Genomic DNA, 72089 nt, shown 5'->3' with positions numbered 1-72089 from the left:
TAAATTCTATAAAATATTACATAATACATTCTTCAGAAACTATATTTTCAAAGGCAAGTATACTATCTGCGACTGAAAGATTTAATTTGAAGATGGTGGGTCGACTTATTTATTTTACTTTCAGGATAGTTTCGAACATTCATATATGTACTAGTGTTGTGCCCGTTAAAATTGGTTTCGGAAAGGAATTGACACGTGATTTAAAATAAGGTTATAGTACGTACATATGTATAATAATAATAACAATAAATAAAACATACTTGTATGAGTACAATATTTGTTCGCGTAACAACGTTCGAAAACCAATTGTTACTACATACATACATATGTTTAAAAAGTACGATTTATAAACTGCCTATTATTGTATGAATGTATAGGTATTACAGTTTCAGTCCAATTCATTGATTGGCTTATGGGATAAAATAATTTAAAAAAAAAACACATACATATGTACCTATGTTCATATAAAGGGAGGTAATGATAATTCATCATGGAAGATGTAATTATATAAGTAAGGATGCAATTTTCGATATATTGTATTATAGTTGTTAATTTTAGTTTGTTATTTTGTTACATAATTAACAATTTGCTATTAAATAAATAAATAAATCTCCAGAATTCGTATTAAGAGTGTATCGATAACCAATAATGAAAAATTAAATGGATTATTTATAACATATTAAATATAATGTGAGGTAATTTTTAGAAACCGGAACCGGAACCGGACCCGTAACGGGAACCGGGGCCGGACCCGGAAAGGGAACCAAGTCCGGACCCAGAACTGGGATCGAAGTCTAAGTCGTCAAAATCGATATAATAACTAAAGCCCGGACCCTGAGGGGGCTGTCTATTGTTCAAATGTTGTAAATGCATTGTTAATGGTTTGCCGAACCTTTTTTACAAAGGATTTACAACAATTGAACAATAAACGGCACGCTTCCGGTCCTACCTCTAATAATAACTAGAGGTAGGACCGGAAGCGTGCTTTTTCCAAGAAACAGGGCGTTTTGGGTCTATTTTCCAGGAAACAGGGCAAACAACAAAGCTAGAGAGCATTAAAAAGGTTCATCATAAAAATCTTAAATTTCAGTTCAATCCTATTCATTTTAGATATTTCAATGCGGACCATTTATCACATTTTCGGTTATAGCAGTGTACGTACATATGTATGTGTCGATGGATTTTATGTGCAGGATTCCTGTTGTGAATGAATGGCTGCGATGATTTTCATTTAAATGACGTGGCAATATACTTGATTCTTGTATTATACATAGATGTTCAAAATATCACAATGTATGTATGATTTATATTTATTTATTGAAAAATCAACAGGTCTCAGATGTAGAAATTCATAAAAATAAAGAATAAATATAACAAAATAGCATCTGGGCCCAATTATAGATTTTTACAAAATAAATAATATATCTAGTACATATAGACAAACAAATGAAAATGAAAAGAATAAAAACTAAAATATGACTAAATAGGACAATGCATAATTAAACATAAAGTGATATAATATAATTAGATAAAGAATATATAATAGAAATAGAAATATAAATGGATCAATCAATCAAGACTCTCCTGATGGTAGTCCTGAATTTATGTAAGGAAATACCGAATAGATCAACCTCATTCAGCTTCCCGTTAAGCATACGATAAACACACTGTAGATAGGAATATTTTAGGGAATTGGTTTTGAAAGGATTAAGCCAAAAGAGTGCAACGTGTCTAGAATAACAAACTGCGATCCTAAAACCAACCTTACTCAGTAAATCGGAACAATCAAGGAAACCATTTAGGAGCTTAAAATGTATGTAATGTAGCATCAGTGAGTCGTCGCCTGACAGAAAGATTTTTAAAATATCGGGAACAGTAGTATTAGCGTAGGTAGGAAAACGGCAGCGTAAGCATTTAATACATTTTAGTTGGACTTTTTCAATACAATTAATATGGGATAAATAAAAAGGTGACCAGATAATTGAGACATATTCAAGGTGAGACCTTACAAGGGAAAAAAAAAGTAATTTGAGTAAATAAGGATTATTAAAGAGTTATGGCTAGAGACAGGTATTAATAGCATTTTGCGATGGATGAAAAAGGAATCGAGATCTGTAAGTGAAAAAAGGTATCCGGGTCCGGAATTGAAAAAGGAATCCGGATCCGGAACTGAAATAGGAATTGAGATCTGGTACTAAATATATGTATATATTGTATCTTCTGAAGTGGTAGACGGTTTCAGGTAGACAGTTGGGTGTTGCCGTGAAGTGAGCATACTTTGAATACACACTGGTCGAAAATCATGCCAGAATCGATCCGGATTTGAACTTGTGTACCGGTTCGGAGATTGACCGTCATCGCAGACGTAATAATTACACATTAGATAACACCGAGATTTTCGTATAGCATAAAAATAAATCAAAATTGGCAAGCGAACGTTGTTGTGCGATGACGTTTTTCTCGATCCGTGGTCCGGAAGTGGCCCGCTGATGATGACCACAGCCACCGGTTGGGAGCCCGTTTGGCGCCCACGAAGACGTTCTGATTCATCACATACTGACAGACAGACAGACAGACAGACTCTTCTTGCACTTCTTTGTGCTTCGGTTTTATTTGCGTTGCGGACCGCTGTATTTTTGGGTCAGTTCAATTATGCCGTGAAACGATTACGCTCATTGGATAATAACGGGTGGTGCTGTAATAACGATACCGACTCGTCGACACTTTTGGCCCCTTGTCGTATCGCTGAGAAAAGTCGTATGATACGATAAATAATGCTCTCATTATTGTATATTATTGTATGGATCAGTTGGTCACCTGAGTTGATACCAGCTCGGAAATTCCGTATCTCATCGGAAGATTGTTTCAACTGACAATTCAAGGTTTGAGCTTCATTGAGACATGCAATTTTAAACTCAATATGAAGTAGAAGTCTTTGAACTTAACATAACACTGTTCGACACGAAAAATGGTTCAGAGACGAGATATGACTTTTCTTATAGATCTATGCCCAGTAAACACAACCTTGGTAATAAAAAATGTTGATTGGCTCGAGATTCGGAGATATACATATGTGTTTTTTAAATCGCGAGATTTTTCTATATCTTCGTGTTGTTCGATCGATGTCTCAAAATCTGTCGATTTCCTGTTCAAAATGAATATTGGAATCTATAGTCAGGTATTTTATCTTTCATTTGTAGTACTTTTCAGCTTTCAAATATCTCTAAGTAGTCGTCCAGTTCAAATCAAAAGTCAAAAGTTCGTATTTTCACTTGGAATTTTTTCCCACTCTTAATACTATTTTATTTTGAGTATTTTCTACTGAAACATGTTTATTGGGATATTTTTCTGGCCACACTATTTTTTGTTTTCGTTTAAAAGGGTTAATTGGAAGTGTGCTGAATTTGAAATCGGTATAATTGCGAATTAAACGCTCGTATTAGTATTTACTTGTATTTACACGAATCTGAATTGAATTATTAGGGATAATATATTAAATTGTCTTTATATGAGAATTAAATAAAATTCCACTTAAAACAATCATATTTCGACTATTCTTGTGGATTAATAACGAAAAATTCGTTCATTTTATCGAGGTAAGCCAGTTATCAATAGAAAAGTGGCACTGACGTTTAAAATACGGAAAAATACGGCAATCTTCTAGCCCAATTGGCATAGATCAATTACACAATGAGGATGAATTCAAAATATGTATAATAATATATGTACATACATATATGTAGTACATACACGTATATTACAAAAAATTACGGAACAAATTAAAAAATCAGTGAAAAAGGCGCGCTTCGTGGCGCCCCCCAGGTCTCGGCGCCCCCCCGCATTGCGGGGTCTGCGAACGCGGTAGCTACGCCACTGGCAGGAATCAATATAGGCAGTTTATTGTCATAATGTTCTGATTTTAATCTACACTAGTTGTTTTACTCGCTCAGTATTTGTAATATAAACAGCTTAAACATAGCGAATCTAATAGCAGCGTGGTCTAGTGGTGAGTCTTATTTATTTATTTTAAGTTTGGACCATTTGAAAGTTTCGATCATAATTGAAACAACCATCCGATCGCATTTATTACGATTTGGTTAGTCTGTGTTGCCAGTGAATTTATCAGTTTGAAATTGCCACATTTAAAACCGAAAATAAATAAATTCCAGACAACATAATGCACAATACGCCATTCGCATCGATTTTTAATGTAATAATACGCCTTTATATGTACTTAATTCGCAATATAATAGTTTACGGTAAATATTAAAATTTACCGGTATAAACCGGAAGATCGGTATACCAGTATTGCATCCCTAGTCTCTATTCATGAGCACCTACCTGTTTGAAAGTACAATCTGTTGTATGTATGTATGTATGTATTATAGTCTGGTAAAAAGTAATCTGTTAAGTATTTCTATTTTTATTTTGTAGAGAATATGAAGTATGTATTATAGTATTATATAATTTATAGTACGTGATGAGCCATTTCATGGAAATGGCATCGATTATGGCACGCAATGTCCAACATTAGGCACAATTGACACAATTTAAAAAAGGAAAGAAGTGAGCACTCTCAGAGTACAAAGATGACTAGTTCTTTGTGTCGTGTTCTTCTATATTGTTTCTTATATAGCCAACATAAATTAGTCACGATAATACGCGTGCAATTTTGCAACGTTAATCACAATCACACATCACCGGAATGTGCGGTAGTGGCACGCGTCAATATTCTTCTTGAGAATTTGACAATGGTCAATTTATTATTCATGCATTTGACAATTTTGATTAAATTATCATAATCCTATGAGTCAATCGTCAAAACGAACGGGTGTCTGTTTCACAGCGTGCCGGAAAAGAATAGACAGATTCGGAAAAGTTATACGAGTCATAGGATATATGTACATATGTATCTAAAACGGAATGACAGATTATTTTATAAAAAAAATTGTTAAATTTTTATATTATCTATTATATTTGAATATCTAATATATAATTTAGAAAGAGACTTGTATGTAAGAAAATATGTAATGTTGATTCGTAGATCCATGACGTCATCGAACAAATTAATATTCAAATAAATTTAAATGAAATAAAATTATTCAAATAAATTTAATAAAATGTTTACTGTTAGATTGGCCATGTTTAAGCGGTTTATATTACAAATACCGAGCGAAGCCGGGTTACTAGAAACACTAGTTTTAAATAACTCACATTTTATTTTTTAGGCAAAATAGAATTTTTTCTATAGCGCCAAGAGGAAACATTAGTAGTAAACAATATATATATATAGAAGTTTTTTTCTTTTGTTATTATATTCGTACATTTTGTTGGCATTGGTTTAGCTGGGACGTATGTTTGTATGTCGAATTGAAACGACTATTACATATATGTAGTACGGCGAGCGTTATCTCAGATACACAGACAGCCACACATAATAGCGATATGACATATGTATATACATATATGATGCTTTTTACTAAATTATACTGCAGCGTGAACGTGTAGTAGGGTTTCCAGTAGTGGTAGAGGTTGTTTATTATTATTGAATCCGTCGGCCTACCAGCTCTGAATGAAGCACGGACCAAAACTGCCTAATAATTATACCGATCGGTACTCTCTGCATTTTTGGCGCGAACACGAGATCAGGTGATCAGCGTCACAATATATTAACTACATAAAACTATACGTTTTATACCTTCAATAATTGACAAACTAATTGAATCAATTAGTTTATTTATTGTATATAATTAATGTCGAGTGTGTACGTATTTATTCAACATGCTCCGTCTCTCTTTCTCTTACTAAGAAACTAAATGACTTATACATATTGCATCCTAGAGGTTTTACCCGGCTTCGCTCGGTATTTGTAATATTATATAGGTATAAACCGCTTAAAATTGGCTAATCAAATTTAACGTCATGGATTCTACCATCCAAACCTTATATACATATTTATATACAAACATTAAACCTTACAAAGTCTCTTTCGAAATTATATATTAGATTTTGCCCATACTATTGCCGTTTGCTTTCCATTTTACGTAAAGTCTGTATGCAAGTGTGTTTTCATAGTATCGGTGACGTATAAAACAAAAAATTTATTATGCATTCGGTCAACGAGAAATAAAGTATTCTCTTTAACATGTTTTCAACAAATACTAGACGTCTTGTTCAAATATAATGAACAGATAATGAGGTGTAAAAAGAAGTAAACTTTCAGCATATACGAATAAACACAGTATACAATGTTCCGCATATTTTATCGTACCCACATATGTATGTACATATGTAAGTCACGTGTTTAGTTATCTTTAATTCAAACAAACAAAAATTTTAAAATTACTGTTATAGCATTCGCATTACACTCATTCACTGTCATGAAAAATATATTTGTTGTTTACAATTAAAAGAGGTTTGATTTCCGTCAGTTTGTGTTCCTTTTGCTGGCAACATGGCGCCTATGCAGCGATAACGCACTCTTAATCACACTTTTTAACAGTAAAAATGTTCTATTAACCATCGATGCAATGACTCACAATGACGAACCAAAGGTCCGAGCAAAGGTCAGTTCAGTTTCTGATTCTCATTTTTCGTTCGAATGCGTACAATCTGTCTTCTAAATATCGATTAGGAAAATCTACACCACATCTGTGATACCTTTATCGGGCCGGGTGGCAAGTATCGTTGTCAAATATTTACTTTCACAATCTGAAAATTAAACAGCAAGTGTCCGCGTATACTTTTTTATTTATTTATAAATATCATGTGGCAGTTAACATCCTTGTTGGCCGCGAGTTCCGCAATGAGCTACCGGCCTCTTATCGGTCACGCACGTGATAACGCGAATAAATAGCAAACTATTTTCTTCGTCAATAAAGATACCGTCAGATAATACGCAACGCGATAAGAAGACAAACATACTGCTGTCTGGAAGTCGTGTGCTATCGAAAGTGTTAAAAAAAAGAAAAATAATAAAAATAGATATCAATTTTCGGACGCCGTATATTCGAGCCAAAAGTAAGCGTCATAGTTTCGACTACACACACCGCTTTCGATCTTCTTAATTAATTGTATTAAAAACATCAAATAAAATTTTGATTAAATTTCAATTGAAACTGTATAGTATGAGCATATTGTATATACAATTACAATACGATACGATTCTTAGTTTGCAAACTACATCTATGTAAATATAGAATTTCCCACACAATATTTACGCAAGTAAGTAAAAATTTGAATCAAGTGTCTCATGTGATTCTCCTCTTTTTATTGTATTGATTTATGATTGTGCGTCATCATCAGTGTAAATAGTCAATGATGTGACAAATATCCCATATTTTCTTCCTTCGTAAGTGGTACACAATATTTTCAATTGTTTTTTAGAGTGGAAAATTATGACTACAGTATGACGCGCGACTTTCAATATAAAATTATTTTAAATTAATACTTCCTTTGCGAAAAAAATAATAAATTGCAGAATCAATCATAGCTAATACGTTTGTTAAAAAAACAGTTAAAAAAGCAAATCACACTAAAAAAATAAATTTAATTTCTGAACAGTTTGAATCTAAAGCTTAAATTATTTTCAATAAAAAAAGACAAAATGTAATATGTAAAATATGTACCTAAATATAATATAAAACTGTAGTAAAACAAAAGTTCATCTAATTTTTACTTCGTATAATTTTTATTTGTCTTTATATTTATATATAACCTTGTTTGTATGTTTCTAATAAAATTAACTTTTAACCAAGTGAATATAATCTATTTTAAAGTTAAAAGTATTCCGTTCCCGTTCCCGTTCCCATTTGTCGGAAAAACGTAGGCGGCGAACTTGACTTGATTTGATTAAAAAAAAATAATAGAAGGCGGTGAAACCCTTTTTCAATTATTCAATTGTTTGTTTATTTTACCCTTACAACGTAGGTTGCGAACTGATTTGAAATTATTTACCATGCAATACCACTCATTCCCGTTTTTCCCATTTTTGGGGATTTTTTTACGAAAACCATCGCGGGCATGCACACAATAACTCTCGTAAGTTTCATCGCAATCGGTTGAATGGTATTGGAACGCATACGTGACATACAGACAAACATTAATTTTTATATATATGTCACAGTGAAATTATATTTCAAGTGAAAATATATTTTCACTGATATTTCAGTGAAATCATAAGTAGAGGTCGGACCAGGAGGGTTGCCGTTCATTGTTCCTGATTCCTGGAAAAAGCACGCTTCCGGTCCGCCCTTTAATCATAACCAGTTATATTTTCAAGGTTGGTTTTATTCATTTAAGATTATATTGTTAGGTTTGGTATTATTTAAGGGTTAGGATAGGTTAGATTAAGAAAGGGTTGGCCCTATTCATTTAAGAAAATATAAAAATATATTTTCACTTGAAATATGCTTTCACTGTAACAGTGTCATATTGGGGTAACCTGTGAAGACACTGTGGTATACTTGTGTGTTTAACATAAATAAATAACTATACATATACATACATATAGATAAAACGATATGAACCAAAAAGTTGACGATGTATGTAGTATGCAATCAAAATCCATCTCATGCAGACGAGATTTTCCCATTCCAACCTTCGGCAAAAATGCTAATTAAGGTACATACGTCAAAAATGAACATTTTCATCAACTTTTTATTAGATCAAACGAGGAAACCTTGAATCACGTGTTTCGATAAGACACGAACATGTACGTATTTCGGGGGCACGACCAACACGATCGTCAAGTTCTCACGAAGTGCGGAAATAGATTTGGGACATTCATACATATTGGCGCGAACGTGCTCTGCACTCGTGATGCGTTCACATTTGCATGGCATGCCTTTTTTTTCGCATTACACCAACGTTTATGTACGTATGTATCTTTTCTCGACGGATTCAAAACCGGACGATTTTCGACACTCGACGTGTGTTGAAAATTGTCACTTTCTTTCGGTGAAGTATCCGCTTTCGGAAACAGGAACTGACTTCGGCAATAGTGCGAAATAAACAAATGTATACTATGCATGGCAAATTTACTTATCTGTGTGTGTGTGTGTGTGTATTTGCCAACAGAAACGCTCTCTACGTATGCGTTCTACATCCGGTATTGGGTCTAGTTTCGCAACGTTTGCGACCGCCTTTGATTGCTTCGCAATATCGAAAAGATTAATAAATTCAATCCACTTATGTATGTAGTATGTACTATACTTATATTACAATGTTACGTAACATTTAGAACGATTTTTTTGTATCAAACTCTTATATAAGCAAATTTGGGTAACATTTCTCTATAGTGAAATATTTTTAATAGAACTTTATGACATGTTTTAATCGACCACGTGTTTGTAATTAATTTTTTTAATGTCTGCCGAAAAAATCAGTGTCAGTTTGCGTCATTGCGCCATTTTTCCCTAAAATGTTCTAACCGCAGTGATTTTATTATAATATTGTACATATGTTTATATCGCTATGATATATATGTATATATACTTAACATCCTCTGTACATATGTACATACATATTTTAGAATTATGAAAGTAATAATACTTACATGCGCCTTACTATTAATTTAATTCATTAAATAAATACTCATAACTAGTCACCGGACCCAGAAGGTGCCGCGTATTGTTCAAAGGTTGTAAATGCATTGTTTAAGGTTTGCCGAACCTTTTTTACAAAGGATTTACAATAATGGAACAATGGATAGCACTGTGACTATCCTACCTCTACTCATAACTAGAGGTAGGGCCGGAAACGCGCCGTCTATTGTTCCATTATTGTAAATGCTTTGTAAAAAAGGTTCGGCAAACCTTTAACAATGGATTTACAACATGTGAACGATGAACAGCGCGCTCTGGGTCCGCTCTTTACTCATAACATAGAAACCTCTTCCATATTCTTATCATTTTAGGTCAGAACTAGTATAATAGATTTCAACTGTAGAACAGTTTTTTTTATCTCTATTGTAATGAATCGATTGATGAAACCTTCAATCTTTTATTATTCGGTAAATCAAATGATATTCTTTTAAATAAAAAAAAAATCAACAAATAAGGTGATTTATATGTACATACATATGTATTTATATTTTACATATGTATGTACTAGGCATTGGCGTGCCGTGACTTTTAAAACATGGTGCTAGATTTTTTTTTTTTAATTTCTGAATTTATAATAAGCTGTCATGAAGTGATGAGTAAAATTTAGCCTATATTTCTTAATAATGTGTGTCTTCAAGATTTAATCTTCCGAATGATTTGTCAAACAATCGATTAAGAATGTATGTACCAATCCAACGCCTCGTTATTTGTTGTTTATTTTTCTGAGGGAATCGTTTTCTGAGCCGAGTCCCCTTGCCATATTTGTATTCAGAAATTATGTGCTAATATGTTTTATTTAAAAAATAATGTTTGACACAAATCAAAATATTCTATTAGTGAAAATCTATAGTGAAAATTCCATAAAATCTTGAAGAGACGAGTGACTTTAAAAATGTTTAGTCTTCAACGGAACATAAAAATTCGCCAGTACCTTGAGACGGCGGGAGAAGGGAACACAATTGAGACGGCGAGTCCGTGCAAGTGAACGAAGCGGCGGACTATACCATAACAATCCAATATCACCACCACTATTTCGGGTAGGGCTGATTCCGGTTACTCAAATTCGCGAGTGAACAATATAAATTTGAATTTATTATAATTGAATTGTTGATATTTTTAAATTTTATGTAACAGAATTTAGTGTACTACCGGTAAAAACCGGTAAACCAGTATTGGGAGGAATTATTTAACGTTTACCGGTAAATTAAATTTAACGGTAAATTGCGATCCCTAATATTTCCATACAAAAAATTTTAACTTTCAGATTTAAAAAAGTTGATTTATAAATCATTTGTTTAGTTGTTATATGTATAATTAGAAAAACCACTATATTTTCTGCCAAAAATAAAACCGGAAAAAAAACCTTCGTCACAAGATGACTTTTGCTACTAAGATTCATTTCATTTTTATACCGATTTCACGATAAAAAACTTTAATTTGCTTAAAAAAGTAGACAAACATCTCAACTTTGCATAAATATTATGCATTATACAACAATCAGACAATTCAGCATTTTTACCCATGATATTTTTACATGACGTACATACATACATATATTATCAATATATTTGAAGCCACACATTGACACTCTTCTCGTCCTTATTTTAGATTAAAATGTTTTTGGCATTCAATCATTGTAAATACAAGGATTATGTAAAATGTCGCACTACTCTCTTCTTTTGTCGCACTACTCTCTTCTTATGTAAAACTACTAGCTTTTTTATCTGCCTCAAGTTTTCAAGAATCAGAGATGACTTCAGTAGCAGCTTGTAGAAAAATGTTGGTGTACTGCATATACATACACATCTATAGTTTCTCCATACAAAAACCAGTTTGATTGAAGTGCTGCAGTACTGCAGTTCCTATAAACAACTCGCGCCTGGTTGAAATATACCAAAAGTTTTTTTTTCAGCTAATTGAGGACTATTCTAATACACATCATTGCATTTCCACCCACATACTATCCAAATTCTACCTACCAATGGCGATCCATAGAACCGACTACTGTTTTGACAATGCGCGACGGTTGACAAGTTGTGAGTCAAATATTTGACCGCACGTATGTAAATGAACGTTTGCCATTGATTGAATCAGCATTAGTCAAATCTAAATTCACCCGATAAAAGAACCACTGGATGGTATAATAGTATGTATGTACATATATGTGAATTACCGGACATGAGACAAATGTTTTAAGTGACTCACAAACCAACTCCTTACTCACTGTACCCACATTACCGATCATATTGCATTCGATATCTCAAACACACACACATTCGTGTATAATCTGGTGGTTATGCAAGTTTTGGCTTTCCCAACTCATCGTTTGAATTGAGGTGAATTTGTATGCTAGTGTATTTGAAAATAAGATTAGGGCTCGCTTATGAAACCAAAGCTTAGACTAGTCCCTTCGTTTATTATACATAATTATTTCAGCGACCTACATTTTTACTTTAACTGTACGTAAATATATTGAGTATCAGTAAATATATTCTACATACATATGTATATCTATACATATATACAAAAAAAATGTGTGTTTTTGTATCGCGGGTAACTCGGGTAAGTCATTATCAGAGAATCATATTTTTACACGTTTTTTAGCATTTAATGTTTGTGCGACTTTTTTGCATTTATTTGTGTGTTTTATCATATTACTAATGTCATTTTATATTATTTTTCATTGTCTGTTTTGGTAGTGGTAGAGAAAGAAGGGCACGAGCTTATGAAACATCAAATATTTTATAAATTGTGTTAAAAAAGTATTAAATTAGCCTTTTGAACATTATTTCTAACATAAATAGATACCATAGGTAAAATTGAACATTCTATTCCCTAAAACGAAACATGAAAGTGAAATTGACAAAAATATATTATGTAATCATTATTGAGCCCTTAGACGAAATGGCGTTCATGATATCGATAAACGGTAAATGGCAAATGATTTTTTCGAAAACCGGTATACCGATATTTTTGCCGGTAAATGAAAAATGTTTTTTTTTCGTGGTTTTAGATAACTATATATGTTGTTTCTTTTCCTAAAAACGTAAATAATTAAAAATAAATCTTAGTTGAATAATGACATATAAATTAATTAAAGTAAATTTGCAATAATAAATAAATTTATTTTTTATTTTTAACCAATCATATTTATTTATTTAAATTCTGGACCATTTGAAAGTTTCGATCACAATTGAAACAACCGTCTGATCGCATTTATTACGATTTGGTTGGTCTGTGTTGCCAGTGAATTTATTAATTTAAAATTGCTACATTTAATATTCAAACAATATAAACAAATTCAAAAAAACCCATTTCACAATACGCCATTTGTATCGATTTTCTATGTAATATTACGCAATAAAATGCGTATATATAAAATAGTTTCCGGTAATTACCGGTAAATTTTAATTTGGGGAGCCGAACTTGACAAATTTTTTAGTGACATTGTTATAATTTATAAAATTATAATTGTTTTTTAAACAAGAAATAAACAGTATATTGTTTGTAATTATTAGAACCAAATCAACAGACATACATTTGTACATAAAATATTAGCGTTGAATACTTTCTATGAACCGCGAGGACAGAAATTCTCACTTTGACTAATTAAAATAAAGTGAAACAATCACATGCCAAACACTTTTTTAGGTTGATAACGAAAAATAATACGTCGTTTGTTATATTTCCGCTAGCTTTTAACTGTTATTAAATTTATAAAATGTGTTACCTGTACAAAGGACAAAGAACATTGCCACGTTCAAAAGCCTATCTCTAGTTATGAGTATGACTTATGAGTTGTAACTTTAATTTCGTATCCTTTGTAAAGCACCCGTTGAAATGTCAACAGGCAAAACACTAATAGAAAATAAGCCCTAAAAAGAACTTCAAATCAAGCCCCTTGACTTATTGTATCATTTAAAACCATGAATAATTAAGTTTTGTATACTTATCATATTTGCGCTTTAAAAATGTGATATTACATGATATTTAAGGAAACGAAATTGACATATTATGGTTCCAATATAATACAATTTTGAACTGTCGAGATGATTTTCAAATGCACGTAATAGACTAATAAATTTCAAACGTAAATTGGGAAATTTCAATTCAACGTGACTCAATGTGCATGCAAATCGTAGTGAAATTTTATGCTTTTTACTGTCCACATTTGAGTCCTCTCTTAAAATATGAAATGCTAATTTATACAAAACCAGATCAACCAAGTGGGTTACCGATTCTCTTTATTTTACATGCGCGATTGGAAAATTACCGATACTGAAAAGAGCGTTTCCCAAATGTCGCTATTGAAATAACAAAACGTGTGAGACGGAAAGTGGATTTATTTTAAAATATTTTTACGAAATGACATATGTATGTAATTCCGTGTTGACTGTTCGGAAACCAGTTGTTTTTGATCGTTATATAAATCACTTTTGAACTGTATGAACTAGGAATTACCGCAAGTGACTAACGTTCCAAAATGACTGATAAGTAATAGCTTAATGAATGCTTCTTATTTTTAATTACATACAAGGAACTCAGATAATACAAATCACACAAAATATAACACTTATAACTACGTAATAATAATACATGTAAATGAGGACATATTCAAACACATTTCAAGTATGTATACAAAAGTTTGGCTTCCAGCAAGAATTGACACGATATTAACAGTTACAAAATTTCATTTAAAAATCGACTATAATTATTATATCCTATATTCTCTAATTTATAAAACAGATCAAAGAATACATGTATAAAAATTCTTGGCGTGCAAATTTTGACTCAGTTTGACTAAGTTTCAGAAAACTAGGAACCGTCATTAATTTACAGCAGCGGTACTTTTTGACGAAATATGTTTTTATTTTTATTTTTTATTTTATTTAAAAGGCTCACCAACAATGTACATACATTACACAATATATTCTTTACATATTTATGATTCTGGTATATATATGTACATCACTTATAGGTGTGCACAACATTATTTAAGTATATTACAAATTATTTTTAAATTTTGTTTTATAATTATTTGATTTTTTTTCGATCGTAGTGAGTATCATCGTAAGTCAAAACATCTTTGGTCGAGGACTATCTATAAATGATTGTTGATGATTTAATTTTAGCTCAATCTCGAAAATTTATTTAAATTGTGTACATATGTTCTGTTTTAACTTTCAATATTTAATTTTAATTTTAATATAATAATTATAATTTTTATTTTAATATTTGAATTTAATTTTAATATAATAATAATAGTTTTAATTTTGATATTTAATTTAATTTTCATTTCGATATTTTGTACGCTACTGTTCCAACTAAGTTTGCCTTCGTTGGCTTGGTCAGTACTAAAGAGCGGACCAACTTTGCGCCGTTCGTTGTTCATTGTTCGCCGTGCATTGTTCACTTTTATGATGAACCTTTTTTTTGCACTTTGTAGCTTTGTAGTTTGCTCTGTTTCCTGGAAAATAGACCCAAAACGCCGTGTATCCTGGAAAAAGCATGCTTCCGGTCCTACCTCTAGTCAGTAAGCACCATAACGAGAATTGTCTAAAGTAGGCCCAAAAAAAAAAAGAGTGTCTGGTGGCGTCGTATCGCGTCGCTTCACTATAAACTTGACTTCACAAATTCTTTCAAAATTTCTAATGAAATAGTATGTAGGAGGTGTTCAACATAAAAGTAACAATATATTTATTTTTTATTTTTTGATAATTTAAATCGAGTTTTACGTAATAAGTCAAATATGTACATATGTACAAGAGGAGAATAAAATAATTGACATTTCAAATGATACCTGTATACATTCAAATTTATGTCGGTCCATTTCACAACTCGACACAAATACATAATGTGCCCTGGAGTCGATCTGATGTCCCTGATTCATGCAATTTCAAACGCCATATTTTTCATTAGGGATGCAAATAAATACTTTTATTTATCCTGCCCTACTGTCCAGCCTGCTTTGGCTTGCAAATTTGCTCCAGAAACACATATTAGTAATCAGGGAGAGATTACAAGTGGGACTAATGTAATGTATGCGCCTTATCATATACGCCATCACAACGGTAACCATAGTAGGCGACCTTTGTTCGTTCGTAATTAACCACTTGTCGTATAAATCTTACCTGGAAATCGGGGACATAGTAAATAAATATTAATAAGCTTGTTGACGAGATCTTCTTTGTTTTAATGCAAATTCGGTGTGTGATAACGCGGCTCTGTTCCATCAAACTCTTAAATTGTTCACCTATTATGTATCATACTACGCAATATAGGTATTCAATCGGTCGATTTGGTATGTAATTCATAATTTATGCGCATTTTCATATCGGTATTATTCATTTTAATGGTCGTAACACTTATTTTAAACGGTGTGGTACCAGGGACGTCATTTCAGATTTTTCTTAGGGGTGGCAGGCAAAAATTGGTCAAATTTTTTTTTTTTAATATCGGAATAAAAATGGAAAATATTCTTTGCATACACCCTATTGGGTTTAAAAATATAAAAAAATAAGCTTATTTTTGAAAAAATAATTATAAAAATATTATGAAAATTTTTTTCCAAAAATCTTCACATGGTCAGCAAAAATCGTCCATCAAACTGTGTCACTAAAAAACTATCAATTAACTTAATTTCTACCGACCGTCTTTACTTTATCTATGAACGTATATGTATGTAATAACAATAGATGAAGTTTTGAGATCATGCAAAAATTCAAACTCAGAATCAATCACTGATCACGTTTTCATAATTGTGTGTTTGTGTGTTTCTGATTGTCTTTTTATTATTTTTATAATTTTATATATGTATGTATGTATGTATGTATATATAAAATTATTTTTATCTCAACTGGAAGTAGTACTTTAACCCTATAAGATCGAAGTGTTTTTATGTTTCTCTCGGAAGCTTTTTGGCGTATTGAACTGAGATTTCATATCTAGAATTATAAACTTAATGCCAAATTATATATCAAATTTCGTGAACACCGTTAACCGACAGTGGCAGTTTACCGGATTTTTCTTCCACTATTTTAATCGACCCTTTAAATATTTGTGCTCTTCACGATTTAAGGTATAATTCATTGTATCAATGTGATGAAAATATAATAAAAAAATCATTAAATTTAATTAACCAGAAGTGGGATTTTTTCCTCTTTGAAAAGTCAAAAATGTTGTGAACACACGGTTTTTTTTACCACACCCCTGAACGTATCAAGCTGAAAATTTATATTTGTATTAATTATGTACCATAGGTATATTAGCTACAGAAGGCGCGTGCACAGTACTCACACAAATGCATTTTTCATATACAGGCTGTTGAAAGAAACACGCTAATATTTATATATTTTATTTCAACCGATCGTGTAATGTTTTTAAGATCTATGATATAGTTTGGATGGCATATTTATTTAATATTTGAATACGTGCCACGAATAAAATGATAAATAGCATTTTTTTTAAATTATAAGTAAAACAAACGTACGTATGCAAAAATTAATACGAATTAAAAAATGAGTAAAAAATATAGGATATAAATTATATTAAACAGGAAATAAGTAATTTTAAAAGTGTTCGAATTTTGATAATAATGCAGTCCTTTTCATTATTATGTATAGACATTCTTCTTTGTCGGCTAGTATTAAATCCCGACTGTTACAAAGATAATAAAATAAATTCGCAAAGAAAGCGCTACACTTTTTTTTTATTTGCTCACTTCAAATTTGTTTACTGTTGGGTGCCTAGACCAACAAAATATTTTTTCATTATTTTGCATAGAATTGTTTGTCGGCTTCAGAATTTTGTAGCTAAGTCAGAACTTGTCATAAATAATAATAAAATAAACTTACAAAAAAAATATTGCGGCGATCTTTGGATAATGCCGCAGTATATTTACAACCAGAAAGTCTACCCGAACCGGAAGTGTTTCTAATCTAAATAAATACATTGTTCGTTTTATAATCTTATTTTTGAATTTCAATTTCAAACTTTTCTATTATGAGACTTTACTTTTACTACTCTACTACTAAACGTACTTCTAGTTTTACTAACCTTTTCTGATTTTTTTTAATTCGTTACTTCTTTGTCCCGTTAGTGTTTTCCCAGATCCAATTTTATTACTATGCATTTTATTATCATATATCCACTAATTCTAATGAACTAACTCCAATTAACCAATTAGCAAACAATATAAGAACGCGTTACGTCAGTTTGTGGGGGTTGATCGGTGACTGACCAGTGAAACTGGAAAAAATCACCTGTAGTGCACACTTTGAGCAATACAAAAAATAATTGTTGTTTCTGTCATGCTCGGAAAGTAGGTGCGTATGAAAGGGACCAACTGATTGTCCTAGAAAACAGATACAAAAAATCTTATTCATATCTTCACGGACACAATATACGTGTTTGTATTGGTACGTGCCAGCTTTCGCTGCACGAGCTATAACATTGATAAGGTTTTGGTCAGAAAGCAATTTTATTAAATAACTAAAACTTTTTTTGGACCAAATTCGTTACACATGAAGATTAAATCCATCTCATTCAATGTTTTGTGTGAGAATAGGCGTCTGCAAATAAAAATACGAGAAATAAAATCATTTTTGATTGAACAGATTCAGTAAAATATTAATTTAAAACCTTCTTGAAAACAAAAAATAAATACGAACTTTCGGAAAAATAAACGTTACACATCTGTTTTTGAGACAAAATAAAGTAAAGGAGACCTTTCTAACGATTCGCTCCATAAGATGAATAATTTCTAAAAAATTTACCAAAGGTATACCACTTAAAAACCAAAATATATATACTTTCTTCGAAATAATAAAATCTTTTTTTTTCAAAGCACGTAGCAGCGATTATTTTATTAGTTACTAAGCTACCCAAAAGTAGCATAAGAAATAAACGTAGCATTCATTGATCCATAGTTTCTCATTAATCATTAAATTCATAATATTTTCTAAATTCACACTATTCCTAAATTTAGAGGGGGCGAGTGCCCCCCCAAATTACGTTCCTGAAAAAATTGCACATGTTTAATGCACGTGCAGAATAACAGTGGGAATAACATCGTTGACTTTCACTTAAAGTAAATCTTCTTGCAATTGTGTTTTCGGTTCCGTTAATTCTACGAAGGAAAGTCATAAACAAATTACCGTTTCAGTTGTAAATAAAATGAGGTGGACCTTTCTAACAATTCGCTCCACAGGTCGAACTATTTCTAAGAATTTTACCCAAGGAATACCATTTAACAAAACAAAATATAGCCTTTTTTTACATAGCTTTATTGCAGCGATTCTATTTCTGGCCTAGTCAATGCTACTCAAAAGTAACATAACATAACTTATATACATAATAACATAACCATCATATAATAGTCAAATTCTTACTGTTTTCTAAATTCACACTATTCCAAAACTAAGGGATGGCAACTGCCAGGCGACTTTTTAAAATAAATTCAACGTTTGACAAATGCCATATATAATATATGAACATATCTATATGTATATAGAGTTCATTTTCTTAGTTGAGTATTTTTATATACAAGGCCGGATTTACCTGTAAGCCAACAAATCTCAGCTTAGGGCATATCATTTTGAAAGGTCTCATAATTATATTAAAATAATAGTACATATTATGCTACCGAATATTTTTAAATCACCATATTTAGACGGATTTAATTTTCTTTAAATTTAAATTCAATAGTTTGAGTTTTTTTGAGATAATTTAAGGCAGTAGAAAATATGGATTCAAAATTGGTTAAAAAAGGCTAACAATAAAAGTTAAGCTTAGGACTGGTTTTAAATATGAATCTTTTAATAGTCTGAGAATAAATAGAGTCAAAATTCACACTAAGAAATGAAAACTTTTTGCAAATTCAATTTCACAAATTTATAATTAACTTAGAAAAGAAACAATCCTAACTGAATTAGCTGCAGATAAGATTTTTCCCACAAAAATTATAATTAAATTAAATCAAAAGTAAAAATTGCCCATTTTTACATACCTCCTTTACGTTTTTTAAACGCTCATATCTCAAAAATCATACATATTCTAATTAAGTGCGTAAAACTTAGTAAAGATTGATTAATCTCCGCTCCGGTATTTTTTTTATTGCTCGGTGTTAATCAGATTGGTAATTATTATTAAAAATTGTACTTATTATCAAAAAAATGTATACAGCTCATATCAAAGTTGTATTTGGTATAAATGCATGCTTCTAATGTGTCTTTTTTTAATTGGGTGTTTTCATTGGTCCTCATATTTTTCAGTAATGAAGATCCAGGAAGACATAAGGAAAATTCAACGATTTTTAAAATGTTTTCGAACGGAACTTTTTTATTTGTAAAATATTCAAAATTTCAACCCACCTATGTTGGCAGGGCGTGATCTTTTCATTTGTGTCATAATTTTAACGCTTGAAACTTCATTGAATAAGTGCACACTTCACAATATGTTTTTGAAACCTAAAGTGTCATTAAAAATAATCCCAATTCCAACAAAATACCACAAGTAGCAACTGCGTCAATGTGCGATAAGCTCACTGTTCTTAAGGGCGCACGTTCCACTGTTGACTATTTACACATATGTTTTCGAGCTCCATCATTTATATCACCCTTCAAGTGTGTATTGTGCTACTGTACATAAAGAACGAGAATTGTTGAACAAATGTACATATGTATATATATATGTAAGCTCGCCAATACGTGTCGCACTTCGAGCATGCAAATTGCGTCAACTTGGCGTGCCGAAATTCGGGTTCATAAATTAAACGGACAAGAGTTCGATGCGACCCACGGCAGACCACCGGTTCGGAGACGGTTAGCTGCAGGTCACGACAGGAAGCGAACCGGTTTGTGGCTCCTGGCTTGAGGAAGTGGGGCCCCTTTCGTCTCCCCCTCAGGCCCCCTTGGAGCCCCCTCTCGCCGCAGCCTCCGGACCACAGCCTCTTACCCAGCTTCCGCCCCGCTCGGATTCCATCCCAGCCACTCAACCTTATCACGACCGAAAGTCATAGATTGACATTCCTAAGAGCTGACAAACTTTGAGACCTATCCTAATACAGAATCACTCCATTAGAAACTTAAAACCTGGCAGATTCTCCTCTAAATCCTAAAGAAGAAGATGTAAAATGAACATACTGACATTCGGTAGTATGTACGATAAAAGACGAGTCTCATGGTTCTAGGACACTTACCCCCTGGATATATACCCCCGGACATATACCCCCCGGGCATATACCCCCCGGACATATAGCCCCGGTAAAAAACCCCTGGACATTAACCCCCCGTGAAAATAACCCCCCCCCCCCCTCGTCAAGGATAAAAATTGACAGTATCTTTAATAAAAAGTCAGTATCAATGCTAATTTATTTCAACCAGAAAAATACAGATTCAGAAATACAGATATTAATACAGTATATCAGATTATTTATAAATAATCAATAATAAAAAATCAGTAATCAATAATAATAATTTAAAATGTACAAAACTCCAAAATAAATTGTATTTTAATCTCTTTTTCTTTTCATTTTCACGATTTAAACAAATTCCATCATGGATAGTCTAAAAATATTTCAAATATAATAATAAAAATAATATAACAATAATATGTACTTTTATTAAAATTTCTTTCAATACCACAGAACACAAACAAACTAACTGGTGACTAAAAGTCTTTTAAATTGATATTTATTCTATTTACTACAATAAATTGAAATTAAATATTGTATATAAATTGAAATTCAATATGCTCTACCACACTCAATTTATTCTTATTTATTACTTTAATGGTACTCAAGAGAATGTACAAAGGTGCAAGGAAGGCCACAAGGGAGATAGATGGTTGAAATTAGAAAAATGTGTGGAATGAAATAGATGGGAGTTGCTCAAAACAGAGACGAATGGAAGCGTGCTGGAGACGTCTTCATCTAGCAGTGGCTGTAAATGATGATGATGAATGTTATATATCAGGAATGGTACAAAGTAACATTCCAATAAGCTTGGCAGTGGGAAAATTTCGTGGATCTTTGTTATTATTAACCTCTAGTACATATAAGGTGGCCATTTTTTGCAAATTCAAAACTCGGGACATATTTTTCAAGAGCTTTTCATATTTCTTAATACTTAATACGAAGATTAAATAATCATGCACGCACATTTATGAAAAAATGAATTTATTTTCTTGAATGCTCTTAAAAAATTCTACACGAGACTAGTTAAAAATATTCTTAGTGATAAGCAAACATTTTAAGGTATTTACATTAAATTGCGTTTTTCATTGGAACATGGGTATATTGTTCATCAAAGCTAAAAATCCTTCAGCAGGAGAATTTGTCCCTGATAAACCAAAAAATTTGACTGATTTGCCAATGATTTTCGCTAAAGTCTTTTATTGCATAAAATTCTATTACATAAAAAAGTGTACTCGTATTATCTCACGACTTAACAGCACAGATAATAAAAAAAACAGTACGGTCCTGGTAAAATCAGTACGAGTTATTGGTCACCTTACCCTAGTATAGAATGGTCAGAGCATCTTAGCTAATCAAAAGGAATATATTTTTCTTCCTACTGGTTAGTGAAATTAAATGGTGTACGTATAGTCAGTAGGAAACATATTCTACGTGTAAAAAGCTGGCATAAGATGTAGTAAAATACCCAAAAAGAATACGACGGATATATTAGGATATGCTAATTTGATGAACATGTCTGAAAGAGAAGAGATAGGGCAAATGAAAAGAAGGAAAAGAACTTTTTTTTTTTAAACAACCTTGATAGTTCAAAATTTGCTAACCCTATGCTTCACCTGTATGGAATAACGCCTCGAATACTAACCTTTCCGAACTCCAAATAATACAAAATAAATCCCTAAAAATAATTTATAATACAACCATATATGTATACTAACTTGAAAAAACTGCATGCCGTAAATAATATTCCGTTTGTTACAGACATTACTAACAAACTAACCAGTAGATTCTATGACAGAATCACTAATAACCATACTAACACACTAGTGAAGAGTTTCGGTGATTACGACAAAATGTCTATACCCTTCAGGTATAAACACAGATTACCTAAACACAATCTGCTTTAGGTCATCGACTTTAGAGAGTCTTTAATTGATATTATGTATTAGATGTATTATGAGCATTTATAAGAATTGTAAATAGGTTTTTGAGCTCTTTTTCCTATTACGCTATACATATAAACATTATAATAATATAATACTATGATTAATAACAAAATTAAGTTAAAATTGTAAAGTCGAAAATGCTCTGTAGATCAGTAACTATTAAAATAGATATAAGATTAAGATTGTGAACATAATTTAGTAATAATAAAAAGCATTCAAAAATCAAAATCAAAATCTGCTATCTACAAATCGTATTCCACTAATCAAGGAATAGCAATACATCTTAAAGCATCTTAGCAATTCTTAATTATCTACTAGCTAATATTACCTTTTTATGTATGATCGAAACGAAAACTAATTAAGCTTGAGAAGATTCCGCTGTAATTAACACCAGTAGCTTCCAATGGACTCCAAGAGCGTTTCAAATCAATACTTTTACTAAAAATAGAACACAATCAAAATCGATCCAAGGCGGAGTTCATATTAACGAAAGTTTTAGCTTACATACATGTAAGTGAGCCTTATCATATTCCGAAAATAGAATAAGGATCATCTTAATCTTCATGTGTGGTTTCATATTGATGCGGTCAATACCTCAAAAGAAGATTATAATAGAATCATCCTCTTGTACTCACTTATCTTATCTGTCTGATAAACAAACAAAAAGAGCATTTGGCCACCGAAAGGGTTAACGCACACAAGTCAACGTGCATACATTACGAACATTAGCAGGTTCATTGTCTTCTCATAGCGTCTGCTAAACAACTCGGATGCTCAAACGACTTCCACATATGTATGTATCCAACTGACTCCATCCGTCATTCAAGGTATACAAGTGGCTATATAATGTATATTACAGTATGGCGAGATGAACGAAGGTTGTGTCGAGGAAACGGCCATTTTTGTAAGAATAGGTCGCATGTACTTGCCATTTTTCCGAACGGATACTGGCAATCTCCACTAAATGCGGATTTCCTATCCGTATCTATTTTTAAAAGCGAGGTTTTCCGACCGACTCGAGAGGAAATGATAACGGCATAAATTCAAAAATTACCTACGGGCGCTTAAGAGTACGGGTATTTCTCATATTGTCGTTTTTTTACGTTCGATGGTTCAAATTGCGGTGTAATTCTGTAAGGATTGTTATGAAATGTCCAGGTATATCCATTGGTTTTTTTGTTGTTGTAAAAAGTTCCGGAAAAACCGATTCGAAATTAAGCAAAAGGCACGAAATTAAAATGGGTATAAGGTATGCAGGTAAAATTACTCACATATTTGATCCCGAACTTCTTAATCGTTTTTTTGTTCGTATTTAAAACGGCATGTTAAGTAATAATAGTAATATTATATTCGACTCTTGTGTACAAAGAAGCTTCTTTTTAACCACAAACTTGTGGTTTTTTTGTTTGTGAGTAATGTGTAATTTTCAGAAAAAAATTGTTTTCCTTTGATTACAATTTGAATTCTCTCTATATTTTATATGTACATTTGTAACTTTTGTGTTATCAAATCAACAAGATTAGCATAAGTATTTTATATATCACGAAAAAATCGTAAATAATTATTTATTATACGTATGTATAGTACATACATATGTATGTAGGGTACATCGACAACATCGAATTTTGTAATTTAGAAACACCTCTAGTTAGAAAAGTTATTCTGTATCACGGGGAATTCGTAAAAAATATTATAAAAATTCAAAAAATATATATCCACTGCCGCCAGCCCATTTAAATGGGCTGGCGGCAGTGAAAATCATAAATTTTACTGATTTTCGAAAGTTTTTGTTTAAATTAAGCTCAGTTTTAGTAGTTTATTTTTTTCAATTTACCTCATCATATAAAAGGAATAATTTAACATTATAAAAACCTTATATGGGAAGCTTTTTCACATTGCTAAGATACGAAAAAAAAATCTGAAACTTTGTCGCGCGTACCTTAAACGCCAGTATTAACGAGTATCAATAGTCGATGTTCCTTAAAAATCATTTCTCACGTCTTTTTTAGAATTTCCATATTATTTTTTACGGATTCCCCATAATACAGAACAGTTTTCGAACTACATAGAGGTGTTTTCAAATTCCAAAATCACTTATGTACATACATATAATCATTAAAATCCAGATACCAGACTTGTGACTCCGTAGGTAATTTTTAATGTCATAAAATCGTGGCATGTTATTATTGATATTATATGAATGAAATTGTCAAATTTGAAAGCTGTAATTGTTGGGTTGTTTTATTTTTTTTTTGTGAAAAAAAGTCCGCATGGATTACGAAACTAAAATTGGTAAATTTATTCAATCCTATAATTTCCAAGATAACCTTTTCAAAGCCTATTTTATAGGTGCACTGAAGTGATGCAAAATCGTGTTCAAAAATGATTTATTCACGTATCAATCCATATTTTGTTAAGGTCATCTAATCCTCAACAAATCACACGTCTCAGTAACAATGTCATTTAAATATCAGGTCAAAATAGTGTCATATTTTTTCCACTTGAGATTTATCCGCCAACTTACGTCTGATTACGCAATAAAATGGCATAAATTTGCCATCGATCGTCGTAGACGCTGTTCTCAAATATCCGATGTACATATTTGCATAAAGACCGGTTCGATGGGTGTCGATTATCACCACCATTAATTAAAATTTTTCCTAATACATACCTAAAATCCAACACTCGGCTACACGAACGCATAGATTCGATTAAAATGTTTAACTTAGAACTACATTCAAACATACATACAATGAAAGTAATGTATATTTATAAATTATCTGTAAATACTTTCATATAACTACATATATGTATGAACCAAGTTGCTATACAAAGTCCAATGCACTGTATGGGACGTTGTTGCTTGGTATAACGAGGAAAGACAGGAAACGGAAAACGTAGGTGAGAAATATGACAAGGGTTGTGGATATAATGTCAAGTGACCATTCGTACTTATTTTACCATGACAGTACTGGTTTTTTGGGTATCAGTCCTGGTAAGTCGTGAAATAAAAGCAGTACATTTTTATACATAATAGAATTTATTTATCTAATAGATGGATAAATATAAAAATTCTTCGGCGAAAATGATGTCTCCTACAAAAATATTGGCAAATTAGTCAAATGTTGTTTCCATTGATCAGGAACGAGTGCACCAGCCGAAGGATTTTTCTACTTTGATGAACAATATATAGTCCAGTGATAAAAATATTTGCTGATCACTAATTTTAACCACTCTTGTGTAGAAATTTATAAGAGCATTCAGTAAAATTTATTTATTTTATTATAAATGTGCGTCCATGATTCTTTAATCTTCGTTTTAAATAATTGAAGTATTTAGAAGTATGTTTTTGGAAAAAAAATTCCTGGTTTTGAATTTGGAAAAAATGGTCAACTTAATATAGTGGATAGAATGAAGAGATTTAAATGGCAATGGGCGAGCCACGTGGCTAGAAGAATGGACGAAAGGTGCACAAAAAGAAATGCTAGAATGGTACCCGAGAGAATGCAAAAGGGTAAAAGAAAGACCGCAGGGAAAATGGGTAGACGAAATTAAGTAAGAAATACGGGGTGAGATAGATGAAAGTTGCGCAAACAAAGACGAGTGGAAGCGTGTTGGAGAGGCTTTCATCCAGCTGTGGATGCGGATGGCTGTAGATTATGATGATGATGATGATACACAAAACATTATGTTTTGCGATTAACAATATTTAAAAATGCTGGTGGCCTGTATATATGTAATACGTTTATTCTGCTTTTCCGAAATTCTGTACATATCGTATATAAAATAAGTGATAAAAATTTGTGAATTAAGTCAAATAAGTGTTTTTGGAACTGAAAATTGAAAAAAAGTACTAGAATGGTACCCGAAAGAATGCAAAACGGTAAAAGGAAGACCGCAGGGAAGGTGGGTAGACGAAATTAGGAAAATGCGTGGAGTGAGATGGATGAGAGTTGCGACAAACAGAGACGAATGGAAGCGTGTTGGAGAGGCCCTCATCTAGCAGTGGATGGTTGTAGATGAGGATGATGACATATGTATATGAAAGATTCAAATTCATGAAGGGATGCGTTATACAGGTGGTCATACGTGCTATACGTACTCTCTTCTGGGTTTGAAAATGTTTAATGTCTGGGGTAGACATGTATGTATGTAGATGGTGTTGAAGTGCCCCGCCCGGAGCTCCAGGTCACTTCTTGGGTTGCGTCACAGCATCTCGCTGGCAGTTTTTGATCGATCAGAAGCCCTATTGTGACACGTTCGGTTGGCGTGCTCGATGCCATCTCGGTCACATTTCCAGAGTGGGTTATTTAGTAAGAGGCAAACGAACGTCGTTTCAAAACGAGGAAACGTCGGAGCAGCAGCAGCACGGGTTCTGACGCAATCGGCCCGTCTGCGAAACGAGAACTTCCTCGTAGCTGCCGCAGGTGACGCCAAGCCAAACTGCTCTCTTGCCTCACAAGGCAGACACGTTCAATCCACCGAACATGCTCTTTGCCAAAGCACATGAAAGCCGCACTAGAATCATCAGTCGGAAACTTCAAACAATCCCTAGCAAGCGTCAAAAGTCCTGGCAGCTTGTCCTACTAATCGCAAGGCGGAAGCGCTACAGTAGCAGCATCAATCACACTACCCAAGAAGAACACCCATATGTACACATATATACTTTGAAACTTGCAAATAAATCCAAGTAGCAATCCATTTATACCAGTTCAACCTTTTATTGACTCGCGTACTCCATGGCAGCCCATTTACAAAAATTGTATCACTCATATTAGAACTACATCCTTTTGTGGAGAACACTTGTTACATTTGGTGCATGCTTTTATGGCGAGCAGTAAGAGTAAAACAAAAAATGTTTTAGATTCGATTTTTTTACTATGGCGGGAAGGAAGTAAAGTGGATCTACCAACATGTTCGAACATGTTGCAAGGCCCCCACATATTCATAAATAAAAAAAAATACAAAATATGGCTATACAGGTCAAACTGTATCTCGCGCACGTCACTAAAATCTCGATCACGGAAAGTCATCGATATAATAATAGAAACAATATATGTATGTATATTTCTGGACACGGGCAACGATAGCAACTTCTTCCGTTGATAAAAAGTTGATTTAATAAAATATTAGGTTTGATAGGAACAATATATGTATGTATATTTCTGTATATCAAGTTGGAGTTTGGTATTGTATTAGATTCAAAATGAAATAAACAACAATGTGAGACCCACCAGTTGCTTCTTTACGTACAAGTTTAGGACACGGGCAACGATAGCAACTTCTTCTTCCGTTGAGAAAAAGTTGCTTTAATAAATTATTAGGTTTGATAGAAATAATATATGTATGTTAAGTTGAAGTTTGATGTTGTATTAGATTCAAAATGGAATAAGCGACAATGTAAGTACCACTAGTTGCTTCTTTACGTATAAGTTTAGGACACGGGCCACAATAGCAACTTCTTCCGTTGAGAAAAAGTTGCTTTAATAAAATATTAGTTTTGATAGAAACAATATATGTATATATGTATATTCTGTATGTCAAGTTGAAGTTTGGTATTGTATTAGATTCAAAATGGAATAAGCAACAATATGAGACCCACCAGTTGCTTCTTTACGTACAAGTTTAGGACACGGGCAACGATAGCAACTTCTTCTTCCGTTGAGAAAAAGTTGCTTTAGTAAAATATTAGGTTTGATAGAAACAATATATGTATGTATGTTAAGTTGAAGTTTGGTGTTGTATTAGATTCAAAATGGAATAAGCGACAATGTAAGTACCACTAGTTGCTTCTTTACGTATAAGTTTAGGACACGGTCCACAATAGCAACTTCTTCCGTTGAGAAAAAGTTGCTTTAATAAAATATTAGATTTGATAGAAACAATATATGTATATATGTATATTCTGTATGTCAAGTTGAAGTTTGGTATTGTATTAGATTCGTAATGGAATAAGCAACAATATGAGACCCACCAGTTGCTTCTTTACGTACAAGTTAAGGACAACAATAGCAACTTCTTCCTTTGATGAAAAGTTGCATTTGTTTCGTTCGCGTATAGTACGCAACGTTTGATGAATCAGTTTTACGGTTGATTGATTGTTCTTATCTTTATTTTTTCCCTCGAATCTGTTATGACAGGTTGATAATGCGTCGAATTCCTGCAATATTTTTTTCGAACCGTCGAGTTTGCAAAACGTTTTCGACGTTGCAAGAAGTCGATGCGCGACTTCGGTTGCAAAATTCCAGTCACGTAGATATTCTGTTGTAACAACAGAACGGGATATTCCGATACGTGCGTTAATGACCAAATTGATACAATGGAAACATCACGAACTTCTCCGTATCGCCGAACCCGAACAGGATACGAAAGATACGTGGATTTGGAGAAAACATAAAAAAAAGTGCGATCGCCACACATATTATGCATGCATAGATAAGATTTGCACCGTAAACTGGCTGAGAAACGCATTATTTTCATTGTCGGTTCGCTCTTAGAAAGCCAAGTGTGTGGACAATAACTGTAAAATATTTAAATGCAGTTTGCGTGGTGGTCGAATTTGCAATTCGCGTATGCTTACGAAGTGCTCGCAAGCAATTCGCGGATGTACATAATTGCGTTGAAATTGTATGCGAAAATAGCAGATTTGACTCGTATTAAAAAAAATAAGTGTTTTTTGGTGAATAAACAACAAAAAGTGTGTAAGAACAAGCAACGGCAGAGCGATTTTTGTTGCCACCTGTCGTTAATCACCTATTTTGAATAATTGCTGCCGGGGTCAAGGTTGGCCTGCAATGTTTTTAATTATTTAAATGTTTCGGAATGTATAAATAATTTTCATGCAAAGCGTGCTTTATTATATAATTGCGATTTATTGAGTAAGTAATTTAAAAAAAAAAAGTTCTTTTGTTTCAAATCGACAACAAATGTTTCATCGAAATTTGATTCATTTGTTTAGTAGAACAATTTGACATTTTCAAACGTGTAAAAGAATTACGATTAAATTTTATAATCTCTAATATCCTATTACTTGCTATTAAATCGCATTTACGTAATAAATGTTATGTTGCGCGATAAATTTCAATAAAAACAAGTTTTAAATTTATTTTACGTTCATCGTGTAAAACAATAGACAATAAGCACGATTATGGCCAAATTTATAGCAACAGAAGTTGTTTAACGTTCTCACTTCATCACATAATTTCAAATTTGAATTAGTAATTTTACAAACCATACGTATAATTTTTTGTTCACCATGAAATAGTCAAAATCATTGTTACTTCCTCTTTTTATTTTATTAGACATTATATCCTATATCCAAAAAGCTACGGAGTTTTGTAGAAATAATCTTTATTAAGTAATCGAGTATGCAATTAAGATAATGGAACTATCCCAGGTGATAAAATCTTTGCCACCTGCACCTTTTGATGTACACGAGTACACTATGAGCAACAACAGTAACATTGTATTCATGTTACAATCATAAAATTTTATGGTTTCGCTTTTATATTGATGAAGTTGTATACGTCAATAATAATTCAAGTATTTTTTGTAAGCTACATAGTTATATCAGACAAAATACACCCATTTATACGCTTAATTAGTTGTATAACAATACAAAAATTTTGTACGTATCTTGATTATCCAGTTGTGGATTTGAATATTTGTGACTCCATGTTGATTGTTTCCTATCAGTGATTTAATTGTTAGTTCCTCATTTCAACACATTTGGCATCACTGAATGATTGAATATATTTTAATCAAATTAATACAAGATGAACATTTTTTTCAAATTCAAAACCAGGACATTTTTTCTAAAAAAATATTTCTTACTTCTTCCATTATTATAAACGAACATTAAATAATGAATCATTTTCTTATAAAATTCTACATAGCACTGGTTAAAACTTTTCCCATCGATTAGCAAACATTTTAAAGTTGCGTTTTATCACTGGACCACATATTGTTCATCGAAGAAAAAAGTCCCTCAAAAAAAAAAACGGAACCGGAACTGAAAAAGGAATCCGGACACGGAACTGAAAAAGGAATCCTGATCAGGAACTGAAAAAGGAATCTGGAACCAGGACTGAAAAAGGAATCCGGATGCGGAACTGAAACAGAAATCCAGAACCGGAACGGAAATTGAAATCGAAATTGGAATGTATCATAATTCGATATCGATATCATCATCATAGAAAACTATTTTTTTTTTGATAACGTCACGGATTCTACGAACCAAACCATACAAACTTACATTCAAAGTCTCTTTCGAAATTATATATATTAGATTACAACTGGAAGATACACTTTAACTGTAACATGAATACTTATATGAAATTAAATTCGTACAAAGAGTGGGCAGGGGGGGGGGGGTGCATGGCATTCATGGCACCCCCCTTGGATCCCCCTATGTTATATGTACATATATTGAATTGCCATAAAATGTAACACATGTTATGTATGAATTCAGGAGAGTCTTGATTGATTGGTCCATTTCTATTTCTATTATATAATATTTATCACAAGAAACAAAAATAAGATATTGGGAAAGAAGAATTACAGAAATCCTTTAAGTTTAAGAAATACATCAAGCTTATTCTTAAACATATTAAGGTTATAGGAAATTACAATATTATTGCGAAGACTATTCCAAACTGGAACTACTCTGTTTGAAAAGAAGGAATCTCTGATCAATTTATTAGATCTGAGGTAAGTGTTTTCGTTGAATGTAATAACTTATTTTAATAACATGTGTCCAATCTTATTACTAATAAGATTGGACACATGCCATTTATAATGATTATTTAGTATTTTAAAGACTTCGATTAAGTCGCCTCTTATTCTTCTCGTCTCCAGTGTAGTGAGATTATTTTTTTTTCAATCTTTCGTTATAAGAAAGTGAATTAAGTTCAGAAGGAATCTTTGTAATTCTCCTTGTACCCTTTCGATACATATAACATCTTTTTACTAACCTCTTATACGTTTCACATGGTTTTTATTACTAACCTCTTCTTATTTAAAATGAGGATTTCATATCCTAAAGCGTATTCTAGTTTAGATCGGATAAAAGTTTTGTATATTTTTGATAATATAGTTAAGTTTAGAAAATTGAATACGCGTTTTATTACAAAAATGAGTAACATATGTTCACAATATTTAGTCACATTTTAGTTTTTATTCTTTTCTTTGTCTCTACATATACACACCATTTTATAACAAAATGTCTATACCCTTCAGGTATAATACCCACAGATTACCTAAACACAATCTGCTTTAGGTCATCGACTTTAGATAGTCTTTAATTAATATTGTGTATTAGATGTATTATGAGCATTTATAAAAATTGTAAATAGAGTTTTGAGCTCTTTATGCTGTACATTAACATTAGAATAATATAATCAGAGAAATGTTATAATAATAGAAGGGTACATTTCGAATACATTTCTTGTTTCAATAACACGCGTACCGTTTCCATAACTACGCAATATTGTACGCGTATGCGTATGCTATTGCCGAATGCCGACGCTTTCATGTTAATTGAATAATATATTACTTAAATGATCAATTTACTTATAGAAATGTATCCCATGTCGTTTATTGTGTGTTTTTGAATGCATCGTGCAATTTTTAACGCTGCACTTGTCCAGAAAAGTTTTTATCAGACATACGTCGACCACCAAGCATCAAATACGACTGATGCTAAAATTATTTAGGATTGTCTGTGGACAATCTTCACTTGGCAACAATATAACGCCTAAAGCCACTTATTATAACATTTCTATGATTATTATTATTATTATTATTATTATTATAACAAAATTGTAGATCAGTAGTTATTGAAATAGATATAAGATGTATTGTGAACATAATTTAGTAATAATAAAAAGCATTTAACAATAAAAAAAATACACCATTTTATGTGATTAGTAAAGATTACATTACATTCATTCTTTATTTTTATGCATGTCCATATCTGTTTGTTGATTTTTTCAATAAATAAATAACACTATCAAAGTGTTCTAATATGTATTTGATGATCGCTTAAAGCAACGTTGACCGTCGTGCTCGTGCATTCATAAAAATGCGACAAAATTAATTAAACTACATATCTACAACCACGCACCCGAACAATTCACACAGCGTATATAAATCATATTCAGGAAAAAAAGGGTGAAAAAAAAAACGAGCGCGCAATGGCTGATAATCGCATTATTATGACAGGCATCGGCAGAAGCGTTCGCGGCGAGAAATGACCGTGAATCAAAGGAACGAGTACATACGAGTACATACGAGTACATACGAGTAGCCGAAAGCCGAAAGCCGAAAGCCGAACCGAACGACACACACCCATGCCCCCTCCACTACCTACGCCTACACATCTCTTCCGCGAGACACGTGGAGGGGGCGGGAGGGGCAAACTCGGCGGCGGGGCGAGGGGGGTGGCGAGTTGCGATCGGAGAGTGGGGAGTGCGGAGTGGGGGGTGCGGGTGGGGCGAGTGGAGGGGGCGAGGAGAGGTCGGTGCCGAGAGCCGGCGATCAGTCGTGTGGTGGCCGCGGTTCGGTTCGCGCGTCAGGACTAGCGCGCTGCCGCGTGGAGTCCCACTGCGACTGCAACTACTCACGACACGACACGACACGACTTTGCTCGTCTCGTCTCCATTCAACTTCAGCAGCATCCAGTGCTACGCTATATCAACGTACGTGTGTTTGTTTCTGTGCGTGCACGTGCACTTGTGCATATATATATATATAAAAATATAAATCTTGGAATTCGTCATTTGTGTAAATTCCGGTTGTTGTTTCCCCGCACGTGTGACGGCGCGTATGCGATTTGTGCACTTGCGGCGGGCGCGATAAGGATCCTTTTCGACTGTAGGTGTAGTGTCTGTACATCAACAGGTTGGCGACACCTGTTGTCGCGCGCCGCGGTACCCACCCGGAAGTCTCGCGGCCTACTTCCGGTTTGTCGATTTTTACGCGATCGATTCTGTTCCGGTCGTTCGTTCGCCCTCGGCCAATCCGTCGTTCAGTCGCTCCTCGTCCGCACACGTGCGTGTTCGTTCCTCTCGTGTGTTCCGATCCGGAAGCGATCCGTGTGATTATTTTTCATTTTGTATTCTATTCCGAGTTGTTTGAATTTCGGAATTGTTGTACAAGTTGTGTTTTTGGCGCGAGTTTTATCTGTGCGGGCGGTCGTCAGCGCCATCTGTGTTTTCGCTTTGAACTATTAGCCGGGGTGCGAACCGTCATTTATTGTTTTTTATTTTGCCGATAGATCTGCTACGTCACACTTTGTGTTTATTTATGTTTTGTAAACTGTCGTATATGAAAAGTGAGCTAATTTTAATTGTAAATGCATTTTGTGGAATGATTAATTTTACAGTACTAAATCAACCATCATTTCGTAGCAAATATATCATAATATAATATAAAAAAATAAAAAAAAACCTTCAAAGAAATATATATATTGAATAAAGTTTTTCTTTTCTTATCGTCTTTTGATAAGCAAATGAAATGTAAATATAAAAAATAATGAATTGAACGGATTTTTATAGTACATATTTACGATTATACCAGTAGATTTAGAACTGAAAGTTTTAAAAAATGTTTCAAAAAAAAAAAACAGGTGTATCTTAAAAATGTGTACCAAAGGATAGAAAACTTAGTTGACTTTTCAAGTCTTACAAATTTCAAATAGAAGTATTCGAATGATAAATATTACTACTGATTTCGGTAAAACTTAATATTTATAATCAATAGGCAGATAGGATATCCTTCGAAACAATACTTTGTTAATAGATTTGTTCAGTGTATAACAATTGTTATTGAAACATCAAACTAATTGTATGTTTTATTTTGTCAACAGGGAATATATTGAATATCCGTTCGTTAATTGAGGGGTATGAAGCTTTTACCCCTGCAGTTGCCTCCCATCGCTACCATGGAAAGAATGCCGTTGCAACTGCCGTTCAGTCCCACTGAACTCCTGTGGCGATATCCCCTAGGATTACCCTCAGCTCCACCGTCATCTATGTCTTCCGCACCGTCATTGCCACCACTATCAGATCTCAAAGCACACCTACCAGCATCCCTCACCCCGGACCCCCGCATCTGGAACAGAGAAGACGTCGCCACATTCCTCAAATGGTGCGAACGGGAGTTCGATCTACCCAATTTCGACATGGAAATGTTTCAAATGAATGGTGAGTCTACGATACTTAAAAATTTTCCATGTGTCCAATCTCGTGTGCTGAAATTAATCGCTGTTTTCCGTTACAGGTAAAGCTTTATGCTTGCTGACCAAGAACGATCTGGGAGAGCGTTGTCCGGGTGTCGGTGACGTTCTGCACAACGTTCTCCAAATGCTGGTACGCGACGCTTCGTTCATGGGACGCTGTTTGCCGTCGTCTCCGGTCACACCGACGTCCCGCGGCCCGTATCCGCTGAGTCCTCACTCTCACCCGCCTACGCCGAATTGGAACCTCCTCGCTCAACCCACAGCCGAGTCGACGTTCCACCACGCGAAGCAAGCCGCCAGCTTAGCTCACTTCATAAGCAACAACTCCGTCACGCTGAGTCCAGCGCCGTCTATAGACAGCCAATCCAGCAGTCCACAACACGTCGAGAACGGCACTGCGGCCAACTACGTACAAGCTCTGTACGGAAACGGCGCATCTGGAGGAAGCTCCGGAAGCAACCAATCCGACTCAGACGAGGATATGTACCACGATAGCAAGTCTCAGATTTTGTCAGTCCCTCATTCGGCAGCTCAAAGCACGCCACCGACTACTCCAAGCTATGCCACAGCGCCGATCTGTCTTCTTCCACCACCTCAACCGAGATCACCCAAAGAACCTTCGACGCCATCACACACACCACTAGCAGGACAAAATCCACTGCTAACACCCATAGGATCTTCAGCGTTCAAAACCATGTCGAGGGAATTTTTCCCCAACGACATGCCAGAACCTAATACAAGTGAGTGTCTTTCCACACTAATTTTCAATATAAATACAGCTTTAAATTTCATTAAACAAGTAGATCTTGACTCGAATACAATACAAATACTCATTCTAATGAATTGTTACAGATGGAAGACTATTGTGGGACTTCTTACAGCAATTGCTCAATGATCCCACTCAACGCTACACAAACTACATCGCGTGGAAGAATCACGACTCCGGAGTGTTCAAAATCGTAGATCCAGCCGGCTTAGCAAAGCTTTGGGGCATCCAAAAGAATCATCTATCGATGAATTACGATAAAATGTCAAGAGCTTTACGTTACTATTACAGAGTGAATATTTTGAGGAAAGTGCAAGGAGAGCGACATTGTTATCAGTGAGTATCTTTTATGCTAGCTAGTGTTGTTTTTCTTCATTGTTTTTATATTTCGGGCTGTTATTAATAACTTTTGTTTTGTTTAGGTTTTTAAGAAATCCAACGGAACTGAAGAACATCAAGAACATCTCTCTTCTTCGCCAGCAGATGAGTCCGACGAGGGTGACTCAACAGAACCAGACGGCACCTTTGTCGTTGACGATCAAGTCCGAGCCAAAGGTTGAAGAAGAACAGACGCACTATGCGTGGAATCAACCGGTTCAAGACGACGACATGCCCACCGACCTCAGCATGCCCACCGAGTTCCAATCTCGGAAGCGTCTGCACCCCGACTCGCCCAAGATGCTGTCGCACGCGGAGAAGCATCGAATCATCAGCATGCAGATCGGTGAAAATCTCCAGAAACTTTCCCGCGAAAGGGATCAACACTTTGCCACGTTGAACTTAAAACAGGAAGAAAGTGTTCATCAATGATCGTTGTGCGTGGTGTAAAAAAAAAGAGTCAGTGTCGACGGCTGAACTATACAACTTATCAAAGACTGATATATAATACACATTACTTTTTTATTCTAATGATCGTTTGTGGAAGTGAAATTGTGATATGACACTTAAAAAAAAATCATATGTGCCAATAAATTTTACGTAGTTGTAACGTTAGTTTATATATATTTTGTTATTAAAATGCATCTATATATCGTAGTTTTGAATCGTAAACTACTTGTATATTTTTCATTGGAAGTGTTTTGATGATGGATATGTACAAATATTTTATTTTCCAAGAGTTAAAGATCTCTAAGTAAATTTACGTTCAGTATAAAATTGGTAAATGTTGAAAAGTCTAGCGTCTTTCAATCCGACGGTGTTAATATTATATTATCTGCGTAAACATTCCACAATCCAAAATGCAGGTAAACGTGCTAGATGTGTCACTGACGTTTTATTATATTATATATACATAAATAGATACATCTCTTTATTGATTCGTGTTTTTTAGAACATCATGTTTGCAAATTTTCAAAAATTCTATTACCGATAAAAAATAAAGTATATTTTTATACAGTATTTCACTCACATGTTTGTAAAAATAACTATAAATATATATGTATATATATAAAATATATGTAACTTGAAGATAATTGAAGAACAAATGTCTTACTTCTGTGATAACACATCTTCGAGTGAATATAACTTTTGTAAAAGCTATTTAAATTTCCAGCTATATTTTTCTGTGATCTCTCGTGACTTTCTACTGTCAAGATAAAGGAAAAATATTCTGAATTATGTATAATAATTATATTGTTCAAATAAGTTTGTACAGGAAAATAAAGTTTTAGAGGATTTAAAGAGCTTTATATGGTTTTAGTGAGTATATTTGAATTTTTATCTAAAAGAGATTAGTGGTAAATGAACACAAAACGAATGTCATTGCCAAAAAAAGACTAAACGATGTAATATTTCAGAAAGATATTTTTTCTTTCTGATTTAATTTTAATTTAAGACACCCCAGGGTAAATGAACCAATAAGCAACTAAAAGAAAAGTATATTTCATTTTTATTTGTTTTGTTTTTGTAAGAATTGTATAGGAAAATAAAACGGCGAGCTGAAGATTGCTCGCTAATCATGGCCTTTCTCTCCATTTGTGGTTAAAAACATTAAATGTATAAGCTTGTTGGGATATTTACCAGATTAATACAAATTTAAGGTTTAATTGTAAGAAATTCTTCAAAGTTCTGTTTATTATACAGTTTGTTATGTATTGAATGAACTGAATGATATGAATGCATAGAATGCGAAATAAACAAATTCAATAATAATGATACATGTTTTATTTTTTCAAAATACTTTTATTATATAATAACTACACATCCTTCAATTACAAAAAAAAAACTAATCAACATTTTAAATGTACAAGGTTTTAATACAAAACTAGATCCAACAGGTGAGATTCGGAGAAAACCAGTCTGTCGAAAACACAATATACATACAGTATAGAAGCAATATTTATAAAAAGAATATTGGATTTATAAAAATAAAGTAGGCTATATAATAGCTCAGTTAACAATTTTGAATGATAAACTGACGATATTGATTTATTATCAGTTCAAACTTGGCAAAAAGGCCCCCCCAATCGTGATATAAATATATATGTATGGAATTTCCGATTGTTTACAATACAAAGAATTCAGTAGCATGATATAAAGAAAAACTTTTATACATTATATAAAAGAAATGATAATTGTATATGAAATTACATACAAATGTTTGATCATTGTTAAAAAAATAAATGCGACACACGATGTCATTTGGTATAAATTAGTTGAATCTTAAACCAGAAGTTCAAGATTTTTATCAACCTATCTTTGAATCGTCAGATTTCACAATCAATTATAAAAGTATTCTTACAAATATTGCTATTAAAGCAGTTTTTTTATAAACACCATCTATGAATGTTTACAAAAACTATTATAATAAGAAACCTAACATTAAAATATACTGTATGAGAAAAACAGCCTAACATAAAAATATACTGTATTTGTATTACAAAAAAATCATAGATGGCACTGTAAAAATAATTCAAAAGTTTCATTGAGAAAACAACTCAATATACAAAATAATAGTCAAAAACATAATAAGATCTATGTACTTAATTAAATTCACTGGTAATTTTAAAAACTATATCTCGGTCTCATTGCGACGAAGGTGCGCTTTGGAAGAATATAACATCTTCGGCAACAATTGAGCATGTACTTCTAACTTGGCCGTCTTCCGTCTTTATTTCGCCGTAAGATAATTTACCGGTAACGTGTACCCTCTGACCTTTCTTCAAGTAATTGTAAATTGTATCTCTGAGGTAGGGTCTGAAGACGACGATGCGATGCCATTCCGTTTTCTGTACCATGTCGCCCGATTCGTATTTGTAATTGTAGTGGGTGGCGAGGGAAAATGTTACGACGGGGTGCTCTTCAGTGCCTCTCTTTTGAGGGTCGTTTCCCACTCTTCCTAGCAATGTCACTAGATTTAAACCTAAAAATTCGAGTCAAATTTGATTTGTGTTATTCATTGTATGTGCTAATAAATATAAATATAAATAAATAATTATGTAATTACTTTTTTCCAACTTTAGGTCATCTAATCGAATTGGAGAAGCATGGAAATGCTTTGTGCTCATCTTCGAGCATGAACTCAGGAGCTTCACCATCTGAAAAGATATGGTATTAAAACTATGTATGTAAAAACCGGTGTACAACGATACATGTTTGTTTTATTGTATTGTTCTAATAAATAATATAAATGTAACCTAAAATTATCATAAAGTAAATTATATACCTTATTGGCAAACATTTTGAAGGAGAAATAACGTTTTCCGACACTACAAAAATCCGGCAAAACCGACGTTTTAGGTTAGAAACACATGTCAATATTCGGTGTTGACAGCACAAAAAATATTTCGTCTTAATTATTTTTTCGATTTCTTACAAACTCATGTAAAGATTTTTAATTCTTTTTAACAAACAGGTTGAAGATGTTATCAGATACATTCGTTTGGCCATCTGAATTTAAAAAATACACTTACGTTAATCGACGTCGAATTAATTTATTGTTGGTAAAGGTCTGTTCATACTTAACAGCACTGCACGGCTTCAGCACTGACTGAGCAAATTATTTTTTAATATGCTATGGATATCTACCATTGGGGTGCATCTATCGTTTTATTTTTTTTGATTAATTATTTTTTATATGAGCTAGGAGCCGCCAAACATCTATAAAATCGCCTCTTTTTTACACCCACGAAACGAGTCCAGCGTGCTTATTTAACGGGCGATTTAAAAAAAAAATACGCCGATAGATGCACAGAAAGTATCTTTCTCATACCGATGATGAATTTTTTTTAAAAATTGGTCCAGTTTTGGAGGAGAAAATAGTAGAATACGAAACCTCGATTTTGTCAATTTAAAATACGTTTTATCTGGTCGAAGCGCAACTGTCGCATTCACTCAATATATATATTGATATATATATATTGTCGCATTCACTCAATATATACATACACTCAATATATATATCGAAGAAAGGAACGGTAACAAAATTAAGGTTTCAGGTGTACAGCCCTCTTAAGAGCATTAGCTATACTGGAGTTGATAATCGTAATCACCAATTCCATTACTTTGCAAATTTTTTCTGGAAATGTCTGCACACAAAGCGCTTCTCGATGAATGATGCAATGGTAAGCAAATACCTAGTGATTAATTTTCACTTTCAGAATAGCAACAAACCCTTTTCTTACGTCGGTCATGCTTCTTGCCCCGTCTGTTGAGATTGACACAATTTCAGAGCACTTTGGAAAAAGAGCCATCCGATAAATAAAAATTATTACATTTAAAATAAATAAAACAAGTAAGCCAAATAATGGATCTGTGTAATTTTCAATGATTATTTTTCTTAAAATTATTTAAATAAACTGCAATGAGGAGAAACATCATGGCACGCATGCAGCCAATATGTAAGAATATTAACAGTATTTATATAATAATAATTATTTTTATATTTATCCGAGTATGCAATTTATTATGCAAGGCGTTTCACAAGTTCATTTTTATGAACATATGATTTTAAACAAATGTCATATTTATGTGGTTTTATCCCAGCATGCAATTTTTTATGACTATGGAGGTAAGATTTTTTAGTAAATGTTTTTAGGCAAATTTCACACTTTTAAGGTGTTTCCCCCGTGTGAGATCTCAAATGTATCACAAGTGTATCTTTTCGAATAAATGATTTTAAGCAAATTTCACACTTGTAAGGCTTTACACCCGAGTGAATTTTTACATGTGCGACAAGTGTACTTTTTCGAATAAATGATTTTAGACAAATTTCACATTTATGTGGTTTTATCACAGAATGCATTTTTTTATGTTTCTGGAGACTAGATTTATCAGTAAATGATTTCAGACAAATTTCACATTTGTATGGCTTTTCCCCCGAGTGAGTTCTCAAATGTGACACAATTCTATTTTTAAAAATAAATGATTTTAAACAAATGTCACACTTGTAAGGCTTTACACCCGTGTGAGATTTTAAATGTGCGACAAGTGTACCTTTTCGAATAAATGATTTTAGACAAATTTTACATTGATGTGGTTTTATCCCAGCGTGCAATTTTTTATGACTATCGAGGTAAGATTTTTTAGTAAATGATTTTAGGCAAATTTCACACTTGTAAGGCGTTTCCCCCGTGTGAGATCTCAAATGTATCACAAGTGTATCTTTTCGAATAAATGCTTTTAAACAAATGTCACATTTGTGTGGTTTTATCCCAGTATGCAATTTTTCATGTGACACAAGGTACGATTTTTGAGTAAATGATTTTAAACAAATTTCACACTTGTAAGGCTTTACATCCGTGTGAATTTTTAAATGTGCGACAAGTGTACATTTTCGAATAAATGATTTTAGACAAATTTCACATTTATGTGGTTTTATCCCAGCATGCAGTTTTTTATGTTTCTGGAGACTAGATTTTTCAGTAAATGATTTCAGACAAATTTCACACTTGTAAGGCTTTACACCCGTGTGAATTTTTACATGTGCGACAAGTGTATATTTTCGAATAAATGATTTTAGACAAATTTCACATTTATGTGGTTTTATCCCAGAATGCAATTTTTTATGTTTATTGAGAGTAGATTTTTGAGGAAATGATTTTAGACAAATTTCACACTTGTATGGCCTTTCCCCTGTGTGAGATCTGAAATGTAACACAAGTTCACTTTTATAAATAAACGATTTTACACAAATGTCACACTTGTAAGGCTTTTCACCCGTGTGATCTCTTAAATGTCTAACAAGTATATTTTTTCGAATAAATGATTTCAAACAAATATCACATTGAAATAGCTTTTCTCTAGGAAGTGATCTTTTGTGTAAAATAAGTTTAGATTCAATGGGAAACGGCTTCAAGCCAATTTCACTATTCTTTCGGTGAATTGTCGATTGTGAAGGCTCATCGTTCCATATTACATCTTCCAATAAAACTTCTTCAGTCTCGATCTTCAAGCAATCACCTAACCTCAGCTGGGACGATTCATTGTTTCGAAAACAAGCCTTTCGAAAGCTGATCAACAATTCCAGATTGGTCTTACACGAAAGACACACCCTGTCTGGCAACCCATCGCCTCTTTTAACCTGCAGATGGAAAAAGTAGGATCAGGCGGTGAGAAGAGTTAACCACAATAATTGTAACCTGTAAGCAGCACCGACCTGAATTTGACAGCAGGTCCGAATACGTTGCTCCAGACGCTCTGGATGAGGATCGCCGAAGATGGAGACGGAAGATTTGGCCGGAGCTGGTCCAAGACAAAGCCTGCACTCCATCGTCCCTGTGTTGAACTCTGACAGCAACCAGATCGACTTGCCCTCGCCTTGCTATTTTTTTCAGTGACATATTTGGTCTAAATGTGGTACTATGTATGTAGTTATACCAGAAAAATGGGTAAAAGGACTACTAGTCAAATGTGAACCCGTCACAGGACAACTGGTCGCTTTAGATCGGTCACTCGTGATCATCCGTCACGCTAAAACTGGTCACGAGAAAACTAGTCACACGCTAAAACTGGTCACGAGAAAACTAGTCACCCGCTAAAACTGGTCACGAGAAAACTAGTCACACGCTAAAACTGGTCACGAGAAAACTGGTCACACCCAAAAATTTAAAATTGGTCACACAAACAAAAATATTCTCAAATACTTTTTATTTACGAAATTTTTATTATTATCGACTAGACATATGTTCGAGCCAAAGTCCCTCGTGGCCGTTGTTTGTGGTCTTCGCGAGGAGTTCGCGGGCATCTGTCAGCCCATCTGACGTTCGCATCGCTCGCATCCGAGAAGGTTGGCAATCGCTTTTGCGTTCATTTCACTTTGACGGTTCGAATGTCAAATCAAAATTTAATCTTAATTCACCGCGGGGAGGTCTATGAAAACACTGATTGTGTTAGTAAGAGGATCCTTTATTTATGTTCACTTGTTACAATAGTAATTATATGTAAAAAAGAAGGTCGTTTTGTTTTCTCAGCTTCGGAGCCAATGGGACGTTGCCAGAGATTCATTCTGCATGTTTGTACAAGAGCGATGATTATGCCATCGGCTTCATCTTTAATATGGACGGTATCTAAAAGTGAATTCGTCATTTTATAATGAACTTGTTACATCTCATCTATATAAATAATTCGTCGGTAACATGATTTGTTTATCTTTGTTACATTGTAAAACATTTTCTATATGTCATCTATATATTATAATATATATTCAATTGTAAATAGGTTTTTGAGCTCTTTCTCCTATTATGCTGTGCATTAACATTATAATAATATAATACTATGATTACTAACCAAATAAAATAAAATTGTAAAATAGAAAATGATCAGTAGATCAGTAGCTATTAAAATATGTAGATATAAGATGTATTGTGAACATAATTTCCTAACAATAAAAAGCATTTAAAAATCAAACCAAATAATATATATTCAAGGTACGTGCTGACTAGGTATGAACAGACCTATAAGCAGGTATCCGGCCGTACGAAAGGTATTCTTTGGTACATTTTGTATGGGTATATTCATACCAACCGTCACGTTTACGCCACGGCAGGCTTACAGCAGCTCCTCAGCAGGGGGTATTTTTAAATAAAGGTTTATTATTTAAAACGTGTCTATATTATTATATCTATTAAAAAAAAAAAGGTAGGGAGGCGCGGAAAAAAAAGGGAGTCGTAGTAGCATAAAGTTTGGAAACCGCTGCTCTAATGTATAAGTAAGCCGATTTTGCCTTGCACTCGGCCAAAGTGATGTAAACGTGCCGTGACCGCGACGTGTAGGTAGGATATAAATAGAAATGTAATAAAATGACATATTTGAAACGGAGTCGTGCAGTGCTGTTAAGTATGAACAGACCTTAACCCTTTGAGGAAACGTGGAAAGTAAAATGGCCCCGCCAGAGTACGGCCGTACTCGTACGGTTTGACACGTTCAATCACTCAAAATACTCTACCTCTCTCATTGTTCGACATATTTGCATCTCGTTTTTTTTCAAGTGTTGCTGAGGTTTCTCTTTCACTCTTGTGTATATATATATATATTTTTGTATTCGAATAAAGAAACCAAATTTAACGAGGCGTGAAAGCCAGTTAAATTTTTATGACTGAACATGATGACAATTTTTTTTCTAAAGTAATATTTTCCACGTGTAAAAACTATAAAATATGTTCCGAACGAATAACATTGAAACCTCTGACTAAATTTATTTCATTTGACCCTCATAAAAATAATTTAGCGTAAAATTATAGATTTATTTTCGAGAGAATTTGGTTCGAGATGCAAGGCAAAACCGCCGCCGGGCAATAAATCAATCATATAATCGAGCGAAATATGTCAACTTTAAAACTTCCCACAAAATAAGAGTGTTCGTTCGGATTTTTCAAGTCAGTTGATTCCGAAAAAAAAACTCACTCCTGAGACGTTTCTGGTGTTCAAATTAACTCACTACTCAAAAGGTTAAAGCGGGCTTAGTATAGGGCTGCCATACGTCCCCGTTGACAGGGACATGTCCCAGTTTCGAGGTCTGTGTCCCGGTGTCCCAGTCCGAGAGTTATTTGTCCCCGTCAATTTCAAAATTTAGACATTTAAAAAAATTATTCAATTATTTTTTAATATCTATCGAACAAGACCTTTTGAACCAAGAAATCTCAGGATGCACTCTCTATACTGTGGTCCAAAAAGGAAAGACGTTTACACGTCAAAAATTGTACCCACATAATATCTAATATGGATACGCGAGCGCATATTGGCAACACCGACAACGAGAGCGGCGGATGCCCACTGCCGGCCACTGCCCAATTTTGCCAGCTGGCAGCACCGACAATGACACTGACAAGTACGAAGCGCGCGCAGTTCGTTTACTGTCTGCTGATAATATCCGTTTGTTCTGTTTGTTTCTGATCGAAGAGGACTGATATTTTGATGTACGTTTTTCAATACATAGTAAATATAATAGTAAATATCTAGGTATTCAAGCAACCCAGGCATACAATAAACTGAAAAAACACATGGACATTACGACGACACAAGTAGCAGCATTTGAAAAAGATGTAGAGAATTTTTACAACGTTAGAATTAATTATTTGGCAAAGTGGTCAGTTCCACTGGCGAAATATGATGTTTTTTCATGGATGCTTCTCCATAAAGTACTCGAATGGGAACATGTTGAAAAAACTATTGCTTATTTAAGTGAAATGGGAATATTGTTCACGGATTCAATCTATGAGGAAGTAAAGTATGTCATTTATTGAAAATAATAAAGCCGAAGAATGGAAAACGAAAGATGTGCATGATAAATGGTTATACTATTTCAAAAAAACTGAAGAGACAGAAAGAAAAGCTAATCTAGTGAAAATGTGCCAATACTTGTTCGCCATCCCACCGCACAATGCACATGTTGAACGTGTGTTGTCATTAATTAAAAATCAATGGACAGATGAGCGCAATTCGCTTTCTATTGACACAGTAAAAAGCATAATTCAATGTACTTTAAATTATAAAATGTCATGCATTGAATTCTATAATTATATAAAAGGGGAAAAGAGTTATTTCAAAAAACGAAAACATCGGAAAAATATGATTGGGCAAAAAAGAGCGATGATAATGAATTCACGGAAATCAAAGAAGAGTGAAGGCGATAGAAGAATAGGCTACTGTACATGAAATAAAATATTAATGTAAGGTTTCATTTAGTTAAATTTATTTGAATCGTCCTATGGGGATCTAGTCTTGTTGTGAAGGTCTTCTTCACCACCAGTCCGCCATGTATTATAGACAGGTTCGTCTGTGTTCGGTATTAATACAGCTATATGTTGAATATGGTATTTATTTGGTAGTAACACGTATACACAAGTATGGTTAATTGTTGGTAAAAGTATGTCGTTCAGCGGTCTCTGGATATGGTAGAGTGTCGCTGGCTCGGCATTCAGCTATGTTCAGAAGGTCTCTGGATGCGGCAGTGTGTTGCTGGCTCGTTGTTCGGCTATGCTCGGAAGGTCTCTGGATACGGCAGTGTGTTGCTGGCTCGTCCGGCTGGTTGATCTTCCAAGTCCGCGTAGTGTAGTGGTGGCTGGTCAGGAGCTGTATGTCGACGCTTGCTGCTGTGGGTCGACTGGCGTTGTTTGGGTTGTACCTCCTTTTATAGTGTTTCTGGAATCACCTGATCGATGGTGGTGGTTTGTTGATGCGTAAGAGAGGAATGTTCTTTTGTCGAGGGGTAGAATGTTCTGGAACGATTGGTGGAAGTGGTTGTTGATGCGTAAGCGCATGTGGTTGTTGATGCGTAAACGAGGAATGCACTTTTGTCGAGGCGTAGAATATTCTGGAATGATTGGCGCCGTTCCGCTCGATGTAGTTTAATGGTGGCGGCGTGTTTCGACCGTTTTGGTTCCACTCGACTGGTAGGGGCGTTCCGCTTGAGTTTAATATAATGGTTGCAGGTGTGCGACGTCTGGTTTTCGGGAATGTATTCTGCGTCGCAGTAACTGCTTTGATGAATGTGAGTTCCGCAAGGAATGTGGTTTGTTGTTGCGGAATATTCTCGAATGTTTCGATGACGATGACTATGACGAGATTCCTACAGTCCAATTATCTATATTTATTTATTTTAGATTTGGACAAAAAAAACCTATTATCAATCTTTAAATTTTTCTTTCAATTAAATTTTTGTTTAGTTCCAATTACTTGTGTTGAAATGTTGTATATTTTTTTTATAATACAGCTATGAATATCGATAAAAATGTTTTGTTTTGTTTTGTATTTTTTTTTTTTTAAGGGGGTTGTCCCCGTCGGTGCTCCGACACTTATGGCAGCCCTAGCTTAGTATTGGATTTCGAAATAATTCTAGTTGGAAATGTTGGCGAAATTTTCTTTCAACAGGAAAGACGTTAAACATACCTCACCGATCTTGATATTTTATTTTATTTTATTGTCACAATCAATACACACTCGCTATTACAGATTTGCTCCAATGCGACGGGTGTACGTTAATGAAATACATTATGGAGGATGAACGAATGAGACGACTGGCTTGTTAATGCACGTGTTTATTATATGACAGCTGAAGACAGAGTGAGTAGCAGCTCTCCGAACCCAGCCGGGTTGGTCCCCACTCGCAGGAAGGCAACCAAACTCGACCGTCGTATAAGCGAGCCGCCACATCACTCCCCCCCAGCATCAGCGATACCAAAATTACAAAGAAACAAATTTTACCAAAAGAAAAAAATTATTGTTACACAAAGAGAAAAAATTATTACGTGGGGAGAAAAAAATTGTTGACGTGGGTCATCCGCTGTGTACATAGGTGTACCGCCCTGAATGGTCGGTAGATTCGAGGGCGGTGACGTCGCGAGCAGGACGGTGGCTGGTCCGATGGTCGCGCGATGCGATGCTGCGGCGGCGCCGCTCTTCCGAGGCTGATGTCGGTTGGTGGGGCGGCGGGGGCGGCAGGGGCATCGATGTGGTTGATGATACTCCGAGCTGGACTGTGAGTCGTTGTGGCTCGTGGAGGTGTTGTAGCGCTACCGCCCGTCTCGGCGTGACGACGCTCGTGGGGACGGACGGGGCCTTGATGATGATGATGATGGTGCTGAGGTGGTGTGTGATGAATCTTGTGGTGCTGGATAACCGTTCTATGTGTAGTGGATCGCGCATGACTCCACATCCAGCTGTCACGATCGTCGTCTCATTCGCTCCCCCATTTTTGTAAGCACCTGTCATCGACGTTGTGGCTGGACGTCGGTAGGTAGGTAGGTAGCCGTGTCTGCTCGTTTATTGTCACCCGCGGGCCGCGACGCGTGTTGATGGCGATGGGGGCGCGGCGGGTTGCTTCCCCGCCTGGCTCGGCGAGGCAGGGATGAGCGGCATGTTGAAATTGATCGAGGCTGCGTGGCTCGATGTTGGGGGTCACCAGTATGGAGGATGAACGAATGAGACGACTGGCATGTTAATGCACGTGTTTATTATATGACAGCTGAAGACAGAGTGAGTAGCAGCTCTCCGAACTCAGCCGGGTTGGTCCCCACTCGCAGGAAGGCAACCAAACTCGACCGTCGTATAAGCGAGCCGCCACAACATAAACAATCAGAAATCAGAAATACAGTAATACATACATATAGAATCAGAATATATAGAATATAACAATTAATCAGAAATAATAATCATAGTGACATCTATGGATTTCAGATTACTTGTGTATAATTAATACAAATTATACACAGGCAGATTTTTGTGACAACAGGATTAGATTTTTTAATACCAATTTTCAGGAACCGTTTCAGCAATGATCAGATAAAATTGGCAAACTCTGATAGAGAAACGATCGGTTTGGAGTCACAAAACCCCCGAAATCTAACCAGCAGTGGCAAGGACACGAACCTATGACCTCAGTGATGCTAAATATATACGCTATCACTAAGCCAAACTGCTGGCTTGTGTACAAGATGTGCTAAATTGCTACAAAGTAAACAAGAGGATAGTTTTTTTTCATTTTACATTTAGAAGAAACGTCAAAAATTCCAATTGGAAAAGTGAATTGCACAAGGAACGTGCGATTGCAGAGCGCGGTGTGAGGGAGCGGCGTAGTATTGTTGTGGGGCGCCACGTGCTGCGCGGACGACACACCGCGGGCTGCCGGCACCCGCGAACCACCTCTTCCGTTTCCTCCCGTCCACTCATCAGCGCGAAATGAACGGCTCCGGCTCCGTGGCGACCCTCGCTGAGGAGCTGCAGGACGGGCTATCGGCGATGGAGCTGTTCGCCCGCACGGAAGGCCTCACCTACAACGACTTCCTGCTGCTGCCGGGTTACATCGACTTCGAGGCCGAGGCCGTGGGGCTGTCGTCTCGTCTGACGCGTCGACTCTCCATCAAAGCGCCGCTCGTTTCCACGCCGATGGACACCGTGACGGAGGCAGACATGGCCGTGGCGATGGCGCTGTGCGGCGGCATCGGCATCATCCACCACAACTGCACGCCCGACTACCAGGCCAACGAGGTGCTCAAGGTGAAGAAGTACAAGCACGGCTTCATCCGCGACCCGGTGTGCATGGGTCCCCAGGACACGGTGGCCGACGTGCTCGCGGCCAAGAAGAAGAACGGCTTCACGGGCTACCCCGTCACGGAGCGAGGAAAGCTCGGCGAGAAGCTGCTCGGCATCGTCACCTCCAGGGACATCGACTTCCGCGAGAAGAGCCCCGAGCTGACCCTCGACAACGTCATGACCCCCGTCCACACCATGATCACGGCCAAGTCGGGCATCACTCTCGAGCAGGCCAACTCCATCCTCGAGAAGAGCAAGAAGGGCAAACTGCCCATCGTCAACGAGGCCGGCGAACTGGTCGCTCTCATCGCCCGCACCGACTTGAAGAAAGCCCGCAGCTACCCGGACGCCTCCAAAGATCTCAACAAACAGCTGCTAGTCGGCGCCGCAATCGGCACTAGAATCGAGGACAAGCTCAGATTGAAAATGCTCGTCGACAGCGGAGTCGACGTCATAATCATAGACTCGTCGCAGGGCAATTCCGTCTTCCAAGTCGACATGATCAAATACATCAAGAAGAACTATCCCAATGTTGATGTCATCGGTGGCAACGTCGTGACCAGACGACAGGCTAAGAATTTGATAGACGCCGGCGTCGACGCTCTGAGAGTCGGAATGGGCAGCGGTTCCATCTGCATAACGCAAGAGGTCATGGCTTGCGGCTGTCCTCAAGCCACCGCCGTATACCAAGTCGCTTCGTATGCTCGGCAATTCGACATTCCCGTCATCGCCGACGGGGGGATACAATCCGTGGGACACATCGTCAAGAGTCTGGCACTCGGCGCCTCCACCGTAATGATGGGCTCGCTTTTGGCCGGGACTTCCGAAGCGCCCGGAGAGTACTTCTTCTCGGACGGCGTCCGCTTGAAGAAGTACCGAGGCATGGGCAGCTTGGAAGCGATGGAGCACAAAGACGGTAAAGGTTCTGCGATGAGCCGCTACTTCCACAACGAGTCGGACAAACACCGGGTGGCTCAAGGCGTCAGCGGCAGCATCGTCGATAAGGGCTCCGTTTTGAGGTTCCTGCCGTATCTCAAGTCGGGCATACAGCACAGTTGCCAGGACATAGGGGCGAAATCCGTCACCGACCTGCAGAAGATGACGTATTCGGGCGAGTTGAGATTCATGCGCAGGACGCACTCGGCACAGATCGAAGGCAACGTTCACGGCCTGTTCTCGTACGAGAAGAGGCTCTATTAAACCGATGTATTGTACTAATTTGAGTGAAATTCCACTCGGTATATTCCATTTTTATAGTCGTAGTATATATATATATATATATACATATATGTATGTTATAGAGAGGAGATCGCTTTATACTCGGTTTCATTCACCGAGGTATTACGGAGATCTTCATTCAGCACAGCTTTCAAGAGACGGTGTGAATCTCCGTAGAGGCTTCGTTGGTGAAATCGAGTACGGTATCGACTTGTAATGATTTTGTCGGATGTATGAAGTACTAAATTGAATCTCCCTAGTCATGTTTAAAGATTTCATAGTTTACAATATGATTACAATCGAAATTGATATGCAAAATATGTACTAAAATTCTACGACGCCTTTTTAAATGTATAATATTTATTGTTTTATTTTTTTTCGAATAGAAATTTGTATGCAAACTTTGAGTTACATACACGAGTGTGTAAAACCACGGAATGGAAAGTCCTTTTTGCATATCGGTTTTGATTGCAGAGCTCTTGGAACCGTGCGAAGAAGACGACAACTCAGAAAGACTTTTAAAAGAAAATTATCAGACCAATCGGCAAAAAGTAACTTTAGCATTTGAGTTGGGACACTTCTTGTAGGTTCCGACAATTATAGAAAGTTTGGAACATTTATAACGTTTCCTTCAACTATGTATTTTTTTCAAAAAACAATGAAGAAACCATGACAATCTTAAACATTAGTGAAAATCTCCGGAATACGACGTTTCAAACCGGTTTGAAATTGTTCTTTTCGATCTACGTTTACAAATATGATGTAACCTGTCCTAGTTTTCGTTTTTTACTATTGTTATTATATGTATTGAATATTGAATTAGCCAGCAGAGTACATAAACTTATTATCTCGAAGGGACCACAGACTGAAGAAACCGTATTTCTACTTTACATTTTATGGTTTCTCTCATACCACGCGCGTCTCTAATCTGATCACACTAAACGGCATGTTTTTACACTTATTTCTTTATTTATTGTTTGCCGCGCTCAAGGATTCGTACATGCACTTTTAAACGTTTCGCATATATGAAGGGCTCGGGGCAAGATAAGTGTCAACCATCATTTTGGTCCAAATTCTCCTGAATCTTGGAAAATTTGGACCAAAATGATGGTTGACACTATCTTGCCCCGAGCCCTTCATAAAATATCTCACTTCCAGCATTATGCGAGACTTAATATTAAGTATTTTCGTATTATGATTTGTGTTGCTTTTTTTTTTTAATTAATACTATTTATACACATTTTCTGAAAGTATATATATAGTATTAGCATCGATATACGAAAACTGATACTACTTTAGTGATGAGATACGAGCCTGAAATCTATGTATATTTATATATATATCTTAATTATTGATATATTTTTTTGTTTTGAATGCACTAATTTAGTCTTGTTTTTTTTTTAATGCAATATTATTGTTACGTATGAATTTCTCAGCACGATTAAACCGACACTTCTTTTCTTGCAATAAATGTGCAATTTTTTTTGTTTTAATTAAAAATTTATAGGTGTAAGAAGATTCAAGTCAAATTACTTTCATTATGCATATCAAATAGCATACTGAAATGTATTAATATGATCTTTAATTTTTATACATTCATATTACGACTCGACGTGTTCTAGAAAGTACAATGTGCACGTGTTCAAAAACCAAAAAATAAATAAACATTATTTTATATTTACAATAATTGTATTTTTGTACAAGTCTCATTTACTGAAAAAAAAAAACTGCCAAATTAAACAAAAAAAGTACTGGATTTTTTAAAAATATACTTTTTTCTTAAAAGCATATAATATATTCCTCGGATTTTTTTTTACTACCGTGAATATTTTCAACCCGATTTCAGAGATCGTAAATATGTATGTATATATATAATACTTTTATATATAGATTATATTGTAAAATGAATGTTAAAAATGATTGTTTTTAAAGGCATTAAAATAAAACAGTATAAACAGAATGCGAGTTTTATGATATATATTATATTACCGAATAAGAAACGAATGTGGCAAAATATATATACGTATATATATTAGCAGTACGTTTTGTAATAAAAAACAAAAAATAAAAAAAAACATTCGAGTAAAAAAACAGAACCAGTTTATCGCTCGAATCTTTTCAATGTGATTTATAATGCTATTGTGTTATTAAATATAAGGTATACATTTTTATACAGGAAAATGTTCCTATTGTTTAGAAAGGATTTTCATGTTCCAGTACTTAAAAATAATAAATACCTAAAAAAAATACCATCGATTGTTTGATTCCGTAAAAACCTCACATTCCTCGACACTAATGAACATTTGAAAAGGATAAGGACATTTGTACGTATGTAGGGTAGTAAAAAAGATTGTATAGAATAGAATGTATTGTATTATAATTATATATGTATGGTTTGAAAAATTTGATAATAAATAACATAGACACAAATATACTATAATTCTATCATACAATTCGTAAAACCATTTGAATTTTGCATTATAACTAGGGATCTGAACTTTCAACAGTATTGATTTAACAATTAGTGCAAATAATCAACAAATTGTCTGTATATTATTATTAAATTAAAATAATTATAATAAATTTAATTATTCAAGGTGGGGAAACAATGGAAAAGGACCGTGGATTGTTGGAACAGTATTATTGGGCACGGTCGCTCGGGTACAGGGCCGGCTCAAAGGTGCAGCAGACCAAGCACGTGCCCAGGGCGCTGCGAGGCGCCCCCATTTTTTTTTTATTATTAAATTGGAAAAAATAAATTTGGCTTTCTTTGAACTTATAAAACAATCTGTATTGAACTGTTCTACTCGAAGTAACAATACTGATTGTAAAATATTATAATTTGCTAAGAACGCAGGAAGTTGACTGTCAAATATCAACGCACGACAACCCGTCATCGGTGCGAATGGTAATTTGGAATTGTATTTTATATAAAATACCGCTGAAACATATGTATCAGGGATGGATTTGCTTCACGAAATTAAATATATTAACCAATCATATGCGAAAGAAGAAATGTCACTCTATAAAATTGTTCCAATTCATTGTTAAATATAAATTAATGTCTTCATTACCGAATATATTCATAGTTATCCGTATTTTATTTTATTTTATTCATTTTTATACATAAAACGCGACTGTTGTCAATAATTTTTTTTTTGTTTTTGTCTTAATATATTTTTCTTCAACATATAATTTCAAGAACTTTCATAAAATTTATTGATTAGAAATTTAAAGGAGGGGGGGGGGGGGGGGGTTGAAACCAATCTGCCTAGGGGCGCTATATACCCTCGTGCCGGGCCTGCTTGGGTATATTCAAAGAAAAAAATGACAAGATTTCTATGATTGCTCAAATGTAAAATTTATTTCTTTGCAAGATATTTTTTAAATTCCATTCGAAATAGTATAAATGAATAACCGATTGAGAACCCTAATTATAACACAATCAACCCTTAAGCGATAGCAAAATCCAACTATAATCCATCAGCTGTAGGACTGAGTGTCTTGCAAATGGACTATACAATATTAAATCATATACATATGTATTGTGAAAGAATATTAATATGTTCAATTTCACACTAAGGCAGTTTTTTTTTTTTGTTTTTAATATAATACTATTGATATCGTATTACATTTTTAAAAGCATAAATTTATTGCATATTGCGTGTAAATTTGATTATGATTTTTTTTGCAAAAGGTCCATTTATTTCCACATCAGTATATTAAAATGACCGTACATTTTATTTTAAATTATATTATTTTGATACGCAGAAGATATAGTATACACCGATTGAGTATTGAAATTGAATAAGAAATATCAATATAAAAATTTGTAAACGTATGAAAAATATTACGAAACATTATTTCTCTACGATATTATCATTGGAACGTGTTTCACTGATATCTTTATCGACATGTTCAATGTCATTTTTGGTGATATCATCGACGACTTTTTCTAAACTACTACTTTCATCCTGCACGGACATTTTATTCATATCATTTTCAACGCCTTCCATATTATCTACATCATTCCCAACTTCTTTTAAACTAGCATCTTCCTCTTTAGACGATTTACTATCGTTTTCATTGATATTATTTTTAATAGAATCTTCGCTGACGTTACTACTACTACTTTTAATCAACGGTTCTTTTTCCCCAGAGGAATCTAAATCTGTTACTGCGGATTCTTCGCCATCCAAATTACTATGACTATCACTTTCAGAGCTTTTTTTGTAGTCCTTCTCGAAAATAGGACCGACAGCAGCATCTTCACCGTCGAAAACGATCTCATCAGGATCCGGAGCACGCGGTAAAAACACCCCATTGGATATATTTGAAAATATTTTCTTAGCCTGAAACACAACAATGTGAAAAAACAACCTTGTAATCAAATAACCATATAAAAAAAGCACATACTTGTTGAACTGCATTATCAAAATCGAGTTCTGTATCAGGTCCGGTGCAGACAAATACATTCGGTGAAGGCATTTTCACTTCTTGTTTGCTGGTATCTTTCATATTGAAGAACATACTCCAAATAACCTTAAATATGCACACGTGTATCACAATTTGAACTGTTCATATTGAATTACTATAAAAAAATCAGGGCTGTGGAGTCTTAGTCGCAGAATCCGAGTCCGAGTCGTACATAAAAATCAACCGACCCTGACTGCTTTTTTTTATTATTTTCTTTAATTAATGGTATTATGGTTTTTGTCAATTTGAGTCTCCAATTATATTGAAGTAAATCCACCAGTAAATTGATATTTAATAATCATATATATAATGGATGACCGTAAAAAAGTCGAAAATGTTCGTTTACCATGCATACATATGAAAAACGGTTAGTATATATATATATATCAGTGGCGTGCGGTTAAACTCTTTCTCCCCCCGTCATACATCCGCATTTAATTTGCGCGAGCAGGATACAACAGGAACAAGAAGAACAGGCTTTTCCTCTCGTATCCTGCGCGCGCACATTGAACAAGGCTGTATGACAAAAAAAAAAAGAGACAATTTCACCGCATGCCACTGATATATATTATATATACATAGTACCGGTTACCATACACCCTTTTTTTTTGATCTTTCGACTTAAGATCTTTCGATTTTCAATCTTTGCCTTCCGATATTTGCTTTTTCGACCTTTTCACTTTCGGTCTCGTGAGGTAGACCAGTTTAAAACTATCTAAAAAAAACCACGTCCCACATCCCATATCCCACGCCGTATGATTTCGCCCTTATAGTCGTTTCGATTCGACATACATACATATGTATGCCAACAAAACGTACAAATAGAATAACAAAAGAAAAAAAACTTCTATATATACTGTTTGCTACCAATGTCTCCACTAGGCAAATAGACGGCGCTAAGTCTCTATTAATTAATTAATTAATTTTTATATCGGTGTTTTGTATTGTTTATACATATGTAGGTAGGTATGCAGTTTTTACCATTTTTTTTCATATTAAAAAATTAAATATAAATATTTAAATTAAATATATTTAAAAAAAATTTAACTGCATCCGATCGTTTTAAAACTTTGCCATTTTGCGCGGTTTGATCAACAATGGAAATTTCAATCGAGTTTTACACTTCGATGGTGAAAAATAATCGAAATAAACACTTTTAAATTTGCGTTTAAAGACGGTAACGTTTATTAATGAATTTTCTAATTCCTTTAATTTTTCATATTTTGAAAATCACTATATCTTTATCACTAACAATTTTATACGTTTGCTCGAATAGTATTTTCTACTAAAATCGTTCAAGTTGGAGTCGCAGTCGAAGCATAAGGTAATGTCAAAGTCAGAGTCGGTAAATTTCGAAGCGACTCCACAGCCCTGTATACAATTGAAAATACTTGTGGTTTTTTATGACTTGAATTTTTAGGTTGTTCCGAAAAGACTGAATCGATCTCTTCTAGGTTTAATAATTTCTCAGCATATTCAATCAGGTCTGCTTTTGCATTCTCAGTCTCTTTGCACGTCATGTGCAATACATCTAAAACATAGAAACGTATATAATACTAATTCTATTCAACGTTTAGGGACCATATTATAATATGCAGTACTAACATAAGCCTTTCGGACACGAGAACGTCGACGGGCCCAATTCAATTATAGTGACCGGATATTTCTTCCCTTCCAGGGGAGGAAATTGCAAAAGGGTCAAAGGCTCCTTCTCAGATTCCAGTATGCTTTTGTTCGTTATGAATATTGCCCTAGATATTCCAACCTCGGAAACTTCCCCAGTGTAAAAAGTAACGGGAATTTTATTGATGCTCATCACTAAGTATTCACACTTCAAATATTTCCCTTCGCTTTTAAGTCTGATGCCTCTACACGACTTGGGGCAATCCTCCATCATTTCAATTCCTTGCAGTTCGCGTTTCAAACAATAAACGCCGCCATATACAGCGCACAATCTACACACGGAAATTGCATTACCATTATAACAATGCGACATTCAAACACAGACAATTACATGAATACATTCGACAGTAATAAATCCTTACCGACAGAAGCACTGCGGCAATTCTCCACAACCGTACATCGACCATAGAAACGGCGTATTGCCGTACTTGCCCAAACTGGTGAGGAACATTTTGCATTTTTTAATACCGGCAGAGCACGACATTGATTCAGTGCCACCGGCAATAGCATACAAAACGTAATGAATCAGATTAGACGTCAGCTTTTTACTTTTCAAATACTCTAAGAAGGTTTTATTCTCAATATCTGAAAATTCGAAATAGATATTACATACAATATTCATATAAACGTTCATTCCAAACGATTAACAATAATCACCGGGAATTTCTAACGATTCCTTTTCACCATACTCCATCAGGGAAGTTAACAGCTTCATCAACATTCTCTTTTCTACAACGGAGACGTGTTTGGTCGCGAAGACATCGGCCCGAGAGCACGGCACCGGTTCCAGCATACCGTTAAGCCATGTCAGGACGCGATTGACACATCGAAACTCGGCGTATCGTGCAATGTTCGAAGTTATCAATAGATCGACCAATTCTCCACGAGCAAACAGTAGCTGAAAGTAAAACACAAAAAAACATACATACAAAGATCTCATTCACTTCTCCAGGGCACAGATTCGACTAGTTCCAAATAAACGAACCCAAGCTCTTTGGAATCCGAGAGCATGATCTCATCATACAGCTCTGCACCAAACAATCTTTTAAGGCATGATGACTAGGATATTTTATTTTATTTCATAGAACATATACACTCGCCTTAACAGATCGCTCCAAAGCGACGAGTGTACTTATACAGATACGGTAATTGGATTATTAGTCACATCACGATCGCCCAAAAGACGATTTTTGCCATGAAAATAGCGAGTATGAAATATTTGGCACTCGAGTTCTCGTTGGTATGATAGTTATCGTTAGTATGATGGACTTTTCGGCTGCCAAATGTTCCGTTATAGAGATTTTGGTGACTTTTGGGCGAGCGCTTTGTGACCAATAATCACCGAACCACAGATACAATACAATCAATATACGTAAGCATTTTATACAATGCGAATCCATACAAACATCCACAGTGACATCTATGGAGAAATTTTTGCAGCATTTTATAATCAAGTTGGCGAACCTCAAGACGCTGAATAGCTTGAGATTAGCAAAAGAGATAGGAAAGGAGATGCTAATTTCACAGGAACCGTTTCAATGAAAATTAGAAAAATTGGCAAACTCTGATAAGAAACGATCGACCTGGAGTCATAAACCAAGGTCTGGTCAGCAGCGGGACTGTAGTGGGACTCAAAACCGTAACCACTCTGCTCAAAGTATAATATACTAACTACTAGTCCACGCCGCTTAGAAGTCAGTGGAGCCTCTGGAGTTCAGCCTGCCCACTCCTCCGAAAAAAAGCAATTAGCTACTATGCCATACATGCAATAAACCTTGTATGTATACTGAACAAATAAAAGGTCCAAGTTTAACTAACCAAGTTTCTATAGGCTGGGACACTCGTCAACACAACTTCCCATCCTATAAAGTCTATTTTGTTTTACTGCTGTAAATTAGACTTGAAAGCTTCCGCACATATTTATGGGTATTCAATGCGACTTATGTTACAGAATACCGGCTACAAGGATATGGAATCTTGATATTATTATCTGAGCAAAATCTTTGAACCAAATCATCAAGTCTAGCGTGACGGCGTGTCTAACAGTTCTTTCTAACGGTTTTTATAGTAGTAAAAAATTCAACTCGCTATATGACATGTACACAATATTTCGCAAATATTCTCAGGACGGATTTGATTTTGAATAATTCTATATTGATGTATTTTAAATACCTTTGGTACTAAATCAAGATTGAATCGACGATATTCTTTCCTGACAGAATCTTGTGTCCATAATGTTCTATGTTTAACATGATCATAATGTATCTCGTCCCTGATGTCATCTTCGGGCAATATATTCTTTGGCGAATCACTTTCTGTTTTTGTGACCGAAGGGTTCGTATCTGTTTTTTCTTCATCTGGTGTTTCGATAACAGGTGGTTTAGGTACAGCTCTAAAAACATTCAGGAAAAGTAATAATATACCTATTGTACAATTTTACACACGTAACACATCTGATACTAACTTTTTGATGTACCATTGACTGGTGATATTGTAGAGTCCGATATCATTATAATTTTCGTCTTCTTGGTCGTCTTCAGCGATTTTCAAGAGAGCTTCTAAATTGAACGAGGCCCAAATTCCACCATAAAAGTCGTCTGAATCAAAATGTAGCACTTTTTTGCCAATCCTACTGCATGCTGCTGCGACTATTGACTCTGTCATTCCTAAAAGCATATCGACGAATTTGTGAGTCCATGATTATTTTCACATGAAAAGTAGTAATAAAAATATTTAATTTTTTTGTTATAAATTAGGCAGAAATTTATTGCAAATATTATAAAATTAAATATATTGATTGAATTAAGAAATAAGATATGGATACAAAATACCTACAAAATCTTAACAATACTATTAGAGAACGTGATTTAAAACGTTATACTAAAATTATAAGTAATAGTAGTACTAAAAGTATAAAATATATACCCAAAAAATATTATTCCAGTATTAAAATAAATCGAATATGTATTTTAATTTTTGTGGGTTTAAAATTTGATGACTTATTTGTTTTCAGAAATAAAAGGGGAACGTTTTATGATTTTTCTTTGATGCATATGAATTATACTCTATTACGATGATATTTCTCAAGTGTATGCGACTTTGAAGGGTAAATGTTTGAACAAAGAAAATTTACCAGGTGACAATATGGGAGCAACTGTTTCTAAATTATATACTATTTAAATGTGAATTAATGGAATTGAAAACAAGAACCTGTCCCATAGACGATGACGTCATAGTTAGTTGGTAATTCGTCATCATCACTCATCGTGAAAATCCAAACTGTCAATGATCAGCGCCAAAGTATCGGCTACCAGCTGTCATCTGTCAACTGCGACTGAATTGGCCTGAGGATTTTAAGAGACAAAATAATGACCATTACTAATATGGTACGATTTGTCAGATTTATCAGTTTTTATATTGCTAATAACAATTTCCATTTTTATTGAGAAATTTTCATGTGAAAAAACACAAACATATAACAAACGTTGTTCATACTATAGACGGTTCGGTGATTATTCCGCAAAAAAAGTGATCTCACGCAAGTCACTAAAATCTCGATCACGGAATATCTAACACCCGTATTTTATCAACAGAGAGTTACGCATGCGAATTATCGAACTAGCGAGAACTCGAGTGTCAGATATTTCGTATTCGCGATTTTCGGAGCAACTATTGTCGTATGCGCGATCACAATGTGGGAAATAATCCGTTTACCGCCAAATATATCATTTCAGTTTTTTTCAAGAATGGGGGAGGGGGGGGGGCAAAAGTTAACCAACCTTTATTTTTAGGAACGTCTGACCGAAATCCCGAATTTATTACATTTTCTGTTGATCTAATCTTCTAGTAACAAATAATCGATTAGATTAAGATTTAAAATATTTCATCAAATGACATGTACATATATTCCTGATGGATCTACGTAACGAGACAAAATGTTAAATTACAGAAAACACAAATATCGGAAGGCAAAGATCGAAAATCGAAAGATCTTAAGTCGAAAGATCAAAAAAAAAAAAAAATGGTGCATGGTAAACGGTACATACTCACTTAATTTGCGCGAGCAGGATACAACAGGAACAAGAGGAACATGCTTTTCCTCCCGTATTCTGCGCGCGCACATTAATACGGGAGGAAAAGCCTGTTCCTCTTGTTCCTGTTGTTTCCTGCTCGCTCAAATTAAGTGAGTATGTACCGTTTACCATGCACCATTTTTTTTTGATCTTTCGATTTTAGATCTTTGCCTTCCGATATTTGCGTTTTCTGTAATTTAACATTCTGTCTCGTCACGGAGACCGATTCTTGATATGGATAAACCTAGAAAGAGGCGAAAATGCCACCCTCCTAACCACGTCCGACAAGTAACAATACATATATGTACATAGTATTCTCGCAATATGTATTAACTTTTTATCAGATGTTTTTTTAAACTGGTTGAATTGTTTTAAATGTCCTGGTTTTAAATAAAAAAAATGGTCACATTAACCATACGATGGTCGTTGACCATTTATATTAATGTTATTGATTCTTTGATACCTTTGCCTTGTGTGTGCGTGGTATTCGTCAAACTGTAAATTCATGTGTGTGTGTATGCAAGTGTAAATGCTGCAACCTAAAAATTTTGAATGCTAAAAGTTGCCTTTACCCACTGATGAATTATTTTAATCCAACTACCCAACAACTATGGTGTTTCTCCCAAATAAAAATTTATAATAAAACAAGATAAGAAGAGATGTATAAAATGGTCGTAATAAAGATTGTTTGGTCATCTGTCAAAGTTTGACGTTTAGATTGAATTTGGCGCGCCGTTTGAGGTTACGCATTCTAAATCGTTCAGTACTAAATTCTGACATGGCTGATCAGAAATTCAAAGACGATCCGCGACCAGAGTGTAAATATGGCTCAAAATGTTACCAAAAAAATCAAGATCATACGAAAAAATTTAAGCATCCACCTGCAAAGCTCTTCAAAATATTCGACATGCAACCGAAGGCCAAACGTCCAAAATTAAGTGACTCACCCAAAAAAACCGAAGAGCTTAAACCGAAAGTTGAACAGAACGAAACGGAAATCGGTACACCGATTCGATCCGAGATGGAAACGAAAAATGAAGATGATGCACCTATTACTGAAAGGAAATCGATGTCTCCTAAGAAAACTAAAACACCAGAAAAAATTCTGCCCAAAGTTAAAAATAATCAAAAGGAAGATAAAGTAGAATTTCATCCGATACCCGAAAACATTCCAGAGTTTATACAAGAAAAATTTCAAGTCACAATGCCGGAAGATTTCTACAGCTTTTATGAGTTGTATAAAAGTTCAGATTTAGTCAGATCGTTTATGAAATCTATACATCTGAAATTAGTAGGCCCGTTTGATGTACTTCTCCGACAACTACCTGTACGAGACAATGATAAGGATTATTTATTACATTGGCGTTACTATTATGATCCTCCAGAATTTCAGGTATATTAAGAAGCTTATATGTAGTATAATATATATGAAATATACATTTATTAATTTTTGTATTTGTTTCAGACTGTTGTAGCATCAAATAAGAACGGTTTCCACATCGGATATTACAGAGATTGTCCATCTGAGTTACCGTGTTTTGTAGCGAATAATGATGGTGACGAATGCAAAATTGTGCCTATGGGAGAAAACTTATTTGCCGCTCTATTGTAAAGATATTTTTAATACATTTCAATTACTTCCACAGTAAATAAACTAAAATCATGTGAATAATATTTTTAAATTTCAGTTCATATGCAAAATCCAACGAGTCCAATTCATTCAGCTTTGCACCAAAAACGGAATTTAAAGAATTCGTCAGTAAAATTAAAGAGTGGGCGACGGCACACAAATTTTCTTTAGACTCTAAAACCGCACAAATGAGCAAACGTCAGAAAAACACCGTGGCGATGACATATCACCGTGCCGGTATCGTAGTACCAGTCGATAAGAAAACTTCAGTCGGCTATAGACCGCTCATTGAAAACGACTGTAAGTTTCAGTCCATGATTCAATTTGAACTGAATTCTAAACCTTGCATACATAACGTGTTGTTTTCTGTTTAGCTACTATCAAAGCGATTTTGAAAAAGTTGACCGAAGCTGATTGTAACGAGTTGAAAGATGCAGCGAGAGCTTCACTGCAGCCTATCATCACCATGGCTAATATAGCAACGGACGAATGCGATTTTGGCACCGGATTGGAACTCGGAATAGACCTGTTTTGCTACGGTCATTCTTCATTGCACAATTCGGCCAAAAGTCTTCTTTCGATCGCATATCAGATGTTGGATAGATACGCTTTCGATGATATTATCACGGTAATATATACACAATATGTATATTCAATAAAAAGTAGTGTATAGTCGTGTGCCTCATTCCTGAATATCGTGACTGATAGGCTATTTCCAATTATTCTTGGATTCGGCCAAACGGAGAGCTGCCACTTTAGAAGTGCTCGTATTTGGTCAATCCAGCGTATCAGGAATCTTCCTCTTCCCCCTCTTCCCTCCATACCACTGACTACAACCAGCTTTTACAGACTCTCCTATCCTCTTCATGCAATGTGACCGAAGAACTGGAGAATGCATCTCAAACAGATGGTAGAAAGTGTGTCTTTGTTCTTGATATCTTCAAGAATAGACACATTTGTATGCATGTCGGAACACTATACTCTCAACATCCGCCTCCATCACCACATCTTAATTATTCTTCTATCTGCTGCCTTCAATATCCATGTCTCAATGCCTTATAGACAGATTGAGACGGATTTCAGTGACGCTAACTGTAGTAAAGCATTTTAAATTCCTTTTTTGTTATTGTTACAGGCTCACATTGCAAATCGAAGAAAAGGATTTGATCTCAGTATTGCTAATTTACCTTGAATCAATATTTTTATTTTACCAATTTCATAATATGTATGTATGTATGTATGGACTTCATATCGTTATATGTGTGTTACTATTTTTTATCGTTTATTTATTATACAAAATTGTGATTGCATTTCTGGGAATTATAATATATTTTTGAAATTGAAATTGTTTCATTTGTATGCATAATACTTGTATAATCCATTTTTAATTATACTTTTAGACATAGATTCATACATATTGTACAATGAATAATATAATAGTGTTGCATATTTTGTAGAAAGTTTTGCTCTATAATTAGTTTATCCCCGTGAGCACGAAGAGTAACATTGTTAACCTCATTTTATGTTACGTAATTAAATAATTAGGTCATACTTATTATTATAATTATTTATGTACTACACTGAAGTTTTATACAGAGTTGTAGCAATGTGAAAATTCGTATGTATGTAAGTACATAATTGCGAAACATTCCACGTTTATATTTCATAAACATTTGCATTCATTCTAACAGCTTTTTTCAAATTTAATCGAGTCATTTGTTTCGAGCGACCTTCGCGCATGCGCCCTATGAAGTTAGAAACGTATAAAGCGACCCATACATGCTCAAATAATGTAATATTAATACGAAAGTAATTGAACGTATGCTTTATAAACCATCCCGTGGTCCTCTTCGTCATTTTTATCTCCATATATGTACATCTTAAACAGATAGTCCAATATCTTAAACAGGGGTGACCGTGAAAAAGTTGAAGCGAAAAAGGCGAAAATATTCGTTTATCATGCATGCATATGAAAAATGGTTATATCAGTGGCGTGCGGTAAAACTCTCTCCCCCCCGTCGTACATCCTCACTTAATTTGCGCGAGCAGGATACAACAGGAACAAAAGGAATAGGCTTTTCCTCCCGTATCCTGCGCGCGCACATTAAACAAGGCTGTATGGCCAAAAGAGAGATAATTTCACCACATGCCACTGATATATATATTATATATACATAGTACCGTTTACCATGCACCATTTTTTTTTTGATCTTTCGACTTAAGATCATTCGATTTTCGATCTTTGCCTTCCGATATTTGCTTTTTCGATCTTTTCACTTTCGGTCCCTTAAACAGATAGTCCACATATAAATGAAATTATCAGCATCATATTGAAGTATTTGCAGATTATCGATGTTACACTGAAATTAATGTTTGAGTAATTTCGATACACAAAAGGGCCAAATGTCCGTTCTTTTAAATAAAACATTTTTATAAAGTAGCTTCTTATCAACAGGTTTAAGGTCTGACCGCACTATGCGTCAATCGAACGATACGACATTTCACGGCAGTGTGCGACAATATTAGGTAAACCGCACTTGAACGACAGCGATGCTACACTACGCAGTAAATTATGTCAATCATTCGTTCGGTACCTCGGAGCAAGATGGACGAAACGGACAGTCGAGAAAAACCAAAAGATTATGGCTTCATGCTATTTCAAAGTCACGATATGAAGAAGGAGAATTATTGTCGCAAGGCAATTCCCACTCAACGGCACTGAGTCACGTTGCGAACTTCAACCTTGTCGCACGGTGTCGTTCTACGTCATGCGGCTGTCGCGCAGTGCGTTATGTCTCATACAATTTCATACAAACAATATTTGGTCACAGCCAGCAGTTTGGCTTAATGGTAGCGTATATATTTATATCGACTCGCCAAACTGCTGGTTAGATTTGGGGGTTTTGTGACTCCAAATCGATCGTTTCTCTATCAGAGTTTGCCAATTTTATCTGATCATTGTTGAAACGATCCCTTAAAATTGGTAATAGATCATTTCCTGTGTATAAAAATTGTAATAATAATTGTGCACAAAATCTAAAAATAATCCATAGATGTATCTATGATTATTATTTCTGTACTTGATTAATTATTGTATTCGATGTTTATTGAATTCGTTGTATACGTTGTCTGACCGTTCTCGTACACTCGTCGCATTGGAGCGATCTGTAACGACCATATAAGTAGAATGCATAGAATCGCTCTCAGCCTCCAAAAATGTTGCTACAAAAACTCTGCGCGGCATAGTTTGTTCATTGTTTGCTCATTGTTTACTAAACTTCGTCTCTCTCTCTCTTGTATCTCGTCTCAATGCGGTGCAAACGATCGAAAAGCGCCAGACAGACTGAACCACAGATTAACGACACGTGTACCTTATGCGTGCGCACTGCTCGCACTTACACTAAGCGAAATCTACCCCAAGTCCCGACATACCTACCCTGTATACGTTCTGTGCTTCTGATACTTTAGTTCCGAATTTTTCCTTATTAAATTATTAAAAACTCGCCAGAAAGATCCAACTCAATTTAAATAATTACCATTTTAATAATTGCATCCGTGCACATCGAAAGGTTACTCGTCATCTGATGTGCAATTTTTCATTCGTGAAGTCGAGAATTTCGTTTAAAGCAGGCATCCAGTTAATCTGTGGTTCAATCTGTCTGGCGCTTTTCGATCGTTTGCACCAAACCCCTCTCGTCTGACTTTCCGTCTCTCTCTACGATGGCTCGCTTTTATGGTGCGTACGCACCAAGCCAACGAACGGCCCACAGGCCAACTTTTAAAACCAGTAGCGTACAAAATATCGAAATAAAAATTAAATTTAAAAATTGAAATTAAATATCAAAATTAAAACTATTTATATTAAAATTAAATTCAAGTATCAAAATAAAATTATAATCATTATATTAAAATTAAAATTAAATATTGAAAGTTAAACAGAACATGCACAATTTAAATAAATTTTCGAGATTGACCTAAAATTAGATCATCAACAATCACATACAGGTAATCCTCGACTTTTGTTTGTCGAAGATGTTTTGACTTACGAAGATACGCACTAAGATCGAAAAAAAATCAAAGAATTATTATTTTTACTTCCCCGTAATGCGCAGTTACTGAGAATATATCATGTATTAGTATGGGTGATCCAACGATGGAAGCTAACCCGGGGTGTTGTCGGTCACATCAAACGGATTTTTTTATTCTTCAATTGTTTCTCTCTTCGAAATAAATCAAGTAATCAAATCATTTCAGAGGTAAAATTTATCGGATAATGTGTGATTATTAATTTTATTTCGACGAAAGAAAAAAACCCCTTTGACAAATCACCGACATCCAACACCGCGTTTTTTTTTTGAATTGTTTTTTTTATCGATCATCCACGTGGAAATACAGTAACATCTCGTGACGACTTTAACAATATTTTTTTTCGCTCGTAAGAAGAGAAATTATAATATTTCTCTGGTTTTAAATGCGTATCGTCGTAATTCAAAACATTGTTGTAATTCAAAACATCAACGATGATCTAATTTTAGCTCAATCTCGCTCTTTAGCTTGATTTTGATATTTAATTTAAAATTTAATTTTTATTTAGATATTTTGTACGCTACTGCTGGTTAAAAAGTCGGCCCAAAATCGTCGTTGGTTTAGTCCGTAAGCACCATTAGACGATACTTTAGTTAACAATGACCACTCTATGCTTTCTACTTTTATGGTAATGACGAGTGTACATTGATTGTAATAAAAATACTCCTTTGTACATTTTTATATACTATTTTAATTTTGCTCAGTGTAAACAAAGAATGGGATTTATGGATTTTATTTTTAATTTTTACACTTTTGTTATTTTTTTTTCTCTCTGAATGATGTATTATTTTCCTTTTGTTACTTTTTTTTTATTATTTTATTTTACCATGTTTTCTGCTTTTGCTTTTTTCCTTTATTTACAGTTTACTTGTTTTTATATCATGTTTTTATATCTTTTTCAAATGTAGGCCATTGTGGCGCATTAGGTTCTTCCTGTAATGTCACAATGGTCCAAAACTATTAAATAAATAAATAAATAAATAAATAAATAAATAAATAAATAAATAAATAAATAAATAAATAAATAAATAAATAAATAAATAAATAAATAAAAATAAAAATAAAAATATCTAAGGTCTGGCTAGCAGCACCGAGCAGGGATTGAACTCGTGACCATTTAGCTGACAGCATTACATGCAAACTACTAATCTATGCTGCTGGTTATGATAATATCTCCTAATAAGGATTAATTTTAAATATTTAAATAATCAGTCTTCATAATTTCACTTCAATTTACTGTCTTTTGGATCACAGTGTGTAGGTTCGATCTATCGATCTCAATTGTCTTTACAAAACGCACCAACGTGTTTTAACACGTTCGGATACATACGCTGACACTTGTGGATCGAGACGTACACACGTATTATATGTACATAGGTAGTTGATCTGAAATCGCAACTGAAAATGCACAGAGCGTGTAGGGGGCGCATTGTGAAAATGGGTCGAGCGGTTGGTAGCTTTACTAGGATACGTGTGCCGGGGTCAGTTTCGCGAAACGCGCGCGGGGGTGTAGTCGCGCTGACCGGAAACGCTTCGAGCATATGTCGACGACCGGAAGTGCACCCCCACACGTCGAGCATGGCCTTCCGGTTCAGAACTAGACGCGGCAGGAGATCGTGAAAGGCGCGAGACTGCCTCTGGTCGAGCGCCGCTTGCGATGTCCTCGATCGACCGCAGAACGACGCGTTTTGGCGGGGTTCGTTCGTTTGATTTCGCCGTTTCCGGTCGACGTGTGTCTCCCTCCTGAGTGTGTTCTTCTGTGTGTGTTTGTTTGTGCGTGTTGAAAATGCCACACGTGACATGTTCGCGTTGTGCGAAAACTGAGAGAATTTTCCAGCGCGATTCCGCTGCGAGGGAATGTTCCTCAGGTGGTTGGCTCGACGGGTGATGCTTGAATTTTGGTATGTATTTATTTACTTATTATACTCATATATATATATATATATATTCGATAGTATTTTATACACTAGTGCTGTACCCGATGACATATCATCGCATGAATGTTGGCACATTAAGTTATTAAATAAAAAAATAAATAAAAGAAATGTGTCGATTCGATCCGCACGCGGTCGAATTTTTTTCAAATAACTTTTTAAAATATATTTATTTTAATATTTAAATTTAATTGTTTTTTTTTTTATTTTATTTTATTGTTATAGTATGTAGATATAATTAAGAGATTGAAATGGCAATGGGCGGGTCTACCGGCTAGAAGAATGGACGAAAGGTGGACAAAAGAAGTGCTTGAATGGTACCCGAGAGAATGAAAAAAAAAGGTAAAAGGAAGACCGCAGGGAAGATAGTTAGAAGAAAGTAGGAAAATGGGTGGAGTGAGATGGATGAGAGTTGCGACAAACAGAGACGAATGGAAGCGTGTTGGAAAAGCCTTCATCTAGCAGTGGATGGCGAATGGTTGTAGATGATGATGATGATGACATATTTTATTTTTATTTTACATATATACCAGGAAGGCCTTACAGGTAAATCCCAATGCGCCTTCCTGGCCGATTACAAATACAAATGCAGCATTTTTTTTTTATTATAAGTCGTTGAATTGCGAGACACTGAAAAAACTCGCAAATTAACGAGACATCTATGAATTGTACATACATTTTTATTATACATCCATCAAATTTCAAATAGTGGTGACATAGTACATAGGTAGGAAGGATTTTTAGCCAATTTTTTTTCCGGGAACCGTTTCAACAATGAAATCAGAGAAAATTGGCAAACTCTAATAGGAACCGATCAACCTGGAGTCACAAATCCAGGTCTGACCAACAGCATACTCTGAAAAATTCATTTTCATTCAGGGATAGATCCCGGCACCTTCTTGACGGTAAGCAGAAGCTTAACGTCCGAGCTATGCTGCTGGCTATATGAAAGATTCAATTCATGAAGGTATGCGTTATACAGGTGGTCAACCAGACCCGTACCAACAAATGTGTGGGGAAAGATGGATGAATGTGGCGCAAAACAGAGCTGAGTGGAAGCGTGTTAGAGAGGCCTTCATCCAGCAGTGGATGGTGAATGGCTGTAGACGATGATGATTTAATTGTTTTATATTAAAAAAAGGTAAAAACTGCCTTTTTTTAATATATGGCGGTATATTTTTTGAATATATGGCGGTAAATTCTCTGCCAAGAGGAAACATTATAGCATCAGGTAGCAAATAGTATATATAGAAGTTTTTTTCATTTGTTATTGCATTCGTATATATGTACGTTTTGGCAGTGGTTTAGCTGTGACGTACATACATATGTATGTCGAATCGAAACGACTATTATACATAGTAAGGCGAGCGTTATCTCAGACAGACAGACACACAGATAGAATAGCGATATTATATATAAATAATATATTATATATAAATAGAATAAATAAATAATATATATATATATATATATATATATATATATATATATATATATATATATATATATATATATATATATATATATATATATATATATATATATATATATATGATAATTTAAATAGCCAGCAGCGTGGACTAGTGGTTAGCACAGGTCTGGGTAAATTGCGGCCTGATTCGGATTTTTTGGTTATTATGTAGAGGATCACTTATTTTTTTATGCTGAAGTTCTTTTTCATGACAATAAATAATGCATAATTTTGCGGCCCTTGTTGTTATTGCATTCGTATATATGTACGTTTTGGCAGTGGTTTAGCTGTGACGTACATACATATGTATGTCGAATCGAAACGACTATTATACATAGTAAGGCGAGCGTTATCTCAGACAGACAGACACACAGATAGAATAGCGATATTATATATAAATAATATATTATATATAAATAGAATAAATAAATAATATATATATATATATATATATATATATATATATATATATATATATATATATATATATATATATATATATATATATATATATATATATATATATATATATATATATATATATATGATAATTTAAATAGCCAGCAGCGTGGACTAGTGGTTAGCACAGGTCTGGGTAAATTGCGGCCTGATTCGGATTTTTTGGTTATTATGTAGAGGATCACTTATTTTTTTATGCTGAAGTTCTTTTTCATGACAATAAATAATGCATAATTTTGCGGCCCTTCATTTGAAAAGTTTGCCCAGGCGTGGGTTAGCATATATGTATGTAATAGAAAATTGAGCTTTATTTTTTATTTAAAATAATACACTATTCATTTATTTCTCAATACGATCGTTGAGAATTTTATACGGATTTGTAATAACTGTTACCCGGGTAAATATGAGCACTTAAAACTAGTATTAAATTATTATATGACTCATATTATCTTTTTCTTTGTACGAAAAATATATTAAAGTCTGTACATACATACATACATATATCCTCTTAAAGCCTTCAAATGGTTGAATTAATTTTGATGTGAAATTCTTCAGGTTATAGGATTTTTTTTAGCATTTTTATCATTACAAACAAAAGTTCGAAAAATTACGTGATTCCAAACGCATAGGAAATAAATGGTTCGGTGATTATTCCGCAAAAAGCGATCTCGCGCAAGTCACTGTTCCGTGATCGAGATTTTAGTGACTTGCGCGAGATCGTTTTTTGCGGAATAATCCGTTTACCGAATAAATAGAACTTCTGCTGATTTTTTTCAATATATTATATTCGCTTCTGATTGGCTGTCGTCAAAATCGTTTCTGATTGGCTGAGTGATTGGTCCGTCGCTAAATAATATTATTTTTTTTTATTCTAAGACTTTTCCACGGTTCGACGGTATTCTCAATACTATACTGCATTTCAATTTCAAGTTACTTTTATTATATCTGAGCTAAAACGGAAAAGATCGTCAAAAGTGGAATCGAACGAAGCCGAGTAGTACCACTAGTAATATATATTTATTAGAAAGAAGAAAAATCCTTACATACATTTTGTAATTCAATGAAATGATTCGCACTAAACCTGTTTTGTATTACATTGAATGTAATCATCCTGCACGAACGTGTAAATTACACACTGTAACTACCTTAGTTCGTACATAAAGACATAAATAATCTCTTATTTTTTTTCGTATTATGTTTTATTTTCATAGAACATGAACACTTGCCTATACAGATGGCTCCAAAGCGACGAGTGCACTTAAACAGATACAATACAATCAATATACAAAAGCATTTTATACAATGCGATTTCATACGAACATCCACAGTGACATATATGGAGAAATTCTCACAGCATTTTATAATCAAATTGGCGAACCCCAAGACGATGAATAACTTGAGATTAGCAAGAGAGATAGGAAAGTAGATGCCAATATTTACAGGAACCGTATCAATGAAAAAATTCCCAAAGTCTGATAAGAAACGATCGTCCTGGAGTCACAAGTCAAGGTCTGGCCAACAGCGGGACTCTAGTGGGACTCGAACCCGTGACCACTCTGCTCGAAAACATAATATACTGTTGCGTAGGGGTGGGTGGAGGATCCAAAGAAAAGGCCATAGTCGCTTCACACCATTTATTGGATGATTAAGGAGATCCACGCACTGTCAGTGCTCCGTCCAGAATGCCTTGATATGGCCTAAGTACCTGCTTATAAAGGGGAGGTCGCTCAGTGCATCTTCCTCGACACGTTTGTCTACCTACCTACCAGATATGCAGTCCCACGGTCTCGAGCTGTCAGTTCTGAGAACTCCAGCGGGAAGTGGCTGTTGCCGTTACCGACGACTA

General features: G+C 34.7%; 6 protein-coding genes across 6 annotated transcripts; 3 read left to right on the top strand and 3 right to left on the bottom strand.

Annotated features, from left to right (window-relative positions):
- The first annotated feature begins 33251 nt into the window (after positions 1–33251).
- On the top strand, positions 33252–37897 carry aop (ETS variant transcription factor anterior open). Its single transcript, XM_077436476.1, has 5 exons — positions 33252–33439; positions 34609–34945; positions 35022–35720; positions 35833–36082; positions 36169–37897. Exons 2-5 carry the CDS (start codon positions 34645–34647, stop codon positions 36554–36556), a joined length of 1638 nt encoding a protein of 545 aa, XP_077292602.1. The 5' UTR covers positions 33252–33439; positions 34609–34644; the 3' UTR covers positions 36557–37897.
- On the bottom strand, positions 37878–39538 carry mtSSB (mitochondrial single stranded DNA-binding protein). The gene is made up of 3 exons (XM_077436477.1): positions 39411–39538; positions 39192–39282; positions 37878–39107 (listed from the first exon to the last, which is right to left on the bottom strand). The coding sequence occupies exons 1-3, from the start codon at positions 39423–39425 to the stop codon at positions 38770–38772; spliced, it is 444 nt and encodes a 147-aa protein (XP_077292603.1). The 5' UTR covers positions 39426–39538; the 3' UTR covers positions 37878–38769.
- Positions 39539–40482: 944 nt separating this feature from the next.
- LOC143915713 (uncharacterized) lies at positions 40483–42525 on the bottom strand. Its single transcript, XM_077436470.1, has 2 exons — positions 42342–42525; positions 40483–42266 (listed from the first exon to the last, which is right to left on the bottom strand). Exons 1-2 carry the CDS (start codon positions 42453–42455, stop codon positions 40797–40799), a joined length of 1584 nt encoding a protein of 527 aa, XP_077292596.1. The 5' UTR covers positions 42456–42525; the 3' UTR covers positions 40483–40796.
- Positions 42526–48904: 6379 nt separating this feature from the next.
- ras (Inosine-5'-monophosphate dehydrogenase ras) lies at positions 48905–50430 on the top strand. The gene has a single exon (XM_077436287.1). It carries the CDS (start codon positions 48920–48922, stop codon positions 50411–50413), a length of 1494 nt encoding a protein of 497 aa, XP_077292413.1. The 5' UTR covers positions 48905–48919; the 3' UTR covers positions 50414–50430.
- A 2743-nt stretch (positions 50431–53173) lies between these two features.
- Positions 53174–59952, bottom strand: Rep (Rab escort protein). The gene is made up of 9 exons (XM_077435637.1): positions 59801–59952; positions 59055–59256; positions 58763–58982; positions 57248–57488; positions 56953–57175; positions 56513–56862; positions 56299–56438; positions 54848–54973; positions 53174–54783 (listed from the first exon to the last, which is right to left on the bottom strand). The coding sequence occupies exons 1-9, from the start codon at positions 59853–59855 to the stop codon at positions 54292–54294; spliced, it is 2049 nt and encodes a 682-aa protein (XP_077291763.1). The 5' UTR covers positions 59856–59952; the 3' UTR covers positions 53174–54291.
- Positions 59953–61343: 1391 nt separating this feature from the next.
- Positions 61344–63635, top strand: Hpf1 (Histone PARylation factor 1). The gene is made up of 5 exons (XM_077435831.1): positions 61344–62056; positions 62129–62271; positions 62352–62593; positions 62668–62921; positions 63429–63635. Exons 1-5 carry the CDS (start codon positions 61442–61444, stop codon positions 63483–63485), a joined length of 1311 nt encoding a protein of 436 aa, XP_077291957.1. The 5' UTR covers positions 61344–61441; the 3' UTR covers positions 63486–63635.
- Positions 63636–72089: the final 8454 nt, after the last annotated feature.

Source organism: Arctopsyche grandis, chromosome 8 (genome assembly GCF_051622035.1).
Source record: "Arctopsyche grandis isolate Sample6627 chromosome 8, ASM5162203v2, whole genome shotgun sequence".
In the NCBI taxonomy this organism is placed as follows: Eukaryota; Metazoa; Arthropoda; class Insecta; order Trichoptera; family Hydropsychidae; genus Arctopsyche; species Arctopsyche grandis.
The sequence above is the reverse complement of the archived record's forward strand: the minus strand, read 5'-3'. Positions and strand labels throughout refer to the sequence as shown.

Excerpts from the sequence above, each read along its gene's own strand:
- LOC143915713 (XM_077436470.1), bottom strand. The coding sequence starts at position 42,455 with ATGGAGTGCAGGCTTTGTCTTGGACCAGCTCCGGCCAAATCTTCCGTC. Across the intron at positions 42,267-42,341 it reads GGACCTGCTGTCAAATTCAG|GTTAAAAGAGGCGATGGGTT; the intron begins GTCGGTGCTGCT and ends TTCCATCTGCAG.
- aop (XM_077436476.1), top strand. The coding sequence starts at position 34,645 with ATGAAGCTTTTACCCCTGCAGTTGCCTCCCATCGCTACCATGGAAAGA. Across the intron at positions 34,946-35,021 it reads GGAAATGTTTCAAATGAATG|GTAAAGCTTTATGCTTGCTG; the intron begins GTGAGTCTACGA and ends TTTCCGTTACAG. Across the intron at positions 36,083-36,168 it reads GGAGAGCGACATTGTTATCA|GTTTTTAAGAAATCCAACGG; the intron begins GTGAGTATCTTT and ends TGTTTTGTTTAG.
- Hpf1 (XM_077435831.1), top strand. The coding sequence starts at position 61,442 with ATGGCTGATCAGAAATTCAAAGACGATCCGCGACCAGAGTGTAAATAT. Across the intron at positions 62,057-62,128 it reads ATGATCCTCCAGAATTTCAG|ACTGTTGTAGCATCAAATAA; the intron begins GTATATTAAGAA and ends TATTTGTTTCAG. Across the intron at positions 62,272-62,351 it reads AACTTATTTGCCGCTCTATT|TTCATATGCAAAATCCAACG; the intron begins GTAAAGATATTT and ends TTTAAATTTCAG.
- ras (XM_077436287.1), top strand. The coding sequence starts at position 48,920 with ATGGAGCTGTTCGCCCGCACGGAAGGCCTCACCTACAACGACTTCCTG.
- Rep (XM_077435637.1), bottom strand. The coding sequence starts at position 59,855 with ATGAGTGATGATGACGAATTACCAACTAACTATGACGTCATCGTCTAT. Across the intron at positions 58,983-59,054 it reads AGTCAATGGTACATCAAAAA|AGCTGTACCTAAACCACCTG; the intron begins GTTAGTATCAGA and ends GAATGTTTTTAG. Across the intron at positions 56,439-56,512 it reads CTCGTGTCCGAAAGGCTTAT|ATGTATTGCACATGACGTGC; the intron begins GTTAGTACTGCA and ends TCTATGTTTTAG.
- mtSSB (XM_077436477.1), bottom strand. Across the intron at positions 39,108-39,191 it reads TGACCTAAAGTTGGAAAAAA|GTTTAAATCTAGTGACATTG; the intron begins GTAATTACATAA and ends TCGAATTTTTAG.